This window comes from Solanum stenotomum, chromosome 3 (assembly GCF_019186545.1).
Source record: "Solanum stenotomum isolate F172 chromosome 3, ASM1918654v1, whole genome shotgun sequence".
NCBI lineage: Eukaryota > Viridiplantae > Streptophyta > Magnoliopsida > Solanales > Solanaceae > Solanum > Solanum stenotomum.
Genome location: NC_064284.1, coordinates 409500 through 475888, shown reverse-complemented (window position 1 = coordinate 475888; position 66389 = coordinate 409500). Strand labels below are relative to the sequence as shown.

At 32.8% G+C, this 66389-nt stretch overlaps 2 protein-coding genes across 5 annotated transcripts; both read right to left on the bottom strand.

The window, feature by feature from the left end:
- Positions 1-7211: 7211 nt before the first annotated feature.
- On the bottom strand, positions 7212-18563 carry LOC125857396 (kinesin-like protein KIN-7D, mitochondrial). 3 transcript variants are annotated; one of them, XM_049536973.1, is made up of 25 exons: positions 17965-18563; positions 17767-17864; positions 17497-17586; positions 17324-17376; positions 16957-17022; positions 16711-16764; positions 16343-16402; positions 15660-15738; positions 15491-15558; positions 14970-15026; positions 14778-14882; positions 14477-14581; positions 14138-14245; positions 13928-14059; positions 13582-13764; positions 13089-13217; positions 11316-11456; positions 10761-10880; positions 10628-10681; positions 10448-10495; positions 10163-10309; positions 8408-9151; positions 7824-7953; positions 7623-7743; positions 7212-7516 (listed from the first exon to the last, which is right to left on the bottom strand). In XM_049536973.1, the coding sequence occupies exons 1-24, from the start codon at positions 18306-18308 to the stop codon at positions 7661-7663; spliced, it is 3198 nt and encodes a 1065-aa protein (XP_049392930.1). In that variant the 5' UTR covers positions 18309-18563; the 3' UTR covers positions 7212-7516; positions 7623-7660. The 3 variants fall into 3 exon arrangements, with proteins under 3 accessions (XP_049392930.1, XP_049392931.1, XP_049392932.1); XM_049536974.1 differs by having other exon boundaries at positions 10628-10678; positions 17965-18562; XM_049536975.1 differs by lacking the exon at positions 17965-18563 and having other exon boundaries at positions 17497-17582.
- Positions 18564-33731: 15168 nt separating this feature from the next.
- Positions 33732-41830, bottom strand: LOC125857401 (protein DETOXIFICATION 46, chloroplastic-like). 2 transcript variants are annotated; one of them, XM_049536983.1, is made up of 14 exons: positions 41358-41830; positions 40614-40708; positions 40418-40526; positions 40228-40283; positions 39592-39647; positions 38631-38769; positions 38360-38497; positions 38212-38280; positions 37983-38093; positions 37655-37783; positions 37057-37134; positions 34739-34810; positions 33939-34001; positions 33732-33857 (listed from the first exon to the last, which is right to left on the bottom strand). In XM_049536983.1, the coding sequence occupies exons 1-14, from the start codon at positions 41773-41775 to the stop codon at positions 33756-33758; spliced, it is 1635 nt and encodes a 544-aa protein (XP_049392940.1). In that variant the 5' UTR covers positions 41776-41830; the 3' UTR covers positions 33732-33755. The 2 variants fall into 2 exon arrangements, with proteins under 2 accessions (XP_049392940.1, XP_049392939.1); XM_049536982.1 differs by lacking the exon at positions 34739-34810 and adding an exon at positions 35769-35840 and having other exon boundaries at positions 41358-41829.
- Between the last annotated feature and the right edge of the window lie 24559 nt (positions 41831-66389).

The window sequence follows — 66389 nt, the reverse complement described above, 5'->3', positions numbered from 1 at the left end:
AAAGAAAATAATTGATCCTCAAATGAATAGTAATTAAATGGAAAAGATTATTGTGTGGGCATCTATTGATTTTGTAGATGATATAATAATATTGCACAACTAGAAGCCGAAAAGCAGATAGGATTGCACATGTGACATGTCATAATAACCTTTTATGATAAAGACACATTCACGCTAACCAAATAAAAAAAGATAGATACCCCCAATCAATTGGAACATATCCTTTCCTAACTACTAGACAAGGCAAGAATCTTTTAATAGCACGATTTGTTTTTTAAAAAGATTGATCTTTAATTTGGCTAAATGACTTAAGAGGCTATTGTACTTGACTCGATTTGTAAGTTGGATTCATGTACTTATGATTTTGCCAACTAAACTTTTAAACTCATTCAAATATAATATTTTAGACCCATTTCTCATTTGATGGGTGTGCGTGTAGTACACTCATTTTACACATGAAATACCATGTCATTTTTTAATGACACATCATTATTATTATTATTATTTTAATGACATATCAGAAAATTAAATATTTAAAAATAAATAATATTTTTAAAAAATACAATTTTCTCTCTCTCTGTACCATTTCACTCGCTTCCCACTTTATCTTCTTTGTTCCCACCTTCTACCATATTTTTCATCCCAAAAATAAAAATCACCATTTTCATCTTTCTTCATAGTTCACACTCAAAAATTTCTTCAATCACGAAATGTGATAGATTATAATTAGTTCTTGTACATGTTTTATTATTTTATTTATTTTGATTTGATAAAAAGAGATATCAAGAAAACTTCAAATTGAAAAAAATATATTTATATGTAAATTCAAGTAGTAGATCTCAAAGAATTAAGTTTATAAAAATGGTGAATGATATATTTTCTTGCAAAAAAAAAAATTTCTACTTTTTTATTTGATGATTTTATTGTGATAATGTGTACGTCAAAGAAGAAGAAGAAGAGAAAAGGAGTAGGAGCGGGGGTGGGTGGTGGGGTGGATGTGAGCTGAAGTTGAAGAAGAAGAAGAGGAGAAAATGAGTAGGGGCGGGGGAGGATGGGGGATGGGGGTTTAGGTTGAAGAAGAAGAGAAAAAGGATGGGGTGGGGCTGAAGAAAAAGATAGACGGGGTGGGGGTGGGGCGAGGTGGCGTGTAGTGAAGAAGAAGGAGTTTTTTAGTATTTTTTTAAAAAAATATTATTATTATTGTTTTGTCTTATAATGTTGATAATTTTAAATTAAAAATATTGTATTCACTTGCTTCAAAGCGCGTGGGGTTACGTATTTGTCCAACTAAACTATTTCAGTGCCACATAAGCTCGATCAATAGTTAGAGGGGTTTAAAGCGATGAGTAGAAGGGTTCAACTAACAAACGAAACCAAGTACAGGGGCCTCCCAGGTCATTCCGCTCTTTAATTTTTATTCTTAAAAATCGAGCGTTTAGCTTGCAAGAAATAGAGTTTTTAAGATTGTAGAACATAACTTGTAAAATATTATAATGTGAAGAGATAAACTTATACTTTACAAAAAAAATATTTTCCTTATCTTGAAAGATAAATATTAAAGACTAGCACAAAATACGGGAAGAAGTTCAAATGATCCAGAAAAACCAGGTAATTTTATATTATATTTTTATATATAAAGAAACATATTTTATGTCTAACCCAATCCAAAAAAGTTAGCTCATGAAGGTGGTGATGAGGCGGGGGGTCCATTTTCTCATCTCACCGATATGAGATAAGTTAACTTTTCGCCTCACACCTCGAACATCTCGTGCATGGACAATTTAATATGGGGGGTCAACACCGATAAATTATAGATTGGGATGGATTTGACTATGTTGACTAGCTTTTAGGATTGGGTTAGACCCAAGATCCACTTATTTAATTACATGGTATGAAAGCACGACTCATCTAACCGGACGTTGAATCCCCAAATTAAACTATCCACGCTTCAGGTGTCCAATCCTAGACGTGAGGAAGGATGTTGAAGAATGAAAAAATGCTCACATTAGTGGTTACTGAGATGAGTGATCTTCTTATATGGACTTGGACAATCCTCGCCTCATGAGTTAGCTTTTGAGGTTTAGTTAGGCCCAAAGTTCATTTCTTTGCACTATACAATAACCCCAATATTATGTATATTTCATTTATAATTATATCAATATATTGTAACAAAAAAAAATTACTCTAGCCATCAATAAATTTTAACCTTTTTTTAATTTCTGATCACTCGATGATGTTTGATACCTGCATTGGAGCTCGACTAAATCCGAATTTGCGTCAGGAAGTCCCACATTGAGGGTAAAATGTTCCCTAATAAAGACAACTTCGTACCTAAAGATATTCAAATCTGAGACCCCTAGTTAGGGGTAAACAAAATCAAGTATCAAAAATCGCACCAAACCGCAAACTGAAAAAAAAATCCAACTAGTAATTTGGTTTGACTTAATTTGATATTGAAGAAAAAAAACTTTATTAGATTGGGTTGATTTGATTTTAACTTTAAAGTCAACCCATGATCAAGCCAACCCGACATAAATATTTGGCTTAATATTTAAAAAATTCAAACTAACTCGGTCCATGTACACCCTTAATAACACATTACTTGCCTTTTTTTTTGTGAGTCACTCACTCCATTTGTCATGAACGATGGGTTACTAATTCCACTTATTGTGGACGATTGCTTTTAGATGACTTCCCTATTTAGTTCTTCTTTTAAGAAAAAATAAAGATTTTTAAGGATTGAGCCGCAAACTTTTTTAGAATGGGAACCAATCTGGCTTTATGCCTAACATATAAAGACATTTCTTTAAATTTATTAATTTTATATGGACATTAGAACTTTAGCAGGAAAATTAGTAGTAATAAATTTGAATTGAAGAGCTTTTTTTTTTTTTTTTAAAGGAAGGAATAGTACAAGTATCTGGAGATGATTGATAAGTGATCTTTGGACTTGTTGAGGAGACATTGCATTTGAGGCTACCAACAAGAGAGCTTTTAGACTAATTTGCACTCTAACTTTAGCCATAAAAATGACAATTTAGGCTTATGTTGCTCTAAAATTGAATAACGGTCACTCAACTATAACAAATTATCTATTAAAGTCATTTATATTTATTTTGTACTAATAATTTTATTCTTGAATAGGTCCGATTTTTCAAAATTAGTATAGTTGAATTTGTTAACGTAGCTCAAAGATATGTAGTTTGAAATGACCAAATAATAATGTTATCCCCACATAATGACCCATATTTGCATGTTATCTTTTGTTACGTGTTGGATTGCGTAGCCGACTAAGAGGATCATGGATTCATGGATTCTTTGAAAATGATTATACTTTTTAGTTAAAATTATTATTGTTTGACTCTAAAAAATGAAACTATGACAATTAAAAATGGACGGAGCTAGTATACTAAATTATGTTCAGGAAGTGGAAAAGTCTTCCATTTCTTAATGGGTGTAACAACCGTCTGGCCATTTTGAGTACTTGTGACATTTATTTCTAAATAACACTACTTATTGGTTCAACAATGCTTATTATGACTTTTGGGAACGGTTGAAATGATCCCTACGGTAATTGGATGAATATCAAAGAAAAAAATTAAAAATCTGTAGTTCTTGTGAAAGAATAAATAAAGGATTGACCAAAGTCAATATCCAGGATAAGAGGACTTAGATTCAAGGTTTGAAAGTTCTTGTAGGTCTAGAATATGATTTTTGACTTTGTTGAATAGGTTCAATAATGATGATATTAGACTTGTTTGCAAGTTTTGATTAGATTTTGATGAGTATCGGACGAGTTATAATTGTGTACCATTAATAGTGGATATTTACCCTAGTTTTAAAGCACAAATTGTACCACATAAAGAAAATACGCTACAAAATACATACTATTAAACTATTAGATCCATATTGCGATTTTTAAATCATAGAAAAAAGAATTGGCGAATTTGAAGGTCGTATGAGAAAGTTATGCTCATTTAATTGTTGGAAAAAATTGTTGAGTTTGTTGGAATCACAATTACAAGGTTTGTTTCATAATTAGGACTCCTCAAATGTGATAAATGGTGTGTTATGTTGTGATTGTATGGGTGTCTCAAGTTTTGGTTTGTTCAGTTCTGCTTGTGTTATATTGAATTACATTTTCTAAGTCTATTGTATTAAAGTTTCAGTTTAGGTTTATTTTGTTTCTGTTAATATATTGTCTTATATACTAGATACATTATTTCAAACTGATAAACTTATTGTGTCCTAACTTTTTCTTAAACGGTCTCTTTTGAGGTTTTCAACCTAGCGTACAATTCTTTTTGGCATGTGCATAGTTTATACTATTGTAGACTAGGATTAATATGCAGTTTATGCTCGTACATTAGGGAGCATCTTTAGCTTCAAAGATGGTACCTTTTCAAAAATTGTGTGTTAATAGATACGATTCTCACGCCATTTGCATCAATAATATTGTGAGCACCATGCTTCAATACATTTCTTGTATAGCATATGGGTCATCCCACTTCTAGGTGAATTATCCCTCAAACTTATGGGAAGTGATAATTAGTTTTTTTATTGTAAGTATTTGGAAGCATCTCAAGTGAACCGTTTTATTGATAGCACGGGATAAACAGGCTTAATAACAACATTCAAGTTTTTGTTAAATTTATAACCTCTTCTCATCAAGTGCTTTTACTCTACGCAATTGAACATTTTCTTCTTCAACTAGCCCTTCTTGAATAAAAAGTATTTGACATTCAAATGTTTTAACGACAAAAGCAATTGAGTGTGGGGTTGCTTGTGTCAGTGTGCAGTGAGTCGTCCTATATTCCCACATTTTTGTGACCATCACATTTGGACTTGGAGATGAACTTCTTTAACAAGTTTCACAATGTCTTATTAAATGTTTCTGTTCCATCGTCAATAGTATGACACATAGAATATTTACACTGCTTTATAAAATCAAAGATATCACAAATTTTATTTATCAACTTGTTATCGAATATATGACTTGCCATTATCCATTATTATGTAAAGAGGAGTGCCAAAGTGGTAGGTAATATGTACTCAAATGAAGTTTACAACATTCTCCTTCTTTACTTCTTTATAAACGACAACTTCGGCCTATTTTTTTTATCTTTCTAACCATATCAAGAGTATAATATGTGAAAAAATGATACATATGCTCATTTATATATAAACCTATAAAACCGTCTAATATTATATATAATCCTTCCTAAGCTCTGTTGTTTCTCCTTTTTTTAAGAAGATATAGTATGGAAGTTTCTCGTCACTAACCATGACCATGTATGAAGTTTTGAATGTCAAACTCAAATTATAACTTTTTACAACATCAATGATAAACAGAGACTTTTAACTTAAAAAGAGAAGCAATCTATTGTAGCAAAGATGTACAAGTATCCACTAGAAGATTTTTTAAATGGTCCAACAACATCCCATTCCCAAGCGTTGAATGGTTAAGATGCGATAGTTGGGTGAAATTATTTATATAGGTGGATGGTGAATGAATTTTGTGTGACACTAGTAAGCTTTTCACCTTTGAACGTAGTCTAATAATTCTCTCACCATAGTTGGCTAATAATATCACATTCTTTTATGTGAAAGTGGAGTTTTGGTCCATATTGTGATCCTCATACTCCTGAATGTACTTTTTGTAAAGCTTGAATTGATTCTTCGATCCCCCAAACATCGCAAGAGTACTTCCTCGAATATCTCTTGTATAATATTGTGTCTTTGTAGTAAAGGAAGTGAGGTGCACAATAACCAATGTCATTCCTTCTTGTTGGTTTTTTTGAAAGTATCTCCTCATGACACAAAAAATCAATAGACAAATTATTGTCAGTCTTCAGAAACAACAACGAGATGAGGTGATCGAGTTCATTTTCTATATAGACATCCATATTTGATAGATAGTGACTAGTGTTCGATCCGACAGATCGAGTTAGTATCAAGGCTTAGCTTGTGCAGCCAACTTGACCTCGTACATGTCCAAGATTCGATTGATGATCACCAAAGACTTGCAATTGCAATTGCTTCTCAGGTCCAAGTATTAAATCTTGATATTCAACAACATTGTATAATCTATTCTTGTGGGGTGACAGATACCATGCCAACACTGATTTTTGAAGTACATCTTCTGGGGAGATTGAATTTTAATAATAATTGTGTCCTCATTAGAAATTGAAGTTGATCAGTTAGCTCTTAATCATCACCAGATAACAAAGTGGTCTACCAAGAAGTCTGCTATTACTTGTCTCTTCATAGCATTTTGAGGGATTTACACAATCTCAAACTGTTGAAATTGTATGTAGCATTTTGCTAGTCAATCTTTTGACATCCCAAAGTTTATAGGATTGGCTCTAGAAACAAGGCAAACAATTTGGGCTTCACCTTTTGATTGAGAAGACTAACATCAAACACAAGTTTTCAATTGGCAGATATTTCAACTCATTTGGTGTCATCATTCTACTAAGTAATAAATATAGTCACTAGTATCTTGAGCCAATAGTGCTTCAAATGACCTTTCTTGTGCCCGCAATATAGAGTATCAATAGTTTTTCATATATAAGAGTCAATAGAACTAGAGGCTTTATAAATATGATTTGATACTTTCAAATGCGTTACTAAAAGGTTGATCCCACCTGAGAATGAGATGACGAAATGATCGACATCTTCCAACTAAATTCGAGACGAACCTTCTAAAATATGCTAGCTTTCTTGCAACTTTTTAACTCGTAAATATTTCAAGGCTCGAGCATCCTCAACTTCCTTAATAAATCTCAATTCCTCAATGTCTCACAATAATACCAAGGAACTTTCCAAAAGTTAACTCCAAAGGCATAGTTCAACTGATTCATTCTGAGTTAATATATTCAAGGTCTTACAAGTGGTCGCTCCTCTTTCTCAACTTCACCACCAAGTCATCAACATTTTATGGTGCAAGTCATTTTGGGAAGTTTAAGCATTAGGATAATCTACAAAAATAAATACTCCCAAGAACTTTTGGGAGATTTAATTTAGTAACATCAAACAAATTTGTTTTTAATTTTTTTACAAGAGATTTTCATTTTTACGCAGATATTATATTCAACTTGTAAATGGCTACAAGGAATCATATCCACACAACTTCCCATAACTAGTTTGATACTATGATAACCCAGAAAATAAAATAATTTTATATCCAGTAAAGTTGCATAATGTAGATTAAAAAGAGAGCCAAAAAGTATTAACCATTTGTCTAGAATATACAGACAAAACACTATATGGTAGTTTGTATTGTTCTATACATTGCAGCTGAAGGTTAAGAGATCAAAATAAATATGCCACAGCAACTCCATGAAACCTTCAGATTTTACTCATTTACATCCTTTCCTCTTTCTTTCCTGCAGTTCTTTTGGGGTGTCTTATTTTACAGTTTGTGAAGTAACAGGGGAAAATGATTTATCATTATAAGGTTGCAAAGTGAACTAATTAAAGAATGACAGTGAAAGGGTGAGTTGACAATGAAATCCTGCAGTGAAGGAAAGACGGAGGAAAGTAAGAAATTTCATTTAGTTCAAAATAAATTTCACAATGTGAACTGTAAGATGGAAGGAAGTACGAGGATGAGCAATTACCTTTCTCTTCACCATAATCATGGCCTGAAAAACAATGTTTAAGTAAACGCAAAAATCCTATCCACAATTTTTGTCCGACATATGGGACACTCGAAGCAGGCTAGGGAACATGACTTGCACACTACAAAATTCATGACATTAAAACAGCTTATATAGTGAGAGAGAAGAGATTACGAGCCTTGAATGAAAAAGGAGTCTTACAGCAAAAATGGCGGCATGGAAGAAGCATTGCAGTAGTGGGTGATTCAAAACACACTTTACATACATGTGAATTCGCATCACCATTCCCCGAGTGCCTATGTTCCTTTTCCTTCATCTCTTGCATTCGAGCCTGCAGGAATAGGAGTAGATCATAGAACTTTTGAATTTTTGAAGTAACCAAGACACATAACGAAACATTCAAGAAGTCAGTCATTTGACTAATTAAAATTTCTGTTTTTATTTGTGTTTTTCCTGATCAAACTAACTTCCAAGTGCCAGTTTCTATTTTCTCCACCACTACAAATAAAAATCTACAACTCAATGAAACATCAAGAGGGATGGAGTAGCATAAAAGGGCAGAGAGATCATCATACAGGACCAGTAAAAATAAGCGAACATTGCTGCTCCTACTTGTGATTCTATGAAACATTTCAGAATTAGTACCCTGTGATGCCAGGATATCGGTAACTAAACAAATAAAAGGAGAAAATTTAGTTAAGATGAACAACACTGATAGATTTGAACACATACAAGTGAGTAAATATCTGTGCAGACAAGTGAAAAGAAACTGATATTAAAATTACCTTCAAGCGGGCAACAAGTGGTTCTTCCTTGGGAGCCTCAGCAATGTCAGTTGTATGATTCACGGATAGGCTATCAGCGAGATTTGGCTCTTTTTGGTTGATATCATTGATTTTTACATCATTCAGCCTGTCTTCTACATTCTGCCTTTCAGCTGCCAGCTTTGAATCGTTCCTAGCACCCGTCTCTTTCTTCAGCTGAGCAACAAGCACCCACATATTTGCTAAATCGTTTTCCAAGGCTGCCTCCCTTTTCTTTCCCTCTTCAACCTTTTTCCTGTACTCATCTTCCACAACTTCCTTCGCAGACAAGACAGCCTCCAGAGCTGCCTCCCGCTGTTTTCTGGCCTGCAACTCCATCTTTAAATCTTCAGGATCTAGGTCCCATGTGTCGAAGTCATCATGAATCGCTCCTGGAATTTCACTTCCTCTGCCAGAGATCCGACCTCTACGCCCTGTTCGTAGGTTTTCACCATGCTTTCGGTTTCCAACATTACCTGTTAGTGCAATGGAACTTCGAGAATTCAACATCTCTCGAGCTGCCAACAACTCTTTCTCTAGTTTTCCATTCTGTAACGAGAGCTTTGTGACTTCACCAGCTAAGTTTTTAAGCTCAACAGCAGCAGCAGATGCTAATTCTTTAGCATACAAAGCTTCCTCAGACAATTTCTGGTTCTGTACATGTAACCCACTATTTTCCTCTACGATCTGGACATGTTCTAGCCTTAGTTTACCATTCTCAATATCCTGCTCAAATCGTAAAACAATATATAAGATCCGTGATACAAACTCATCTAGAGAAAATGCAATGTTAATAATGTGACTGTAAGGTGAAGACGGAAAAAATATGCACGACATCATATGAAAAAGTTAGTAAGATCCAATCTGATAATTGGGATGGATACAACTAACAGAATCAAAGAATTCAAACTAGAAGTACACAGAACAGAAAAACTGCAGATAGTTAATCACAACAAAAATTTGAAACAAACTTTGCACCAGAAAAGCATAAAGCATTTGATGAGGGAAGAAAGAAGAGAACAGGTACACCTGATAGATCCACTTATCAGATCATTTAAATTCCTCTGACGGACATGTCTTAGAATATCTTTTGTCTCAACGTATCATCATGTTTTAGATTCTAATCTTAAGGACATCCAAAGCATGAATAAACAAGGTTCGCCATAGTTACCTTGGCGGACTTACGTAAAGTGAGTTCTAATAAGATTCTTATGACCTTTAGGGGTTGTTTAGTTTTATACAGGTATTATATGTAGGATTTGTTTCTGCGGTGAATAATAATAAAGGAATTGTTATACAAATGAATAATAATGTTACACCAGAGAACAATAATACAAGGAATATCATGTGAGAATTGTTAGGGGTTCACTTGCATTCATTTAGGTGCAAGGAGGTTTGTACATGTAACATATCTAGACTCTGGAGGAAGCGCAGGTTCACATGATCTCTCCCCTGTGTAACTTATCTTTAATTAAAATATTGATATGGCTCCGAAGAGAGACCATCTATAGAGAAATTATACTAAGAAAAGAAAAGAAGTATGTTCATCACATCGAAGACCGATGCAACATATGCTGTCAGGAGTTTGGTTTAGGCTTCAGATACGCCCCACCTTCCTGAACACTGGGAATGGACACTATCTGTATCAAAAGTTTGTTACAAGGGTACCAGTCCACTCAAGTCCATAGGTAAAGATGCAGCCCAAGTCTATTGCTAGAAAAATGATATAAAAATCACCTGGGACTGAATTTTCTTTCTAAGTTCATCAACATATTCACCAGATACACGTTGTTCCAATGATGGGTACAACTTTTCAGCCTTGACTGCAAGCAGCTGCTGCTCAAGATGATATATCTTTTCCTGTAGTTCCTTGATCACTGAACACTGGAAACAACAAAAAGATAACATCCACATTATTCTTGGGAAAAAGTAACTACTAGCTTGCAATTGAATATAAGATGAACAAAATAGCAGTGACAAATATTTGATTTGCAGTGAAGATAAATAACACTGCTATCTGACCTTGTTTTGCAGCTCCTCCTGAAGAATCCTATTGTCCGCTGATTTTATCTGCATCAGAGGATCAACTAGTAAACAGCTCGGAACTCAGATTGTGACAACAATGAAAAATTTCTTAGATTTGTCTTCTTTGTGTTTTCTTAAAAGGAAAAAGGCATCAATAAACTCTTATCTGCTACAAACCTCAAGCTCAAAGCCCGTCTGACTATACTGTGTCATCAATTTCATCAGAGTCTGCTAAAAGACAGATATATGAGACACATATTTGAAAGGAAAAAGAAAAACAATGAGGCCGAAAAGGATAACACAAGGTCACCTGCTGCATTTCAACTAATGATGCTTTTGAAACTGACGCTTCACCATTTTCAACAATGCGCTGTTCAAGCATCCTCATTTGATTTCTCTTTTCTTGGATTTCACGCTCTAAATTTTCAATCTGTCATAGGGGTTAACATAAGAGTCTTGATCCCAAACACAAATGCACAATTACATAAACAACATAAACGAATAAGTAACTTCATTCATACTGCTGCATTGCATAAGGGAGAACAGAACATTGATAAAGAACACAACTCTACTTCCTGTGATTATGACATGAAAAGCCTGGGGACTTCAAATATTGGAGATGCTTTATCATTTTGGTAATGACACTAGAAGAGAATAAGTTCAAAACTTAACAGAAAGACACAGAACCTAGAATTTTGTGATATGAATCAAATGATAAATTTATATCCAACAGTAGAATAGTAGAAAGACTGCCTTTTGGAAGAAAATCTAAAAGAGACCCTAATTAGCTGCAGTAAGTTATAGCAGTCAAACAAATCATTGTCCCATCCAACTTAACCATCAAAGAATAACAACAGATATATACTTGATTTCTTGAACTCTCAGGATCATTTACAGATTGCTCCATCAACCGCTTCAATGTACTGCTGCTGAAGGCAATCTCTCCGCTAAGCATCTTAACTTGCTCAGCCAGGAGGTCCATTTCATCTGACATTGAGATACCTTCCTGTATTCATACAGAACAGGCAAAATCATCATGTTGCCCCACATAAAATTTGCTCAACGCATTAGACAAAGGACTAGAAAGATGTTCCAGCTATACTGACTTTAGATATAAGCAAATAAGCATTTCCCCTAACCCATAGAACCATTTAGTCGATTGAAAGTTAAAAGTGGATTACAACACTATTAGATCATAGTGAAGGAATCATTAGCAAAGGAAATAGTGAACGGATTGGGAGAGATGGGATTGTGGAATATCAACCAATAAATCAAAGCTAGTTGAGGTCAGCTATATAACTCATTTAATAAATTCTCATCTATAGGGGCCTAGGGGATTGTCAATTTGATTGGGTAAAATTGTATAATTGGTTTGGTATGTACTATGTAGATGACATGTGTTTGTAAATTTCTTTCAAAAATATGCTTATTATGTATACAATTATTATTATTAAAGTAAAAGAAATAACAAACAAATTTAGGTAAGAAAAAGGGTGACAGCTGATAATCAATCATGCTTAAGTTGGTGAGTGAGATGGCATAAGCTGCGGTAAATGCTAAGGCCAAGGTAGAAAGGACAAAATAATATTTCCATGTCGCATCCATGAGATTGTGATCCAAGCAGTCAAACGCCCAACATGAGTTAGGAGTCGTACCCCCACGCAAAGCTAAACCAAATTCCTGATAAACCGTCCTTGTCTCATTCTTTATCCAGAAACCAATTTCCATTAGGCGAACATGATTGGCATATAAGAAAACTATCATATAGCTACAGAACTACACAACTTCTCAATCCTGATACAAAATTGTGAGTAATCAAATTTCATAACTGGATAGATGTTTGTTTAATTTGAAACTTTAGCATGTAAATAACTAATGTCAAATTCTTGACAATGAAAATGACCTTGGCTGGCATTTATTGGTGAAATACATGGTTGAGGCACATATAAGCCCTGAAGCTAGGTGCATCAAAGGCTAAGCATTTCACCTTGTTAGGTGGTGCTTCAGTACATGCACCAAGATGCTAAGGCGTGCTCCTCAGAGCTAAAGCCATGCTTTCTGAAGTGGCGGCACTAAAGGCAAGTATAAATGGTAACTCAGTATTTTAATTGTAAAGGAAACTAAATGGATGATTATAGAAATGATTATAAAAATTATTCAAGAAATCTGGTAATAGAAAGTAAGAAAAAGTTGAATTAAACTTAAATTTGCATCATGTTTAATCTAACCAAATTTCAAAATGAGTTCTGAACTTGATTGACATAGTTTTGCTCATACATTTCTATTCATTTTCCCTTACAAGGCTGTTTGAGTATAGAGTTAATTTCAGTTGCTTTCCAATATCCTTTGATTTTTTTTCATTTGCACCGCTGAAATGTGTGCCTGATTTTGCTTTGTGCTTAAAGCTTCAGTAGACCTCAGCACTCTATGTCTAGAAGTTGCAAATTTTCAGTAAAATAAATTCATCTTAATGAATAAGGCCAACTGTAAATGTTGACTTGCAAATATTTCGAGTTTGTGAAAAGGATTAAGATCCGCATGCACTCAGTTGGCAAATTGAATTATGAACAACTAAATAAGCAGCTTCCACTTAAAAGTGAATAAATTGTGAAATAAAGAGAAAACAGAGACAACATACTATGGTACTTCCAGCCTGTGATATATCATCATTCCACTTGCTAGAGGATCTTTTGTGTTTTGAATCAGAACTATCTGGCGAAGGGTCTTTCTGATTCTCGCTATCTGTGAGCATAGAACTGTCCATTTTCTGAAGGGGAGGTCAAAAATAGAAGATCTCAATACACAAAAAAAGAGTTCTATCCTAGATCAGATAAAGGCAGAGAATGTGTGTCTCTGTCCAAATAATAACTGGAAGGAAAAGAAACAATGAGAGGAATAGTTTATAACAACGAGAGGAATAGTTTATATTCATTCCAATAATAACGAGTTTAGCCAGTTGAATGGAGAATATAGCAATGATTAGATAAACCATCTTTGACAGTGCATAACCAATTGCAGAATCTTAAAGCAATCATCTAGGTTAAAATCCAGAAACTATGCACAGAGGCTGAGCAAAGAAAGATTGAAATTGAACAAAACAACTCATGATAATATGACAAAGAGAAGCATACATCATCTTCAGAAGCAGAAAGACTCCTTTGTTGAGCAGCAACATCACCCAAATTACCAGGAGTTGAATTCTTTGAAGAAACAAGGATCAGTTTAGTTAGCCTCTGTATCCGACTAAGTAGAGCTGCCTTCTCTTCCTCTTCCTCTTCCAATCTTGATTGCATTTTCACTTGTCCCTCTTCCAACTGTAAAATGAACGAGAATAAGTAATTCAGTACAGAACCCATTCATATTAAAAGAAGAACACTCTAAAGAAGCTAATAGGGTACATATATTAAACATGCAATTAATTTGACGCTATCACATCTATCTTTAGTCTTTAACACATCATTTAACTTTAAATCATACCTGCTGTCTCAAGTTCAAAACCTCTTCATGATTGACACCCACAAGCATCCCCCTTCTTAGCTGGTCAAGTTCTTGTTTCAGACATGATATTTCCCTCTGATATTTCTTAATCAGAGACTTCTCATCAATTATCTGAAACAATTATATATCGAACTGTCAGCCTTCTCTATAGCAATTCTACAGAACAGCAGTGATGCTAAAAGGGCAAACCTGGTTGCGTGATGCATAAATTTCAACACGTTTAGCCCTACTTGCAAACTTTAACGTATTATGTGTTTCCTCCATATTGCTTGAAGCAGGAGTAACAGTACATATGAGCTGCAGATGACAAAAAAAAAGCGGAAAATTAGCCATCATAGCTATGAAACAATTAATGTCACAGCAAGCACCGTGAATATCAGATGGAAAAAGTGTGCCTCATTTTTTATTTAAGAGAAAAAGAATGGGGAGCTAAGAGGCTAAAGATGCACAATTGCATATCATTAAAGCTGAATAAATAAAAGATACGCAGAATAGATAGAACTCCTTGTGTGCACTTATCATACTTACAGAAACATGTCCATGTCCACTCAGCGATGATTGGAGTAGGCGAGTAAGTTTAGAATCTCGATAAGGAACATGACACGCCTTCCCCTCACTCAGTTTTCCAATGACCTAATATTTGAGAGCACAATCAATGCATTAGTTTTACAATCAGATTATTATAATCTTTAGCACAGCCTGAAAAGTAGTATGTCAATCACTATGCCAAGCAAGGACGAGAAACTGAATTATGACAACTATGCCATTATACAATTATTGTAGGTAACCATCATAGAAATGGTCAATGAGGGATGCTTAAAGTACATACAGTTCCTAGAGTCAGCAGACTTTTGTTTATGTATGATCCTTCCTTTCTCCGTAATCCCGTTGTTTCAGTTTTAGAGCTCTCAGACCCTGCTAAATCAATCAGGTTCTAAGGGGCAAAAAGAGAAAAAGAGTGAGATGCTATAATGTAAGCGTTGACATTTGAATACTGAACAAACAGTGCAAGTAGTCATACGAGCTGTGAGAAGATCACTCCATCATACTCATCACCATGGGCACTACTTTCAATCATCTGCAAAATGTGCAAGGAAGTGAACATAATAAGATAGGACTACAAAAACCAAGCAAAATGTGAAAGTTGAAAATTTTAAGCAGGGAGGGAGAACTATTAAGTAAACAAACTGAAGATTCTGACCGCAGACTCTGATATAATTAGAGCAATAGATAGTATATGATATATTAATAAATAGGATAGATATTCCAGAGAAATGGAATGTCCATTACAAACCAAAAAATCTATAATTCAATCCCCTAATGTGCTTTAGAACTTGCTTCCATAGACTTCTGATGAAATATATCCAATCACCAATCAGAGTTCCCAAGGATGATTATCAAGTTAGCACCCCAGTTTAAATTAACAGCCACTTAATAATCAGATTCCACAGGGATAATTCACATATTTCTCAACAGTAACTTAGTAGCATTCCAGGTTGAACAAAGCAATTATTTACCAATGGACCATCTTGAGCTACTTACCAAAGAAAATATTGTGTGACTACGGCTACTGAACAAATTGAAATTATTTGAACCAACATGACGGTGCTCTGCAATACAAAAGATAAAATCAATATAAATTGTCTGTAACATGCCCTTGGCCGTCACCAATGGTTTCGAGAGAAAGAACTGGAACATATAGAATAATTACCTTCCCCGGCAGCAATGAATGAAAGAGCATGGCCGGGTGACAAAACAACTTCCTCCTTTATACCCTCAACATAAGTACCCTGAATATTAATGTCATGTAGGAAATATCAAGAACTATACCTTAATACTAGAATCAACTATAAACAGCAGCATAAACATCTGTAACAAGGAAAAAATAGAAAGGAAAACCGAGGATCTGTTGCTTATGTGGTGAAAAAACCAATATGAACAAACATCCTAAACCTAATATCTAGGTAGAAAAGCTAGAGGAAACCTTAGGAACTATAACTTAGGTGATGAAAAGAACAATATGGAGGTAACATCCTAAAGGTAACATATGTTAGCTTCAGTTTGTTTCTTGATTCACTTTCAGGGTTACTCAAGATATTTATGAGGTGTACAACAATACAAGCTAAATTAATTCACAAGCTAGTGAGACCAGTTCAGAGACATCATTATTTTTGTGCAATTGTTTTTTATTATTTTCTTAAATGATTGTCTACAGGTAGAGCGATACATCCAGATCCCTCATATGAAACAATATTCTCATCTTCTGCTAAAATATATAGAAAGAAACATCAAAATGACCAGAACCATAACTTCAAGAAAAACTGGCTTTTTAGAAACAAATAGAAAAAGCATTGTCAAATGCCCCTAAAAAGAAAATCTTATTAGCACAAAAACCTGTGCATCTTCCCTGACACGCAAATTCTGGCCAGTAGGGTCCAGCAAGTCATTGATAACCTGACATCATAAATACGAAGAGTACAAAATTAAATTCTGGTAAAAATTGGTATGAGAAGTTAGAAATGTCTAGAAGTGACAAATTTGTAAAGACAGATACTAAATATACACTAAACACTATTTCACTTTGTATCGGAGAAGTTTATGATGCAGCTATGAAGCATATGAGCTCAAAATCTAAACACATGTAGCATTGCAACAAACTCATCTATGCAGGAACAACCACGCAAAGCATAATGGTTATTACTCTTTCTAATCAATGTCACTCATTGTATGTGAAAATATTTTTTGATGTACGCCATACTAACCTCATTGTAGATTTCAATATACGACACTCGAAGTAAGAATTCGCGTCCAGGAGTCTGAAAATTTTGAGAGTAGGTCACACTTTCCGTGGAATAATCATTAGTACTTGAAACAAGCATGGTTCCTCAATCCTCATGGAAGGATGATTGAGGAAATTGAATAATGTCATATTGCTCTAAGGTATCATGCTAGACAAAAAAATGCTGCACCGAATTTTCAAAATGAGGTAAACTTCCGAGCTTACTTACATCTTGAATGATGCTGAAAACATCTTTTATCGCCAAAGGAATTATGCCTGGAGTATTGTGATCTCCCTGTTGAAAGCAAGATCCCAAAAATTAACATTCAGACGACAATAACTTGTGCACTTGGGCGGAGTGGGGATGGGGAGGAGAAAAACAACTTCAATTAGAAAAGAGGAAAATGAAGCAAGAAACAATAATTCAACCATCGAGATTCAACAAAACATGCAACAAATATAAAGATTATGCAGTATTACAGGGCAGCAGCTTTGTCAATAGTTAACGACCAAAAGTTCCAAGACAGTTCATTGGCAATGTAACTGAGTCGGTGAACTTGGAAAAAAAGATATAACACAAAAGGAAATTAACTTACATGCATAGTGTGTGTCTTTCCACTACTTGTAACTCCATAAGCAAATACTGTCCCTGCATAATCAGTAGGTCTCATGTCAAAATACAAAAAAATAACAGATCAATGCAATTAAATCGGACAGCAAAGTGTGTCACACATAAATAATAACAATTCAGTCCCAAGAAAAAAAATACCATGTATGCCTTCCATTGCAGCCTTAACCACAGGTTGAGCAGCTACTTCATAAACATCCTGAGTATTTGTTTGAGGTCCAAACACTCTATCTACCCAGCATCAAAGCAAACATTACCAAAATAACTATATGAACTTCAAAGAAAATCTAATTCCTAATCAATTATTTTCCTAACCATCCATAAATTCAACATTATTTCCACATTCTAGGAGAATTTTCACAGCTAGCAGAATCAGAATCAAGATAAACCCAAAAGAGCCTAGAATTGTACCAAATGCATAAGCTGTAGCTGGATTATACTCGTTCCGCACAGTTTTACCACCATCTGCATACCACGCAATTTCATCGCCCTTATGATATTCTCGTTCACTGTCACCATAATCACACCAATTCAAATACTAACTACATTGTCCCCTAAACTTCAGCTGTCCATACATCTAAAATTAGTTAAACCAGATCCAGAACTCACCTCATTGGCCGAAACCTAACCGTCACAGAAATACTATCTCCGGATCTAGACTCATCAGCTGGTTCATCAATCAACTCCTCTTCCGATGGATAACTCACTGGCGTACGATTTTCATAACCTTGTGAGTAGACCGAATCGGAACGACTATGACTTGGAGTCATGGATCTGGAATTGTAGCTATTCCCGGAGCCATAAAACGACGTCGTTGATGAAGAATATGATCGTGGCAACATCCGACCGTTCATGTTTGAAGATGAAGATGAAGAAGATGAAGAGTAAGGAGTTGAAGGTTTACGGTAGTGAAATGGTGAACTACTTCTCCCTTTCGATGATGATGATGCCATTAACAATCAAGCTCAAGCTCAAGCTTAAGCTAAAGAAAATGTACATTTTGCAGTAAACATTAATATGGATGAAGATTGAATTGAATTGAAGAAGAATGAAGAATTCAAAAAAATAGTAGTGAGAGAGAAGCTTCAATGGTTTTGTTGACTCAACTTCACTGCGTGTCTGTGTGTAAATACTGAAACTTCATTTCTTCTTCTTTAAGACAAAGAAGAAGTAGAGAGAAGCAAGAGGAGGGTGGAGGAGTGAGAAATGAGGAACAAACAATGGTGAAGGTGAGTTTGAATTATTTTGATGATACAGTGCAATTTCAAATTTAAAATAATAGAAGGGTAAGTTTGTCTATTTACTGGTTGGGGATTTTAATTTTTCCATTAAAATTTGACTCTGCCTAATTTTTATAATTATATTTATTACAGTTTATTTACTTTCAATTGAATTTTTGAAATTTTTTTATTATTGAAGTTTAAGATAGATTTTAGATTTATTTTTTTCATATTTCCCTTTTCGTTTAACAAAGTTTGATATTTTCTAGGAGATGAATTACACTTGCACTTAGGACAATAATAGAAAGTATGATTTAAATTATGTTCTTAATTATTGTGCATTGCCTCATAAATTCGATATGAAATAATGGAAGTATCATTTAAAAGAAAAATGTCACATATCTTTATTGTGCATTGCCTCATAAATTTGATATGAAATAATGGGAGTATCATTTAAAAGAAAAATGTCACATATCTTTATATTTGACAATTATTTAATAGCATTATTTCAATTTTATCTTTATAATATTTTATTGTAAAGAAAAGTCAATTTAAAATAAGTATTAAAACAATTTTAAAGCATAATACATAAATGTGTGTTTAATTTGACTTTATTTTATATTTGTTCCTTTTTAATTTTGTGTGTGCACAAATAAATACTTAAATTTGTATAAAATTGAACAAATAGACACACATGTCCTACTGGCATCCTACTGATGTCAAATTAAATGACACATTTATGTATTATGCCTGATTTTAATAAGGATAATTTGGTAAATATAATATAGTTTTTTCTTATTTTTTAAATTTAATGTTTAATCAAATTGTGTCACATAAATTGAGACGTACGGAACAAAGTATCGTATTATTGCGAATATTGAATATAATAAAATACTAAAATCGTATAAATATCAAGTATAGTTTGATCCATTCCAACTGACAGAACATCAAAATGATCATTAAAATTAACAAAAATATCACATGTTTCACGTCTTTTGACTAGTAGAGAGTAAGAAATGATTTCGACAGAGATTTTCTTTTCCAATTTAATCTTTTGCCTCCCATTAAAGCAATAATTACGTAAAATAAAATAAAAACTCTATAGAAGAGAATGACTACAAAATTAAAAGGGGAAAAAAAGTCTATTATTAATGAAATAAATCCATCGAAGAAAAAAGGAAATTGAGTAAGAAGATCGCAATCGTTATTTTTATCAAGTTTGAAAATGTCAAAAATTATTTAAATAATTCAGTTAGAAATTTTGTTAGTAGAATGAAAAATTCTCAATTTTGTAAATGCAATATATGTGCTCAGGGCTCATTTGGTTCAAAATAAAATTATCTTCATAATAACTATGATTATAATCTTATCTTTTATATAGCCATAATCCTAAAATGTTGTTATAAATTTATTTTGATTTTAGCTAAAACCTTGTCCTGTGTGGATTTTTTATATGAAATCAAATTTAATCAGATTTCAATACAATCATACAGATATCAAACATCATGAAAAATCGAAAAAAATAAAAATAACTTTTCCTCTAGCCAAACAGCCTCTCAACGTCTTTGAATTAAGACAAATTTTAATTTGCTCTCAACTTAAAAAGACCATTGAGCTAAAAACTCTAATTCGGGTTGGATGCGTGAAAATATTTTCTTATACATCTACCTAAATATAATATTAATTTAGGCATAATGATTAATATATGTTTTTCAACTTATAAATATTATTTATTCATATTTTTGTTTTAAGCTTTAAACGTATACTTAAACTATCATAAAACTAAATTAATGAATACACCCATTTTACCTAGCAAATCACGTTCACAAATTCATATTTATTTATTTTTTAATTTTCCACCCGATGTCAAGAGTTCATATTGGAGTTTCTACTAAATTTGGATCATGCACCGCAGAATCCATTTGGAGATCACCCTTCCAATAGAATTTTCTTCATACCATAGAGTCGTACCCAAAATCTCTGATCAACGACATATTCGATGATCACACTCCCAATAAAAAAAATTTCATACTCAAAATTCAAACTCGACTCTGATCGAGGGCACAGAATTCATATGGTTTCGTAAATGTGCCGAATGAGGTGAAAAGGAATTCGTGCCTAAGCGGTGTGTAATTGCGGCCTAACTTGTTACGGTAACGTAAAGAGAAGTGGATTTGGCCGCGCTCTGCTTTTATTTGAAAACTCAAAATTAATCAATCAATGTAAAAGTGACCAGACAAATTGAAACAAGACTTGGTAGGGACTTCCACTGTCATTTGAATTTGGTTAACTTGTAAAAATTTCATTATTATTAGTATTGCTACCTTTTATTTTAATTATAATTCGTATATTCAAAATAAATTTTTATTTTACTACTCTTCATTACTCCCTCTGTCCAACAATACTTGTCAACTATTGATTTGACATACACTTAAAGAAACTACAAATAAAAGGGTAATTTTACTATATCACCCTATGAATATAATAAATCCAATATCTTGAAAAATGTAATAGGAAAATAACTATAATTAATGATAAAGATAAATTAGAAACTAAGTGTAAAATTATTCATTGTTTTCATAAAGTAAACAAGTATTGTTGGACATTTCAAAATAGTATAGTGGACAACTATTGTTGGACAAAGGTAACATTATTTACTCCCACTATTTTTATTTATTTATCATCGTTTTAAATTTTACGTCTTTTAAGAAACTAGGAAAATTTATCATTATACCCTTATTTAGTGTTCTTTTGAAATCATTTAATAAAACATAATTAATTTATTTTCATTAATTAAATTGACAAGAATTAATCAGTTAGTTTTTCTATGTTTGGTCAAATTCATACTTTCAAGGTTAATAACATTTAAGAGTAAAATAGGAAGAAATATATTATTTATGTATTGATTTTGTGAAATGAGAAGTATTACAGATCATTTATTATTAGTAAAGACGACATATAAATAGAAACGGTTGACATATTTAGAATTACAAAATTAAAATAATATTTTGATACATTCTACCTACATTTAGTGTAAGGTTATAAAATTTTAAAAAAAAACATATTAAATTTTTTGTGAAGTTTAAATTATACAACCAAATTAAAACAGAAGAATTAGTATTTCTTTCACAAATAAATAAATGTTAACATCATTAAGTGACAAAATAAAATAATTTTATTTAAAAAATATATATAAATCTCTAATAAATAATTTTTTTTGTCAAATCAACTAAGGCAAAAAGGAAGGAGTATAAAGAAAAGAAAAACTAGACTCGTCTTAATTGAATGTGTGTAGTCTGTGAAGTGAACATGGAAAACCACACTCCGCGCAACACCCGACAACATTTATTAAATTAATTAAATACTTAGTACTATACGACTTTATTTTGAATTTGGCCTTGGAGTTGGGAGGATGTGCTCATTCATCTCTATTTTTTATTCAAAAATGACGATAATAATAACATATTTAGTATAATTTCATTAAGAATTTGAGAAAAAAGAATGAGATGCTATTTTCGATAATTAAAAAATTTTATTTTTTTACTTGTATTATTTGAAAAATAAGCTTAATATCATGTTTTAATAACCTTTGGTGATTGAGTTTGTATACTCATCATTCTTCTCATATTTTACTTATAAAATTAATTATTAATTAACCAAAAAAAACCTAGAAATGAAGAGAAAGATAGTGTTCATGTGATTGAGGGTGTGACGGTGTGTCTTTATTTGTGCTATGGATAATAACCTAGTAGACAAAGACAAATACCAACACATGACCCCCATAGCAAGTATTTTTTGCTTTAGTGGTAATGGGCCTTTCTTCATTCATTCATTCTTTTTTGTTTGTTTGTTTGTTTTTTTTTTAAAAATAATTATTGATAAAGTTGATTCCGAAGTCTACAATAATATGATTGAATTATCTTTTTTTCCTTTGATCCATGTATATATTTTGGGTTTTGTTTTCATCCTCAAAAAGTATTTTTTATCAATATTTTCAAAATTAGAAATAACTTAAAAGCCATAAGTCACTAAAAATAAGTCAATTCAAACACTCACTTTAGGAAGTGAAGGTTCTGGAAACAGGCTACATCATGAGTCGTGTAGCTTATTTAGAGCAATAAGGAATTCATTCTAACAAATAAGATCTATCGAGTGAGGGATATAAAAGCTAAGCAAGCAATTAGTACATGAATTCCTTCCTCTAGAAGGAGTGAACCTGACCACTTCACACTGAAGTTCATACTTATATTGATCTATGAACCACCTTTCTCTTTGACTTGTCCTTCCTAGTCTCTCTTACGTCTTTCAAAGATCGTTTAGGTAGTTTCCTTAAGACTCTCACAAAAATAACGTGTCCTAATAATACTTATTCACTTGGCTGATCCTCTCATATCCATTATATTATATATTATGATATGCTTGACTATCAAGCCAAATTCACCTCTTAGAAAAAGTCTTCGATCACTTGAAGATGACATAAAAAAATTGATTTATATAAAATATGAAGTAAATGAATCATATCATTTGGACTTTGAATATTATTTCAAATCATAAAAATTGATTGAATCATGATATTAGGATAATGAGTTGTAATTTATTCTAATAATTCAATTAAAATGTATGATTCGATGAAATACTAATTTTTTAGAGTACATCGAATTGGTATAGTCGTTATCCTTCTAATATAATAACATAGATTTTCTGAGCAATTGCAGTAATCAAGTTCATAAATATTTTTAATACAATAAATATTATATATCACACATACCATCATACTCAACGAAATTATTTAATTTTAAAGGGGATTTTCTACAATTTCGTTAATTTAAAATATAAATTAGGTATGTATGTCCGTTAAAAGGCTCTATTCAAGTGTTGCCAGTCCTGTCCTTTAAAGAACATGAGTATTAACTATATTTAAATATTTAATCATCACTAGGTCAAACAGAATTAGTAAATACTTTGCATTAATAATCATTTAGTGATGATTTCTACGCTGATTTAATCATAATTATAAAGTGAACTCAAAATTATTAAGAAATCATGATGAAACAATTATTTAACTCTATAAACAATAATAAATTTATCATATAATTCTTTAGTAGGCACTACAAAAAAGAAGAAGTTGAAATTGTATGCTAACTTCATCGTCAACTTATTCATAGATAGTAATTTTTTGGATAATTGCCGCTAAATTATATAAGCGATTAATTTTTTTTGGTTTGGTTATGATTTTGTTCGAAAAAGTTCGAAGAAGTAATCAAATTGAATCGAAAAATTATATACATATATTTTATTATTATACGTACATAATATATTATTTTTATAAATAATTTTAAAGATCTTATATTTTTTTTCATACAAAAAAATTATAAGTTACTTATGAAAGCAAAAATGCCCATGGTGAGAATATTTATTTAAATAATTTCAACGTTCATATATATATAAGTGTTTATGACTATTTTTTGTAGGATTAAAAATGTCACTGTCTCTATCTTTTAGGCCAAAATAGTTAATTTGAAACTTTTCTGTAATGTCAATCATTCTAACTATCTTTCGTTTTTAGTACATTATTGTCACTTTTTCACGTTTTGAATGAATTATTTCTTTTATTTTTGTGTATGGTTATAATAATCGAATCGAAACCGATAAAAACCAAGCCAATAAATATTTATTATTTGATTTGATTTTGATATTTTTAAAACCAATTAAATTAATTTGTTTTTTGATTTTGACCAATAACCAACACAAATCGACCCATAAACATCCCTATGGACAACTCTTATTAGACAAAAGGGTATTTACATGTTGGCATTAATGGCAAAATCATACTAGCTCAGTTTTATTTTTAGTGTTGGGATTAATTAAGGCCTAATTAATCCATCGGTGGCCCCCTAAAGTTGGCACGATATTTCACTTAGACACCTTAACTAGGCGATATTCATTTTAGACAACTCATGTAGGGCCCTGCTATGTCATTTTGACACCTTTTTTAATATTAGCAAATATATATAATATGTGTATTATACCCGCGAATGACGTATAAAGTGACGAAATTTACATTTCCAAAAATAAACCTTCCCCATCCCTTTTGCAGAAATTACCCCCACCCCACATCTGCACACCATTGCTAGTTCAAAGAAATTTTTAGCTTAGTTTGCAGAAATTAATATTAAATTCTTCCAAGAAGAATTTTATGAATGGGTTTATTCTTAAATTATAAAAACATTTTCTGTCATTTTTGTTGGAACCTTTATCTATAATGGGTGAAATTTAACTTGGGCAAAATGGTGGCTTGAAAATGGGGGATAAGAAGAAAAAAATACTTAAAAATTAACTTAAATAGCCATTTCACGCGCTGATCAGTGAGTGTATCACACACATTATGCCATGTAAGCAAAAAGTGTTAAAATGATAGAGTGAGACACAATGAACATCGCCCAGTTAAGATGTCTAAGTGAAAATTATGCCAACTTTAGGAGGTCACCGATGGACTAGGGCATTAATTAATTTCACATTTTTAGTGTGGGGATAAATTAAATTCATGTGTGGAAAAGTGATACAAATGTCAAATCAAGAGTTATGTGTAGAAAAATTACAAAATACTGCCTATAGAAAAGTGACTCCTCCTTATAGGACAAAATAATGAAAAGTGACGTTACTATATAATTTCCAATTGGAAGTCCAAATTTAGTGGTTTCCTAATTGGACTTCGCTTTTTCACATAGTAATTAGTAACTACACGAAAACGAAAACAAAAATAAAAATAAAAATATAGCGGTAATTAATTAATGGTAATAATTTAATTATCGCTAAATATAGTATATTTTTAGAGATAATTATTTTTTTTGTAAATGCCCTAAGGTTTATAGGAAAATTGAATTCAATGACAATTAATTAACACCAATAAAAAATTTAACACTCTATGAAATTTTCTCTACAGCTAAAAGTTATTTTTACTGTAATGTTATCCTCTCAGATCAAACTTCCATCTTAAAAATTATTTATTAATAAAAAAATAATTGGACATTAAATGCTGTGAAGGGAAAAAAAGGAGGATGAGAGAATTGCTACTATATTTATGTACAAGACATATTTAGGGCCCGTTTGGCCATGCGATATGACATCATACTATGTAATTATGATATAGTATCATGATATGGAATCATGAGATAAAATTGAAATTTTATTTGAACATGTGATATATAATTTTCGTGTTGTATATTTTCTCATAAATATAAAAATCTCATAAGTTATAAAACTATTAAAATAACCCCAATTGTTTATTCAATTTTATCAAATAAACAAAAATTTATAAAACCGCATAATAAATTATTACAAAACTATTTGTTCTCCACTTAAGTAATTGTTTCATGTAACTTTAATTTAATAAAAAAAAATTGAACATAATTTGTAGTGTACTAGTCTTTAATATAATCCTCTCACATAGTACAGACAATTTCCTCACGTTGAATTTGCATTTCTCGATCATGTGACCGAAAAGACGAACCAACATTGTTACTTTGAGCCATTTGTTGGTCAATATCATCCGCAACTATATTTTCATGCTCATAGACCATAAATATTTCATCACTTTAACAATCGGTTGGTGTGAGTTAAAGTGACTATATGTTAGTGAGAATAATAAAGTTTATGTCGGTGAGAATAATAATTTTTTAAAAGTAATGATGTGATTATAAATTTTATTTACATATGAAATAAATGGTTAGTAAATATAAATGTGGGATTGTTTTAACAAAATATAAACTCGTGGATCAATTTTTGGATTAAAATATCTCAAATCATAATATGAAATTCTCATTTAATTCCATTCATGGTTTTTGGAGAATATGGAATCACATCTCATGATATGGAATCATGAGATGAAATCAGCGTAAAATCGCATGTCCAAACGCTGATTCCATCTCATGATACCATATCGTGATATGGTATCGCATGGCCAAATGCCTACTTAGTGTAACCATGGACACTTTTTATTTTATACGATGATTAAAAAATTATTAATATATTGATTATTTTTTACTATTTTTTTCCTTTGTTCATATCGTGTACATAAAAATAAGTTTTAAAAAATATACATAGTATAAAACTAGCTAGCATTGTTAATTATAGAGGTAAAATAATTTTTTTAATTAATTCTATTTTTGATTTAATAAGTATTAAAATAATATAAAATAACTATTTTTAGTCATCTAATATGAGAATGGAGAAAGTATGCCGCTAAGATTGTAGAATTACAATAAATTTTGCAACTAAATACATACAGTGTATTTCTAATCATTATTAGGGACTTCCTTTGATTAATTAAATCTTGCATGTGTCATTTATTCCCAATCCAAACAAGAATTTGAAGAAAATTGAGAAAAAAGAAATAAAGTGGAATCGGATTTTAAATATTGCATCTACGTTTAAAATATCCAAACTTCTAAATATCATTTGATCATTAAACAGAGAAAAAAAAGATGATGAACGACATTTATAATTTTTGTGATTTAGAGCTAATATATTTTTAAATTTTGTGATTTAAAGATATATTTTTACTATTTATGCAATAATAATGATAGATGTGAGTCACTTTTATAATAATAAATATATCAGCTCTACATCACAAAAATAAGAGATACATCATACCTTTTTCTCATAAATTATAATTGTACCTGGTTAGAATGTTAAATTTTGTCACTAACACGAATAGATGAACATTAAATTAAAGAAAACATGTGACCAACAAGGATTGTGGTAGGATAGTAAATGCTTATTCATCTTTAATCAAAGGTCTCAAATTTGAGTTTTCTGAGTAAAAAATCGCCTTTGTGACTTGTGAGGAAGCATTTTATCCCAATATATAACTTCCGTGAATCTAAATGGAAAATCAAGAAAAAAAAACAAAGCATGTGGTTAATTAAGTTGCATCAATTATTTAAGGCTTAAGTCATATGCGGCCCCTTAAAGTTGTCTACATTTTTCACTTAGACACCTGAATAAAGTCTTGTACCCATTGAGCACTTAAATCTTAACAAATTTATACCTATTTGACACAAAATAATAATAATAAAAAAGATAAACATGCGTGCATCTCAAACGCATATGCATACCAAATGGACCAATGAAATGATGACACATGTTGATTGGATTAAATTTTTTAAAAATTCTATTTAAATAATAATTCAAAAGGAACTTTAAGAAAACAAAAATATATATTAAATTAACCCACCCCCACCCCACCCTTCTTCTTCTCCATTGGAACTTATTTCCAATTCCACAGTGCCGCTACTTATTTCCATTTCCAATGTCGTCGGATCTTAATTCCTAAGCATTGAGACGTTGCACCTCAACTGCCACTAAACCATAGCCTCCACCCATTTCTTCTTCTCAATCGAATCTTAGCCCTTTCACCGGCGTCAATAATACACCATTGCTATCCATCTAAGCTAACCCCTCAATCACCTTTCATTCTAATGGCATTAAACTTTTCATTCATGGTCTTCATCTTCTTTCACTAGTCATCATTATCACAATTACATGAAAAATAATGAACTTTTGTCGGGAAAAATTAATCAATAACTTTGCTGGAATATAATTTTCATTAGAAACAACGGAGCTTTATCGGAATACTTAAGACCTTAATTAGATGATCTACATAAAAAAAATGGAAGAACAATTGGAGGGAGGAAGATGGGGAGAAGACGTTGTTTTTTAAAAATTAATTATTATTATTTATTAATTTAATTTAGGCGTATAAGTTGAAAAGAAAAAGAAAAAAAATATCATTTTTTATTGTTTCATGCGCTTAAGGAGGGTGTTGTACACACTTTTTGCCATATCAATGTTTTGTGTCTAATTAGAATCACTTTTGAATATATAAAGTGTTCAATAGGTACAAGGCTAAATTGAGGTGTCTAAGTAGGCATTTGGCCATGCGATACCATATCACGATATGGTGTTGTGAGATGAAATCAGCGTTTGGACATGCGATTTTACGCTGATTCCATCTTATGATTCCATATCATGAGAGATGATACCATATTCTCCAAAAACCATGATATGTAATTATATGGTGATTTCATATCATGATTTGAGATATTTTAATACAATAATTGATCCCGAGTTTATATTTTGTTAAAACAACCTCACATTTATATCTACTAACCATTTGTTTCATATGTAAATAAAATTTATAATCACATCATTACTTTTTAAAATTTATTATTCTCACCAATATAAAATTTATTATTACTTTAAATTTGATAAATATAAATGATAAAGTAGAAATTCATTTGGTGAATATAAATAAGAACGAAGGGGGTAATACTTTTTTGATTTTTCATAATAAAAAAAAACGTCTTAATCTTATGACTAAGCATAATATTGATAAAAGACAATTTTCATTGGCGGTGCCGCACTTTCTTAATCTTAGTATTCGCAAAATGTTCGTTCACATGACTGAAGAATATTAAGTCCAATGGATTGAGGACTTGGGAAAAATTTGATCAATTAGTTATTAATATTTAGTCAAGTGGACTAGTTATAATTTTTTTGATTAAATTTTATTAGAAGTGTTTTTGACTCAAACTTGTGGTAACTTTTTAAAATTTCGTTATTCTATAATATTTAACTATTGATTTTTCTTGTAAATAGTTAGAAGTCAGTGATATTTGTTAATGTTTATCTTAGTGTATTTAACTCCTAAGTTAATATTTACTCATTAATGTATGTTTTTTTTCTACTTTATAGGTTATTTGTAAGAGTAGTTGAGAGATATGAGCATATCAAGTACAATTTATGTTCAATTTTTTTTATTAAATTAAAGTTAGATGAAACAATTACTTAAGTAGAGAACAAATAACTTTGTAATAATTTATTATGCGATTGTATAATTTTTGGTTATTTGATAAGATTGAATAAACAATTGAGGTTATTTTAATAGTTTTACAACTTATGAGATTTTTATGTTGGAAAAATTACTTAACTACACAACACTTCTTTACCTATTCTCAATATTTCCCTACTCTTTCATTAAAATACAAAAATCCCTTATTTTCCCCCAATTCAACTTAACCGGATACTTTATTAGTTTAAGTATCCGCCCGTTATTAATTAAAGTATCCGCGCTGCTATATTATGCATCCACCCGTTAATTAAGTATCCGTGCTGCTAACAACTTAATAATTTAAGTATCCGCCCGTTATTAATTAAAGTATCCGCACTGCTATATTATGTATCCGCCCGTTAATTAAGTATCTGTGCTGCTAACAACTTAATAATTTAAGTATCCGCCCGTTATTAATTAAAGTATCTGCGCTGCTATATTAAGTATCCACACTGCTATATTATGTATCCGAAAAACACTAAAAAGGGGATTTTTGGTAATTAATGAAAGAGTAGGGAAAGAAAGTAATTTCTTTCTTATACTATGTCATTTGCCTAATTTTTACTTTTATGTTTATGAGAAAATATACAACACAAAAATTCCATATCGCATGTCCAAACAAACCTTCAATACCATATCATGATTCCATATCATAATATCATATCATGATTCCGTATTATAATTTCATATCATGAAATCTACGGACAACTTTAAGTGACTGCGTATGACTTAAGCCATTATTTAAGGTACTGGTGACATAATCATCATGTGGTGACTAAGAATCAAGATGATGCACCTTGATTCCAAGCATGTGTTTTTGTAGTTGGCAGAATATTTCTTCAAATACTTTGGTAGTGATAAAGACTACTTAATATATATATATCCAATAAAGAAACACAAGAAAATAAAATAAATGATTTCTCCTAATTAAACAATTGTTGTAGTACTCATCGTCACAACACACAAGTTATATACTAATGAATGCTATAATACTATTGATTGGTCAAATACTTATACGATCTCTTAAACTTGGCTTCAAAAGTTGTTTTGACACTTTAATTAAGTTTGTTCTTATTGAACACTTCGATTACATACATCACATATGTACTATTTAAATACAAATACTTACAACCTGACAAATGAGTGTAGATTTCTGATCTGGTAAGTGCGTGAGGGGTTTCAAAATAGAGATAATTGAGATGTAATTGGCATGTTCAACAGGAAAAGATTTGAGTTAATGTATCACGATGATGTTTGAAGTCAAGTTTAAAGGGTCGTATAGGTATGCTTAACTGAGTTAAAATCATGAATCCTCCTATAAAATTACACTAGTGCAAAAATCGTGCCCAATTGGAACCACTAGCGAAAACACCCTTTAATTAGAAAAGTCACGTGTCATTTTGAAACAACTTTGTAAAAAGATTTTCCTTACTTATATATCTCATAGATAACATTTTTTCTAGGAAGCATGTACATGTATCGGACTCTTAGAGGTTTATATTATTGTTTTAAAATAATACAAAATAAATACCATTTTAAAACATGAAGTAAAACAAACTAAATATAATTAAATCTACTTACAAGTCTGAATTGTGACAAAACAAAATGCAGAGAAGGAAAAATGGATGAAAGGTCCTTGTCTTGCTAACCTATCCTTGCACCTAATTCCAACTGGATCATTAAACAAATAAATAAAAATAAAGAAGAGGTGGAATAAAATTAATAAGGAGTAAGTTTTAATTAAACACTCGACAAGGCAATCAAGAAGGGAAAGTCTCAACTAAATCTAGACTCTAAAAAGGGATATGGATTAAAATATTATTTATCAAGAAATGCCCATAGATTAATGAATAGAAAAAAGAGAATGGATATATATATATATATATATATATATATATATATATTTTATCTTCTTTGATTAAATCAAAGTTCAAACCCACACCACACCCAATTAAGTTGAGTGGACAAAAGAAGGGGTAAAAATGTGACACATCATACTAATTCAATCTTAAAAGCTAATTTAAGTTCATATAAGGGTTCATTTCTTAATCATTGTGTAACTTTAATCCACTCTAACATTTCTTCATACCATACCGTATATAGATATTACATTTGAGTCAAACTCAATCTCAAAAGTTAGTTCATGAGAAAAAAATTGCATAAATCCATATAAACATACCACAATTTATTCCTCGATTAATATGAGACTTTATCCTACTCTAACACTTCCCAAAAACTTGTGCTCTATGTGATGGAGTAGAAGCCAAGAATTGATATGCTAGGCTTCTCTCTTTTACCCCCAAAGTATTACTTAGGAGCAACTATTTCATTTGCTTTTGGCTTGACTGAAAGGATGAAATGGACGTCCAATCGTACTATTGACTTTGAACCGAATTGCTAACGAGCAGATGTCCTGTGCTCTATCAATTTAGTCCTTAACTACTAAGTGAGAATTGATTTCTATTTTTTTATAAATAAATAATTCGATCAATATTAAATCAAATGCATTATTAAATCTTTTTGAAGCATGGAAGAAAGCATACAATATATTAGATCAATTCAAACAAATTATACATAGAATATCGATGGAAAGCCAATAAATTCACGTGTAATTGGGCTACAAATCCTCCCCTATAACCTATTAACATCAATTTACATGCACCTTAATGCTACCTTGGTACCTCTATCAGTATAAATAGCCAATAACTCCACATACCAATTAAAGCTTAGGCAAATAAATAGGGACGGAGCTATAATATTAAATATTTTTACTTATATTTAATATTATAAAATTTATTAAATATGTTAAAATATTAAATTACAATCCACTAACTTATGAAACAAACTATAAATTCAATTATCGTATCTCTCAGTGTGGTCAGCATCGAGCATTTTCGAGCAACGTAATTCGTTGGTTTTGATAGTTTTTTTTTTTGTTGATTTGTCTAAATGCTCTTCTTTATCTTATTGTTTATCTCGTAATCATTCGATTCAAAAACTCATTTAAGTTAAATCTTGATTTCACCCCAACCAATAGGAATATCACCTAAGGTTTTTAATTTATATGCCCAAGTTTGATTGCACATGCCCCCCAACATGTGGTCCTTCAAAGCAATATTGATGATTGACAATGTTATAATTTTAAGTCATGAGCTGTGGTTCACATGCAACCTTCAATACTCATATCACCAATTCCCATATTTTTTCATATGATTCTTGTTAAAGCCATCATTGTAGTAGTTATGTGTCAGTAGTTTCGTACTGTTCACTTTTCATCTCACGTGACTTGCCAAATGGTTGGGGCCGGATTTAGAAACTACATACGAATTTAATCGAATCTAATAATTAAAATATTATATTAATTTTTAAAATTCTATTATTTAAATAATACTCCCTCCGTCTCATTTTATGTGAGGTAGTTTAACTCAGTACGGAGTTTAAGAAAAAAATGAAAGCTTTTAAAACTTGTGGTCCAAAATGAATGACATAAATTTGTGTGGCTGTAAATCATTTCATTAAGGGTAAAATAGATATTTTATAGTTAAATTGTTACTTAATATAAGAATGTGTCATTCTTTTTGGAACTAACTAAAAAAAAAGTAAGTCACATAAATTGGGACAAAGGGAGTATTAAGTTATCATTGCAACTTCCCATAATATCTGACCGACCTCTGGCTCAGGAGGAGGCAAGTGTGACACAAACACGCGCATAAGACTACTCCTACATTTCATAATAGCACTTAAAGTGTATTAGTAAGAAAGATCATTGGAAAAAATGATTAAATACTAATTCTACAAGGCACCTGCTATCTCCTATAAATGGTGGGCAATTCTATATCAATTTTCATAGTTCAAGGGCATTTTAGACCCTCCTCCGGAAAAAAAAGAAAGAAAAAAAGTATGCTAATATTACCATTTAATGGTTATCAAATTTGTGGTATACATTATATACCTATGNGTGTAACACAAACACGCACACAAGACTACTACTACATTTCATATTAGCACTTTAAAAGTGTATTTGTAAGAAAGATCATTGGAAAAAATGATTAAATACTAATTCTACAAGGCACCTGCTATCTCCTATAAATGGTGGGCAATTCTATATCAATTTTCATAGTTCAAGGGCATTTTAGACCCTCCTCCGGAAAAAAAAGAAAGAAAAAAAGTATGCTAATATTACCATTTAATGGTTATCAAATTTGTGGTATACATTATATACCTATGGGAAGACTTGTATCCCATCTGATCTCCATTTTTTTTCTTTCTGTTGTAAGAAAATGAGAAACCTATACAGCTTTCAGCTTCTGTAACTCATTCTGTGTTGCTTCTTCTGAATAGAGTATGCCATTCGACAAGGTGAGCCTTCGCAGAGCCATGAAAAATCGAGCCTGGGCTACAAGGGCATCGATCAGTTGATTTTACAAAGAAAAAGAATGCATAAAAGTTTGTTGAGTGTCATGAAATTTTACCCATTGGAATACAACAAGGGCAAACCAGCATCCAGATAAACCAAGTCCTTTACTGCTTAGTAGCTGGTTCAAATAAACAATTAAGTGGGAATGTTAAAACAATGAAATGGTTTAAGTTATATACACTTAGAAGTCGTTTGGTTCAAACAAAATCAGGATATCCCAGGCAAGGGCGGATGCAACATAGATTTTTGTGTAAACATTCGTTAATATTACAACAAATAATATACATGAATGATGAATCCATGACTTAAGAAAATATAATGAATTTGATACAAATCTTGAAAGTTGAACTCGTAGAGTTTAAATCTTGGATATAAAACTAGGACTATGACCTTGATAATTTATCCACCTTCTATATGAAAAAAGTTGTACTAATAAGATTTTCATATAAAAATATAACAATTTTAGGAAATACCTCTAACCAAACAATAGGATAAATTTAGTCTCATAATCCTTCCAGTTTAAAGATCTTTTCACAATCCATGTATTTTAGCCTATTTTAACAGGCCAGAAACCGTTTTTATCATATTATTACTAATTAATGCTTAATTATCATGATGATTTACCGGTAATTGCCTTATAAGTGATGTGATTGGTGTAAATATATGTTTCATCTTCAGTGCATATGTTTGCTTAGATAGTTTTACTTCACAATGGATTGTATGAAGGGAAAGGGGTAAAAATAAAAGTGATTAAATTCGAGATGTGAAGGTCTAATGCAGGAAAAATGGTAGTCCAAGGCTTAAAGAACTTGATTTGCCAATACACCATGAAGTTTGAAACGAAATTGAACGTACCATGAGGAGGATAGAAGAAAAAACAAATATCGAGCTCATTGATAGGCTTATGAATTTCAAGTCTCGTCCAGCCTGAATTAATAGATATCGAAACATCATGATGTTGAAGATAAAAGGCTTCTCAAAACATAATAATAATAACAAAAGGAAAAAATTGATGCATGTGCTGGAATTGCAACAGAAAAACTACAAGTGGGATATGATAATGATCTCAAAAGCTATTTGCAAGTAAAACATAGAGAAAACTGTTACTCCTTTCTAGGCAAAGAAACATAAATTACTACATATACAAAAGGAACTTCAAGAAAAGAATTTCTATAGAGCATTCTAGCTATTACTTTATATGTTTCTTATTTTTTTCCGTTGTTTTGATGAAAGGAATAAAATGTTTGTAAATATGTCCACAATCAAATTGGAGATCAAATAATGCTTAAATGNTAAAATTACAACAAATAATATACATGAATGATGAATCCATGACTTAAGAAATATAATGAATTTAATACTAAAAATCTTGAAAGTTGAACTCGTAGAGTTTAAATCTTGAATTTAAACTAGGACTATGACCTTGATAATTTATCCACCTTCTATATGAAAAAAGTTATACTCATTAGATTGTCAGATAAAAATATAACAATTTTAGCAAATACCTCTAACCAAACATAGGATAAATTTAGTCTCATAATCCTTCCGGTTTAAAGATCTTTACACAATCCATGTATTTTAGCCTATTTTAACAGGCCAGAAATCGTTTTTATCATATTATTACTAATTAATGCTTAATTATCATGACAATTTACCGGTATTTGCCTTATAAGTGATATGATTATGTAAATACATGTTTCATCTTCAGTGCATATGTTTGCTTAGATAGTTTTACTTCACAACGGATTGTATAAAGGGAAAGGGATAAAAATAAAAGAGATTAAATTCAAGATATGAAGGTCTAGTGCAGGAAAAATGGCAGTCCAAGGCTTAAAGAATTTGATTTGCCAATACACCATGAAGTTTGAAACGAAATTGAACGTACCATGAGGAGAATAGAAGACAAAACAAATATTGAGCTCATTGATAGGCTTATGAATTTCAAGTCTCGTCCAGCCTGAATTAATAGATATCGAAACATCATGATGTTGAAGATAAAAGGCTTCTCAAAACATAATAATAATAACAAAAGGAAAAAATTGATGCATGTGCTAGAATTGCAACAGAAAAACTACAAGTAGGAAATGATAATGATCTCAAAAGCTATTTGCAAGTAAAACATAGAGAAAGCTGTTACTCCTTTCTAGGCAAAGAAACATAAATTACTACATATACAAAAGGAACTTCAAGAAAAGAATTTCTATAGAGCATTCTAGCTATTACTTTATATGTTTCTTATTTTTTCCCGTTGTTTTGATGAAAGGAATAAAATGTTTGTAAATATGTCCACAATCAAATTGGAGATCAAATAATGCTTAAATGTTATTGACATTTTGGATAAGGTAAGACAGCTGATACAGAAACCTAGAACTTCAAAATCAAATCTTTTTAGTAGAAGCTTTGGTTAAATGCAAACAAATACTCCCTCCGTCCATGTTTGAATTGGCACATTGCTTAAAAAAACAATAAATAAAATGATAATTTTCTATATCACCCCTAATTATTACAAGTCATCTAGTATAAATCCAAAATGTTGGGAAATGAATATTGAAAATAATTAGTATTTAATAATAAGGGCAAAATAGGTATAAAAATGGTAATTATCTCTTAGTTTTCTAAACTGGACAAGTTAAAGTGATCATCTACTTTTAACATGGTGGACAAGTAAAAGTGGATGGAAGAATTAACAAGTAGCACATCATCTCCCTCCCCCTTTCCTCTCTCACTCTCACTCACTCACTCTCACACACAATCTCTACATAATACCTACACAACCGAACTTATCACTTAACTTTATAGTAGAGCTTCTCTTTAGCTTGTTGGATTAGTGTTCACATAGTTACATTTTTGCCGAAGTTGCCTAATAGTCTGCTCATTATATAGTTTTCTCGCAAAATTTTTTTTGTTAAGTATTCATTATGATTTCGTAAAATATAAATGAATGAAACCCTCAAAGAATGAAAGATACATCTTGTCCTATCAACTTAAATCCTAGTTCTGCTTGTGAAGGAAGATGATCTTTACCCTCGATAAACTTGAAATGCAGCATCTTCTTACAAGCACAAAATAGGTATGATCATATGAACAGAAAAAACTATCATTTGTTTGATTAACATGCTTAAGACATCGAAATAACGAGTAAAGAAAGTCTTGACAGTAAGTATGAAACATACCAACAGAGTTCCCTCAAGACTAAGAATGCTGGGTGTCACAAATAGGGCTATAAAGTATGGCAGCAATATTTTTTGCATCTGCATCCATAGAAAAGAGATAAATTCTCATGAGAAATAGACAATCATATTTTTGAATCATGTGAAGAACACAAGAGCTCAATACCCTTCCATCACCTTCTGATTGTATCAATTAGGCTTCAGACTAATAAGTTTAATGTTACCTAATTTTGAGCTTATGAGTTTATCCTATTCATTATTAAACATAAAAAGGACGAAAGATAAAGGGGTAATTAAAGGGTGCAGCATTACACAGTAGACATAAATAATCCATTCATGATCAGGCATTCACAATAACTAGCACGTATAACAGAGAAAATAACTAACTCATTTCCTTTCACCTTTTTTCTTTTGTCCAATCATTGTTTGTGAACATGTTTGTTAATCATTTCTCTATTTGCTTCTGTATTATTCTGGTAAGTACGTGGAAGAGGATGAACATCCTTACAAATGCAAAATGTGTCAAATATCATCTATTTCATGTCTAGAATGCTATGTCATGAACTGAAAAGAAATGTGAGGATATTATAGAACTAATTACCTCACATATGACCTGAGGATCAGATGAAAAAACTTTGGGGAATAACCATGGAATTGATGCTGCAACAGATGCCAATATCGTTCCGGATGATGCTCCAACAATTACTAGGGACTTCAGCAGCATTCGGGCCTGATTCAAAATATTCATCTTATAGAGCACTGTAATAAGGAATGATGACAGAACACTGTACTAAAAGAATTTGATTCTCCAATGAATTATGATGGATGTGGGAACCATATTCAAAATTTACGGAGATGGATGCCAAAACCTATTATGGTAGTATGAACCATGCAGGATGTTGTGATTTTTACCAAAATAAGATTATAACCTTTGACAAATTTCGGTTGACTCCATATAACAATTCGGGCATAAATGACTGTGCTGTTTGCGAGAGAGGCTCACCCCATACTGCACAGATCATGAATAGTTGTACCATGACCTAGATAAAAAGGCAATATGTTAGTGGTCATATCTATGCACCGTTTATGGGAATATGAAGAAATAAAGTACATTTGAGAATAACACTGCAAAAGAGTATTATGTGTTAATTATCATACCTGATGAGCAGCAATCGTCTGTGTGCCCATGGAGGTAGCAAAATAGACCAGTAGAGAGTAGAATGCGACCTGTAGTTCAGCATAACATCAGATGCCCTCATAAAATATGTTTCGGCACCAAATGAGAATGTGGTCAATTCACACAAACCTTTGACATCATTGTTAGAAACACGGGGCCGGCAATTGTGAATATCTGCAGAAGTTCATCTGTTGATGGAATAGAGATAGCAAAACCCTTATAGCCTTTATTGTTCAGTGCTTCAATCATCATATACGCTGCAACAACCTAAAACGATGTTACCAAGCTAGGAAGGTTATTCTAACATGTGTGAAAATGGAGATAGAAGAGATAGGTGATGAAGAACACATCAAATATATTAGAGATAAAATAAAGGACTTGGTAGGAATGAGTGGTTTACTTGGGACAGCATTGTTGCCCATGCCGCTCCAGCAATACCATAACTGAAGACTCTGCACAAGACTATGTCGCCAACGCCATTAATAACAGTAGCAACTGCCAAAGCCTTTAAAGGTCCCCATGAATCTTTCATGCCTAGACTGCACATTGATGAGCAATAAATATATATCACAAAGTGGCAATACGGATCAAGTAATGTAAGTATCTAAACTAAGTAATACATACTGTCAGAACAACATAAACTATCTTCACCTCAAAAGTGACCTAAATACAAACCTACCATCGCTTTTTCCAGACGAACAATGTACATATCATATTACTGCAAAAAGAAGGATATCTCTTCTAGCTGGAAACAGAATATGGAAAGGTCTCTCTCAGACCCATCAACAACCTTTACTTTGTTATCTATACATGAAATCAAGAATCTTAATTAGTCTTGAAATGACAAAGATCACAAAATTCCACCTTTGTCTTACTCATCCTTGCTAATTTGATTCAAGGGAAAATTATAGGGCAGCAACTAAGTGGAGCTGGTGGACAAGCTATTCATGCAAGTTAAAGATCTCCTATTAAAGCTGGAATTAGTGCTGTCTTCAAGCGCAACTCATTCTCAATATATACAACTCAATAAAAATATGAAATTTGGTGAGAAAAAAGAGAGGAGTGCTTAACATATGCAACAAATGATCTCCTACATGGTCAACATGAACATGCAGCAAAACACGAAGTAGAGAACAGTGAACCTTGATAAATGATGGACATATGAATTAGCTTACATAAAAACATAGAAAGTGATAAACAATCAAACCTGAGACATATGTTAGTATTTCAATCTAAACAAAGCTTCTAATAAGAAAGAACGAGATGTAATAGAATAACACAGACCTCCAGATCAGTAAGAGGCCACTAGTAAAGGAAAATATTAATATGTTACAGGATATTTGAGGATAGGTAAATTGTACCTTGCACTTTGGGCAACCCAACCAACCAGCAGTGCTGGCCATGCCAAGCCTCGAATCTATAACCATAATATCTACCATTCAGTTGAAGTGAAGCTTAAATACACCAAGCATCACAATAATATAACTTGATTATACTAGAAACGATACTGCATTTTTCGGTACACAAGTTTATATGCCTTCTACAGCAGATAAATTGACAATATTTATCCAATGATTCTATGTATCTATCTGCAAGTATCCACTAGGACAGACAAAACCCCAACGCTTAACAAGAAGAATATTCAGAAACAATTTTTAACCAATCATTCAATTTACTCTCAACTCTCCAGCTCCACCAAGTTAATCTTCTCTTTGGAGCAAAAAATTCACATTTTTCAGGGGCAAATTCTCCATCTATGCTACTGGACTCCATATCTGTGTCATTTGATGATTTAAGGAACTGGACACTGTTCAAATATTGGATATAGTTTGGACCCTATATAGATGTATCGAATTGACCAACAACAAATCCTTTGCTCTGACCAACTAAAACACAGAAAAAGCATCAGTGTTACTCAAGTAACACGATGATGCTAAAAGGAATAAAGAAAGAGAAAAAGATCTTCAGAACAAGCAAACTATGAACAGAAGTATAACCTGGATATAAGTGTTTGCTGAGTTTATAATTTCTATATTCTTGGCTCCTGTAAAAGCTGAAAGTCAGACAAATAAAACCATTAGTTGTTAAGTAAAATATGACACTATTGAGGGAAAAAAAGGAGACTAGAGATTTTCAATCTCCCACTTGATACATCCACCAGTAGAAAAAAGTATGAGAATTGCTTACAAGTTAGTGCACGAATACCAAATAATCTCGTACAGAAAAACATTAGAACACCAAAGACCAACCCTAGGAAAATCAAGATAGATATCTGATGCTGCACTTGATCTTTGTCCTGCGCCAGAACCAAGATTATGCTCATAATATGGTAAAGAAATCAGCCATTAAAAAGTAGTACAACAGCAATTCTCAAAAAAGTTACCTGCCTTGCAAGTGAAGTAGCAACTAAATTCGAAGTGGCTATTGAAAGGAACATAAAAATATAGCTTGTGTTATCACAAAAGACTGTTCCAGGACCTGCCAATGAAAAAGTTTAAGCTGAACCATTAGCAGAAATGAGTATAAAACAGCAACTTTGCTTATGTGAGCTTAAAGAAGAAATTAAAGAAATAGTCTCGAAATGGAAGAGGGGATTATAAATGGGGAATCGAACCCTAACCAACAAGGTAGGTGAAAGTTCATGTAGCCAACCAACTGAGCTACTAATTAGATCCCACAAGAAAGAAATAGTCCTAAAGTTAGCTTTATCACTTAAAATTACTTTTCATGCTTATCAGCTACTTTCAATTAGCTAAATTCGGGCTCTAATATGATGAATACTCTAAGCTAGCATTTGTCACAAATTTTAGGAGTAGTTTTGGAAAATTTGTCTGGCAATGAAATTTGATCAGCTTCAAATATTTTCAAGTTCCCTAAAACTAGCTAGCTCAAACCAGTATTTGGGACTTCCGCTCACAAAACTTCAATTATTTGCAATTAAAATACATTTCCAAATATGACTTCAAATTCCGAAAATCACAACTTCAATCAAAATTTTCAAGTTTCAGGTTCAATTCCAAAATCAATGACTAAACCAAACTTAATATTAGTTGGCCTGAATAAGCAGAACCCGAATTAGTTTGATTTAGTATAAAGGAGTACTATAAGCTTTTGATTTCTAAAGTACCTAGAGCAGCAAGTTCAATTGAACTTCCTTGACCAACAACAGCCGTATCAATAAGACTCATCAAAGGTCCGGATAACCAAAGCCCAACTGCTGGCCCTGAAAACTTGATAATCTCCACCGTTTGATTCCAAATGCTTTCATTCGCAGAAAATTCCACCACCACTTGTTGTTCATTTTCCACTGAATCTGAGTTTTCTGCATCACTACTACTATTCTCATCTTCATCAGGCAGTTTTTGCTGCAAAATTTCTTGGCTGGGAGCTGAGCAAGCAGTGATTATTCCCTTGCGAATATTCCAGATTGGTGAAATTCGTAAGTGAGAGTTGACATTGACGAGAGTTCGATTATGTACCGGGATTCGAGTTCGAGATTGATGAATGAAAGTGTTGAGATTGATTGCTTGTAAACACATTGACATTGATGAAAAAATTGTGAAGGAAGATGAGGAAAAAGGGGGGATTTGCAGATATAGGCAGTTGCTTGATGGAAGAGAAAAGCAGTAGCTTCAATATGCTTGCTTGCAACTGTATGGGGCAACTGATCTGACAATGGACCCAAAGAGTTCGACATCACTGTCACGACTTTAATTTACGTCGATCAAAATGAGTACAATAAGGGCCGTTTAGACATGTCATATGAAATGAGAGATTTGAAATACAAAAGCATAATACATAAATGTATGTGCCTTTCAACTTCAGTTCAATAGATAATTATGCCTTTCAACTTTGAGGGTATATAAATAGATATTTAGGTATGTATAAAATTAAATAAGTAGATATATTCATCTTATCAGACGTCCTATATAATAATTTTGTGTTCTACATGTATTATGTCATGTACGACGCGTGTCTACTTATTTAATTTTAGACAAGTTTAATTATCTCCTTGGACATCATAAATGTCAGCTAAAGCCAAATTAAATGACATATTTATGTATGTCAAAGGTAAAATCAAATTGATATTGAAGTTTTATTGGAATATGTCATTAGGATTTTTTAAAAAGTTATATTTGATTTTCATAATTACATAAAGACATAATACATAAATATGTCTATGCCCTCCAATTTTAAGTATGCACAAGTAGACACTTAAACTTGAATAAAATTGAACAAATAAACACATTTATCCTATGTGGCGTCCTACATGATAATTTTGTGTCATATGTGGTGTCCTACATGTATTATATCACATAGGACATGTGTGCCTACTTGTTCAATTTTATACAAATTTAAGTGTCAACTTGTATACACCAAAAATTGGAGGTATAAATGTCAGGTGAAACCAAGTTAAATAATTATTTATGTATTATGCCTTATATAAAAGCCCCACAATGTGTGAAACTAACAAAATTTCCTTAATACTTGTACAATCTTATCAGATGAGCAAACCACAATTCATAAATAAGATACTCCTTAGAAATTAGAATATACTAAAGGTTGATTTCCACATTTCTTTTATAAATAGATATTTGTGATTATAAGCTTTTAAATAATATATAATTTTATAAAAAATTACTAATCAATTCTACATAATTTCTTTAGTTATGAATTCGATCAAATCCAATAACTTTAATTCAAATTGTATATTTATCTTAATAAATGTATGAAAAAATATATAAAAGACTTTGAATAACAAATTATAAGCTTCAAATCCTATTTTTTATCAGGCCTCAACATAAGTAAGGAATAATATAACAATTTTATTATCTTACCCTTTCAATATAATAAATTCAATATTTTAAAAAATAACTATAACTAATAATAAGAATAAATTAAAAATTAAAAATTAAACTAAACAAATAAAAATGAACATTCATTTTAAACAAACAAAAATGGACGGAAAAAGAGTAAAACTATGACCTTTTGAAAATCGTAATCCAAAAATGTTACTTTCCCAAGTTGGACTACCCCAATAATGATACTCCCTCTGTCTCGTACTCTTTCTGTCCCTAATTATCATTATTTTTTTTTTAATTGTTTCTAATTATTTATTTATTTTGATAAATCAAGAAATGATACTTTTTTTTTACCTATTATCCACTCAATTAATTACTTTGAAAAAGATAGAATTTCTTGAAAATCTTAAGTTTTTAATTCATCCACTTCATAAATAATAAGGTAAAATAGTAAGCTCATTATGTCAAATATTATTTTCTTAATATGTGTGTCAATTCAAGAGTAAACAAGTAATTAAAGACAGAGAGTATTACATAAGTGTTTTCTATTTTATATGACGATTAAGAAACTATTAATTAAGTGATCAATTTACTATTTTGCCATTTGTTCATAATATTAGTCTTTTGAAAAAAAAGAAACTTTAGATCTTTAAAATTTGTTTAAACTTCCAAATTCATATTAATTATAGAAGTAAAATAAAAAAATAATTAATTCTATTCAAATTTAATAAGTATTCAAGTAATATCAAACAAATATTTTCAATTAAATTCACATTTAATATGAAACGGAGAGAGTATTGACACGTAAGGGGAATACTTGGAAAAGGAAATGTGAAAATAGGACAACAAAGGGGAGCATCCGAAAAAGATGGTCCAAAGCGTGAACGGCAAATCTTAGATCCACAAACCCAAATAGTGTGACCTTGTCGAATAATTGCATCAAATAATAACTTCCTCACGTGACCAACCATACATCAATAATTAAACAAGGAAAAAACCTCTAAGGAAAAAATAAATTAGAACATAAATTAAATATTTTTTTTTTGGTTTTTATCATTTTAGTTATTGTCAGTCTATTTTTGAAAATAGAAATAATTCAAAGTAAAATTATAAATTTGAATAATTAACTCTATTTAACTTATCACCTAAAAAATGTAAATAAAAGGCAAAACTAAAAGACATTTTCAACCACACTCTTGAACATTGAACAATTAGCTTATTTTGAACATTAAAAAAATGTTCGAAAATTCAATTATTATGGACTAGACGGAGTACCATTGGACTTTAAGAAAAGACTTATACTCCATCCATTAGCTTTTAATTGTCATGTTGCACTTTTCGAAAGTTAATTTGACTAATTTTCAATGTTAAATAGATTACATTTATTTAATATTTTAAACAATTTTTTTTTAGATATTCAAAAACTATACAAAAACTACCATAAATTGCAGTTTTTCTTGCATATTAATATGATGAAAGAATACATCGTAAATGTTAGTCAAAGTTTTTATCGTTTGACTCTAAAAAAGAAAACCATGACAATTAAAAATGTGTGGAGGGAGTACATATCATCCATTAATAGTTGGACTCAATCTTGTCACTACCGTTATAGAAAGGGCCTATTCGTGTCGTTATATTTTAACGATTCTATTTTGAGATTTTTGCAAAATCATTTTTTCCACGTGGTCTCGTATTAGAGGTCCATGTCATCAAAACTAATTTGGTAAAAAATAATACAAATATGCTATCGAACTTTGAGAAAATATTCATCAATATCATTCGTTAATAGTTGGGCTCAAGCATACCACTGTCATTACATTCAAATTTAAAATCCAACCCATTGACATCATACCCGACCCACCCTAACCCATTTCACTTTTATTTCTCCTCCAGTCCCTTACATTGAAATTTCTCCCATTTTAGTGTTTGATTTCCCTACGAAAGCTTCAAAAGTTCAATGCTTACAAGCCCTAATCTTTCAATTTCTTTGATATGAAGCTCCATCAGTTTTTTTTTTCTCTTATTTATTTTTTACTATTTAATATTTGAACCAACTCTTTTCTTTTATAATATATAATGATGAATTCATTTGTCAGTTTCTTGCCAATTGATCAATCTAAGAGTTTGGGGAAGAAATAATTGAAAATGGGTTAGGATAGTAATACACCCAAATTACACCTCTTTAAAGAAGTATAACGCGATCGTTGTCAAATATAGTACCCAACTAGATTGAGGTTGAATTTTAGAGAAAGCAAAGCGAAAACTAAGTGGTATGCGACTATTTATATCTATTAGCTACTTATTTCCAAAACAAATAGGAAATATGAGAGAGTTTGGGGTTTCACTATAAAAGCACTTTGAAACAAGTAACAATCAACAATATTCCCTAACTGAGAATTATAGAGAGTTTTAATCAGAATTGTGTTTACCAAGATTGTTTGATCATTTTTGAGTTAATACAAAATTTTATCTTGTGTGTTAGTATATTAGTCTATCAAGCTCATGCTACATTTAACTGTTTCTCAACCAAATTTAATGTCTATCGCTTTTATCCTTTCGAACTAAAAGTGTTTTACTCATTTCAAAAGATATTTACTCAAGGTTGATTAATTTTTCTACAATATTAACTATTAGACGAGTTCAAATTCTAGAATCCTTGTTATTAACTCTTTTCCCACATTTATGCTCTTTTACTCAAACAAGCTAAACTTAGGACACATTTTAATGTTTGCAACCATTAAAAGTCTATTAATATGAAAGAGATAATAAGATATATAATCACAACACCCGATTCATTTCATAAAGACCCTGTTTTTAGGTCAAATGATCATCATGAATTTCACAACTCTCGTTTGTAGGGTTTATCTACTCTTAATAATTGAAACAAAGAATATAATTGCGTTCATTCAATAAGAAATTACTTACAAAAGTAGAGACAATCACACACTTTGATTTCTTGATGATTAAATTTTCTAACTCTACTACAAATATATCCAAGCATAAGTGCCTTTAGTATGAAATGTGAAGATTTTTTCCAAACTCTTCTACTATTTGTTCTATCATGACCAATATTGAATTAGAACATCACAAAAGTTTTTCCTAAATCATGGAATTCCAGCGGGAGTGATAAGGATAGTCATTTGAATCAGAACAATTCTGTCTCTCAATAGTTGGTGTTATAATAAAATTTCAAATGACTACTTGCTTGCCCCACGTCCAGCCCACACTACTAGAAATTTGACCTAATGCAACGCTTATTCAACAATAATTTTACAACCGTGGCAATAGAGTATGTGTTGCAACAATTATGACCGTTGGGATATATGCTTAGATCTAATAGAACAATTCTTAATATAAACCGTGGCATCATCTATATAATCGTCGCTATAGATTATGTATGGCCACATACTTATTAACCGTGGCAAAAAACCCCTCTATGGCAACAGTTCGTTTAAGTGAAAATTAAATATTTTTTGCCAAATCCGCGAATTTTATGTGTAAAAAATTAATTTCCCTCCACAAATTTAGTTGACCCGCACTTTTCTTATTTCAGTGAAATAAGAGCTCAAAATACATTCCCAAATACCCATTTCATTTCTCTAATAATCAAAATCAAAGCATGAGTTAGCCCTAAAATTTCAGAGCTCCGTTGAGTCCTACAGTGGTCTTCTTCGACAGCAAAAGCACGAGTTTTCCCTAAAATTCCAGAACTTCGGTGACTCCAATAGTGGTCTTCTTTGACAGCAAAAGCACGAGTTTGCCCTAAAATTCCAGAACTTCAGTGACTCCTATAGTGGTCTTCTTCAACAGTAAACTTGGAGCTTCGGTGAAGAATTAGTTCCTTCTCCTACAGTTGTCTTCTTCTCCGGTGTGAAGTGTTCATCTTCAGTGGTCTTCTTCCCCAAAAATAGTCTTTTTCAACATTAAGCTTTTGCATATAAAGGTGTACTGTTCTTAAGGTGATTTCTAAGTCCTCATTGGCTCTATTTTGTTATACATGTACTATTTTCCAAAATCAGAAATTTCGTTGAAGGGCTTCTAAAAAAATCTTAAAGAATAACAAATGGGTTTGTTGAAATGTTTGTTATTTGTTCTGATTTAGGTATGTTTGATATACTCCATTTGTATTTTAGACTTTGTAACTCAAATTTTGTGAAGATTTGATAAATCTGTGAAAATCATTGAAAAGCTGGGTTTCGTTTGTATGAAATAACTGCTAATTTGTACTTGATTTTGTCCTAGGGCTTTGAGTATTATGATTTGCATTTTGAGTTTGATCTATCTATATGAACTAAAATTTCCCATTGATCGAAAGTTTGAAGTTATTATTGTGAACTTTAATTTTCATATCATTATGAATGTTTTCAAAGTTTACTGATATAGCTACTTTCATAGATGATAAGTTAAGTTGAACAAAACATTTTTTTCAACTGATGGGGAATATATATAAAACAGTTGGTGAAAACTCCATTTTATTGGATTTTGGATGTTGAAACCTGTTACTCATGTTATCTCTTTTACTTTTTTATAGTATCTACGTAATGACTGATCTAGTATGTTTGTTTATGTGTTGGAAAAATTTCATGTTCCTAAGCTTTCATGTTCTGGCAAACAACAGTGTGTGCATCTGTTTCATCACTTTATGACTCTAGTGATTTCTCTAGTTTTATGAGAAGTATGTTTTCGACATCTCTGTCCTCTAAGGGATAGAAACTTCACACCCCCTTTAAGTGGAACATTTTATTTTGTTGTGGAAACTTTGCTAGCTTGTTCTGAAAAGGCCAAGCATAATATAACTCTTTGTCTATGCTGCCTACTAGTGTTTCAGATCATTTCTCCTTATTTCAATCTAGTAAGTTCACCGAATATTATCGTAGTTGATGTGACTGAATATGTAGCAGATGCAGTCAAGATGTTGTGTCCCCTGTGATATCAATCTGCCATTTATAATTTGATGGCATTCAAAATTTTATTTCAGGAAAATAAGACACCTCATATTTCAAATAATATCTAGAATTGGGTGCTTATTTGAAATAATATATATGCTTTTGAAAAGGTAACATAACATCTAATAAATAAAATCTTTAAAAGATGATAAAAGATAAGATTCTAATTGTTAAAAACCACTCAATAGACAAGTCACTAGATTTATTCTACTGTTGTTCATTAGCTCTAGGATCAGTACTACCCTGAGATACTTTTATATGTATTGCTGTTTGTTTAATAGTTTAAAGTGATCTAAAATGATCTCATCAGGACATTTTCTACCATTTTTGTGAATGACTTTTACCTTATTATCTATAATAATTCGTCTTCTATGTAGTAAGGTAGTACCTGCGATGTACTATAGAATAAATTGAGGAATTAAACTATCAAGTAAAATATAGGTTATGTAACTAAATTTCAATTACCTAATGACCTAAATTAGATCATTTACAATCGTGATTTTGTTAGAAACAAAAAGGTAAAGAATATCTTGAAANTGATCTCATCAGGACATTTTCTACCATTTTTGTGAATGACTTTTACCTTATTATCTATAATAATTCTTCTTCTGTGTAGTAAAGCAGTACCTGCAAAGTACTATAGAATAAATTGAGGAATTATACTATCAAGTAAAATATAGGTTATGTAACTAAATTTCAATTACCTAATGACCTAAATTAGATCATTTACAATCGTGATTTTGTTAGAAACAAAAAGGTAAAGAATATCTTGAAACTTTGAAAGGTAAAGTTCTCTTGATACTGCTTGTACTAATGAATTGTTTTCTTTAATGTTTTACTCATGTAACATAGGATATTCAATGGATGTTGGAGATAAAAGTTGGATGGATCTTCGAAGATCCACCGATGAGTATATCCATGGAGTTAAATGATTTCCTAGATAAGGCATTTGAACGAGCTTCCCAAGGAGATGAAATATTATGTCCTTGTAAGAAGTGCTTTAATCGTTATTGGCATTGTCGAAATGTGGTGGAGGATCACTTGATTTGTCATGGATTTGTTCATGGATACACCAAATGGATTTTTCATGGAGAAGGGTTTTCCTCAAGAAATACGCCACATCCAACCAATGATGAAGAAAATTTCGACAGGCAAGACGGTATTGATAAACTACTTCAAGATACTTTTAGAAGTGTCGCAGATGACTTGAGGCATGAAGGAGTAAGAGAGGGACTATCTGAAGATGCAAAGAGATTCTTTAAGTTAGTGGAAGAAGGGAAACAAGAGTTGTATCCGGGGTGTAAGAACTTTTCTAAGTTGAATTTACCATTCGATTATACTTGTTTAAATGCATTCACAAGTTGAGTAATGTAGCCTCTTCAGATTTGTTAGACTTGATAAAAAAGGCATTTCCCTTTGCTCAGATACCTAGTCTTTCTACAAGGCAAAAAAGGTGATAAAAGATTTGGGTCTTCATTATGAAAAAAATCATGCATGTACTAACGATTGCATGTTATTCTGGAATGACACTGCTGTAATGACCCTCCAGGTCATTTCTGTGTCCTGCACTCTGTGTGTCGTTTAAAGCGTTCCTGTAGCGACCCCAAGTCATTTATGACTTGCTGGGACTGACAGTTCGGTCACCTGGTCGTTCGTTTGGTCTGGGTGTGAGTTTTTGTGTTTTGGAGTTTATGAACCTTGAATGATCATTTTCGATCAAAAGTTCAAGAAGATGACATCGGAATCCAATTCTGACGATTCCATCAGCTCCGGAAGGGTCATTTTAGGCTAGTAGCATGGTCGACTTGACTCCCGAGGTTTTCAGTGTGAGTCGGTGCGATTAAGTGTTTTAACTTTAAGTTTAAGCCTAAGTTTGACTTTGGTAAACATTCTGAGTAAACGCGCTCGGATGAGAATTTCGTCAGTGCGGTTAGCTCCGGAATGTCGAGTTTGGTCTAGATTGACCCTTCTTTTGTGTCCCGAGGTTTTTGATATCTTTCCGAGCCCTTTTGTGGGTTTTGACTTAAAATGACCTTTGGAAGTGGGACCCACTTTTTATCGAAATGACCTTTAATGGAAATTTCGACTGCGCCGTTGAGTCTGGAATATCGAATTTGGTATGTTTACATATCTCGTTTGCGTGCACGGGGTTCCGAACGAGATCGGAGCACCCCGTCGGAGTTTAAGTTTTGGAAATTATTGCAGATTTTCTGCAATAAATGCAGAAAACCAGCAACAATTTCCAAAACTTCAATCTCTCATAACTCTCTCATCTCTCATCCGATTTAGGTGATTCGAAGTGCGGGAGCTTCGTATTTTCGGTGGCTTCGCTGTAGGGTGTTCGAAAGTTGTTGGGTGCGCGTAGTTCGAGGTAATTCGCGATGAAACCTGACTGCTGTACCTTTTTCAAGTCTTTGTTTTTGGTATTTTTGTTTTGGCCATATCTCACTCATTTTAGCTCGGTTTTGGGTGATTCGAAGTCCCACGTGTTGAGAATTGTCGTGGCTTCATCGTAGAGTGTTCAAAGAGTGTTGGGCACCTTTTGATTTTCGTTTATTTTGAGTTTTGGACTGCTGCTGTAGGGTTTCTTTTAGTAGATTAAAGTGTGGTTTCTTGCCTGTTGGTTTTTGCTATGTTTTGAGCCTCAAATTGTGTTCTATTTTGGGACATAAGTTTGGGGTGCTGTTTAGGGTCTCTTGACGGAGTCAAATTCGGACAGTTCGGTGCGGGTCCCACGATTCCCGTTTTGACTCTAAAATTGACCCGTCTCCGTTTGTTGTGATTTTGGTGTTTAAATGACCGTAGTAACGTTGTGACTCTATTTTTGATAGCGGGGCAGCGTTTTGAGACTGTTCGGAAAGGGAAAGCTCCGGTAAAGTGATTTGGCGAGCGCGCGATTGGCCTTAAGGTAGGCTACGACTTTCCTTTATTTTAGATTGAGCTTAATTGTGTAAAAACATGTCGATTGGAGTGAATTGGGGGTGGGTACTAGTTTACTACCTTACTTTGATTAGATACCTTATGTTAGGATCGGTTGACCACATTTTGAGTATAGTATCATGTTAATCGGTTTAGTAGAGTTGCATGTCTATGTGCTAAATGCTATTATATGCTTGTATGCTTTGTATTGTATGCCTTGTTCATCCTTAACCGTAAGCATGATGTCCTTAGTCTAGGTTAGACTAACATTGCCTTAGACTTATGACCCGTGTGGGCTGGATAGCCTTGACTTTCTGCCGACGTCGTTCGGATGACTTAACTCCTTGTAGACTAGAATAGCAAACTTGATTCTGATAGTCTGAGCCTTAGATTAGGCGTTATCGCTACTTGCTGCACTTTTGTATCTTCTCCCTCTCATTATGCGGTTCTGACTCATTCTCGAAGGTTTGGTGCATCACTCGAGGCGTGGGATTGAGATAGTATAGGCTTGGAGCTTTTTCTGTGATCTCTTAGAGTGGACGGCGTTCCACGGTGGTTGTTGTGGGATTGGATCCTATTGGAGATACCATCACCCCCGGGGTCGTTCTTTCTAGCTGGGCTGGGAACGTATCGCTGGTTGGGTAGACTCGGTGATATCGGTGATCGCCCCCGGGCCTCTCTTTCTAGCTGGGCTGGGAGTGTGCTGCTGGCTGGGTGTCCCCGGGTCGCTCTTTCTAGCTGGGCTGGGAGCTGACTGCATGGTAGGACGACTCGCGATATCTACCTCACTCACGGGTCCCTCTTTCTAGCTGGGCTGGGAGTGGACTGTTTGGTTGGGTGCCCCCTAGGGTCACTCTTTCTAGCTGGGCTGGGAGTGCACTGCTGGCTGGGTGGAGTCTGATGGATTATCTTAGTTACTTTGGGCTGGGAGCCCGGTTTCCTTCTTTCTCAGTAGACTTAACTTTTCTGTGCACCTGTCGGGCTTATGGGGGTCCGTTCAGGTTTTATTTGAGCTTGCGCACGAGTGTACCTTCTGGGCATATGGGGGTCCAGTTAGGTTTAGTTTAGTGTACTTAGTTTGTTTCTGGTATGCTCGTGTGCTTTCTTTTCATTTCCGTTTGACCTCTCTGTGTCTAGATTCTATCCTTTCCTATTGTTTTTACCCTTTTTGCTCAGTCGGCCTATGATGCCTACTGAGTACCTGTTGTGTTGGTACTCATGCTACGCTCTGCATCTATTTCGTGATGCAGGTCCCAGTACCAGTTACCAGCGGTGATTAGTTCCAGCCTTCTTTTGCAGTTGTGATTCGGAGACGAGGGCGAGCACTTGGCGTTTTGGGGTTTGTTCTGTCTCCTTCTTTTGTTTTAGCTAGTCTTGTTGCTTTTGAGACATGCTTTGTTGTGGTCCACTTTTGGGACTTGTACTCTTTATTAGATAGCTCTGTACTAGTGACTTCCAGGTTCTGGGAGGGATTTCTGTATATATTTATTTTGGGTTGCTTTCGCCTTGTTATTCTTGTTTAGATTATTGTTTTCGCTAGTTTCTTCCCTTTCGCTCATTGCTTGATGTTCTGGGTTACGGGTTGGCTTACCTATTGGTAGGGTATAGTAGGTGCCATCATGACTCGAGAATCGGGTCGTGACAACTGCAAAGTTAGTCAAGTGCTCAGTGTGTGGATCTTCTAGATGAAAGAATGTTCGTGATGACTTGACTAAGAAGGTCACTAAAATTCCAGCAAAGGTTTTAAGGTACTTTCCTTTGAAGCCTAGGCTTCAGAGGATATTCATGTGTTCTGAAATATCTGTAGCTATGAGATCGCATGATACTGAACGACCCAAAGATGGAAATTTAAGACATCATGCTGATGGAGAAGCTTGGAAGGATTTTGATTCCTTGCACCCTGACTTTGCTAGTGATGCTCGTAACGTTAGATTGGATCTTTCAAGTGATGGTTTTAATCCATTTCGAACTATGAGTATTTCCCATAGCACATGGCTGGTTATGTTGATGAATTATAACTTATCACCATGGATTTGCATGAAATCGGAGTATATAATGTTGTCAATGATTATTCCAGGTCCATCGTCTCCTGGAAATGATATTGATGTATACTTACAACCACGATTGCAGAGTTGAAGGAACTATGGGAAGTGGGAGTGGAAACATATGATATTGTAACTAATCAAACATTTATGATGCGTGCAGCTTTATTGTGGACAATTAGTGATTTTCCAGCATTGGCAATGCTTTCCGGATGGAGTACCAAAGGGAAATGGGCATGCCCCCACTTGTAATCATAACACTTATTCCCAATATCTCAAGCATAGTCATAAGATGTGTTATTTGGGTCATCGAGCATTTTTGCCTCATGATCATCCATATAGAAGAGATAAAAAATCCTTTAATGGTAAAGAGGAGCATAAAGTTGCACCTACTCCTTTATCAGGCGTACAAGTTCTTGAAGAACTTCGTAAATTCAATAATGTTTCTGGAAAGGGCCAAAAGAAAAGAAAACGAAAGAATGATGGTCCATGGAAAAAAAATCCATATTTTTTGAGTTTCCGTATTGGGCAACAAACAAATTGAGGCATAACCTTGATGTGATGCACATAGAGAAAAATATTTGTGACAGTTAGCTTGGGACTTTATTGGATATACTTGGAAAGTCCAAAGATCATATAAATTCTCGCTATGACTTGCATGAGATGGGGATACGCAAAGAGCTTCAACCAGTAAAAGATTGTGATACTGGAAATATTCATTTGGCTAAAGCTTGTTTCTCTATGAAACCCGAGGAGAAAAGGTTATTTTGCACTGTTTTAAAAGATGCCAAATTACCAAAAGGCTTTGCCTCTAATATATCAAGTCGTGTGCAAATTGAAGCTATGAAAGTATTAGGATACAAAAGCCATGATGCTCATTTCATATTACATTACTTGATCCAGGTTGCTGTCAGAAAAGTGTTGCCCAAGAATGTGTCTTTGATAAGGTTGGGGAATTATTTTAGAGCCATATGTAGTAAGGTTATAAGAAGAAGCGATCTTGATAAGCTGAAAGCTGAAATCATAGATATAGAATGTGAGCTTGAAAAGGTTTTTCCTCCATCCTTTTTTGATATAATGACACATTTGCCTATCCATTTAGTGGATGAAATTAAGCTTGGAGGCCCGACTTATTTGCGTTGGATGTATTCTATTGAAAGAACTATGTGTGACTTCAAGGGGCTTGTTCGTAATCGAAAAAATCCTGCAGGGGCAATAATAGAGGGTTTTTCAGCTATAGAGTGTTTGACCTTTATTTCGAGATACCTATCTGATATGGTGAAGACAACATTTAGTAGGTATCAAACCGAGGATGATGAGGACAATCAAACAGGGGAAGGTGATGCTTCACCTTTATTTCCTAAGACAGGTCATCCAATCGAAAATATGAATAAAAGGAAAGGCAAGACTTTTAACATGTAGCATAATGAGTGGTTTGAAGCTCATCGATATGCTTTGTTCAATACTGGAGATGAAAAAGTAGAGACATTCATCAAGTAAGATAAAATAGTCATTTGCTTTTAAATTTAAATTCCATTAATAAGGTTGCATTGATTAAATTGCATATCATTCTTGCAGGGCCAGTTACATCCTGTTTTTGGTATAGTAATAAACCTATGTACTTGCAAGTTGTATATTAAAAATTGTCTTGACATTTCCTAAATATATTAGACTTTTGACATTAACCTAATAATAATGGTACACCCTATGTTTTATTTCTTAGTATTATTATATAATTTTGGAGATATATCACCGTATATCTATTATTAACAACCCCCATTCTTTGATTAAGAGTGACTCAATAAAATTAATAGTCTAAAACAAAATTTTAATAATAGGTTTATTTATTTCCTACTTTTTATTTATAGTGTAGTTTCCTTAACCTACGTTTCATATTAAATGGTACCCACCGCCTTGTGATTGGTGGAAATGCAACACAGATGGAGCATCTAGAGGTAATCCAGGTCCGAGTGTTGCAGTCTTTTGTGTCAAAAACCATGAAGGAGATTTAATTGGTGCTAAAGGAGTGAAAATTCCTAATACAACTAATCTTGTAGCTGAGGTTGTTGCTATGAGAGAAGGTTTACAATACTATTTTGAGAATAACCTTACAAATATTATTCTGGAAACTGATTCTCTAGCTATAGTTCATATACTTAACGGAGATTGGAAACTCCATGGAATGTGACAATGGAGGCCAATTTCATAAATAGATAGAGAGAAATTATGTCAGTAAGAGTACAACACTTCTTAAGGGAGGGAAATGCTCTTTGCTGATTTTTTTGCTAATCTAATTTTTCATTTTGCAGGTACATATGAATTTAATCCGTATCAAGAAGTTCCAAGTGCAGGCAGAAGAATCATCAATTTAGATAAACACAGCAGTCCACAATTGAGAATAAGGCAAACAAGTTTGACAACATAAAGTATTCTGTAATGTATCAAGTTCAGTCTCCTATGAATGTCAACATATATTTTAGATTAAGTAATCTACTAATATACTTCATGATGTCTGAATTAGTTTCTGTTGGTTAATATATCATGCACCTGGTGAGAGCTTTGAGGTGTTACATATGGTATAAAACCAGGACTCATGGAGTTAATAGTAGCATATTTAATTTATAGTTGTGTTAAATTCATATATAGTAGGATTACATAGAAAGGTAATGTTGATGAATATGAATGTCCATAAGAGGAGAATGTTAAGAAGGGTCCTGAACTGGTCGATGAACTTAAGTGTCGTTTGTTCAAACACACGGTGTGGAGCCTCAAAATAATTGAAATCAGTAAGCCTTTTGTGGATTTGGGTTTTGGTGGTGGTACCCACCGAATTCAGATTTATAAAAGGAAAATTGATGCTACCTGAGGTTTCCGTGTATCATCCAAACAATAAGATTTATGCACTGGATCTTGAGATCAGGAGGTGAAATACTTGTTCCAGCACTATTGTAACAAAATCAATTAGGAATCCCCAGAAGATATACGCTGATCATTCCTCTCTCAAATAGCACCTATGTCAAGAAGATATCATTAAATATACCTCATGAAACTTAACGACTATCTCGAGGTGATATTCTTTACTTTTGCAAGATAGTAGAGCTTTGCGGAGAAGACGGTTAAGCTGAAAATGCCGACGCCACCGCCGGTGCCGACATCTCTTCATCTTCTTCCTCCATTGACTGGATTAGGAAAGTGTTCTTGTTCACACTTCCTTTCTTATTTTTAGCTTTTTTTTATATTTCTGTTTTGTTTTATGTTGGTTAATGGGTTGGGGCCGTTTTGGCTCAGCCTATGTACAAATTTGTTTTGATTTCATTTGGAAATAAATGAGGCTTTAAAGCCTACACTTTGTTTTAAGAAAAAAGAAAAGTAGTTTCCTTAAAAAGCATAAATTTTTTAACTTTACATAGTACTATTATTACTAATATTTATAATGATTAATGTTAATAATATGTAAGCATTCATTTGCAATACAATCTGTTGTATAAATATTTATTTATTAATATGAAGATATGAGTAATTTAATTTAAAATTCTAAAATATTATCTAAATATATTTTCTTGAATCTTTCTTGAAATACTACTTTTGGAACTTGAAACTTACTTTACTCATGAAAACAATGCATATAAATGTTATGACAAGGTTTCAAAAAAATAACTTTAGCTAAAAAGGATGTATGTGGTAGAATAAACATGAACCATCAATCAAGAATCATAAATGACTATAAAATACAATAGTAGACTTCGGGGGTAAAAACCTAGTTTTGATATTACTAACTTAAACTGTAGATGTAGGATGTGAGGAAGAACTGAATTCCTCACTATGAAACTCTTACATACCTTGAATCACTCTAATAGAAACTTTAACATTGAAGAGGAGTTTCAAATGTGTCTTCTTGAACCTTGAGTTGAGTTCTTGTTCCACTAGCTATGTGAGGAGGATTTGTCATGACCAAGGCCTACATCCTGGACGTGGCCGGTACTCGAGAATCATTTCTGGTCTCGAAGTGAACCCTCATCCTAGCTGACTACAAGCGGAAAACCATCTCAAGCAATAATAGACTTAAAGCAGAATGAAATTCATTAAACTCAAATACTCAACTCATAAAGTCTGAAAATAATCAATAACAATACTTATAGTTTGTAAAACAACTCAAAATAAAGTAAATGCTGAAAGACACCTCGACTCTATCTATCTATGAAGCTCTAGTATAAAAATATGAGTGTCGGGACAAGACCCACGACACCTCAAAACTACTAATTAGAAAGTAAATGGGAAGTCCTCCGAAATACATGGAGACTCACCAAATCTAACTGGAATGTCAAACGATCTCAACGAAGCGCCTATTGATGATCCTGAACACCTGTATCTGTATCATTATAAGATGCATGTCGAATGACATCAAAACAATGAATGTACGAGCATGCAAGGAGAACTAAAAGCATAGATAACTGAACTGACAAGACTAATAGAAATACTCAGCTCAACTCAACTTCAATACAAAAGCAATAACAAGAGATACAATATTTAAAGCGTTATAAAATAAAAGATATAAACTCAATGATGTATAAAAATACAATAAAATACTCTTTACTCTTATTTGAGAGATTCTCTAATAGACAACCATCACTATGAGCTATGCGATGATACAACGTCTCGCTCACGCTGCCATAACTGTCCAATACCTTGCCGAGGTTTATAACACCTCAACTAAGTGGATCCACTAAGCTCTGTCTGAAGGCACTAAGGATTCATCAAAGAAGTATGATCCTTTACCCATGTTGGATACATGGTTTATGAGGAATGTGAGTTGTCTGAACTCATTCTCATATCGGCGCTCAATACTACTCCCAATAAATATATACTCATGCTTAAATGTATAAAACATACTCTTTCTCTGGTTTGGGATAATTGCTCAAACTATCCTCTTAAGAGGTAATTGCTCTGAAGTATCTTTGAACTCATAAACTATTTTTAGAAATCAAAGTTTCTCTTTTCTCAATGTAAAAATGATACATTTGGGAATACTTAGTTCCCTTAAACTTTACTCAAAATGTCTCTTTAACTTTCCTCAAAAACTCAGTTTAAAACACAAGTATTGACTTTAAAAGACTCTCAAGATTTGTAACTCAAAATATGTCTCATTGCTGAACTATCTCAATAACTATATAGAAAACTCAATACTCAGAACTCAAGGACTTAACGATACTACTCATCTCAAGGACACTCAATTCATAGGGTGTATACTGAAATATAGACATGAAGGAATCAACTCAATAAAAGCTCTTGAACTTTTCTCTTAAACTCACTTTAGTTTTGAATGTAAATTAAGACATGTTATTAGGACATGTAGGAACTCTAAAGGGTGAATGGAGCCTTTAAGAGCTAATACAAAGAAGGGGAACATAGCCACAACTTAATGGAACATACGCCAGATGAAACAAGGAAAAATTAGCCCAGCGACTTCTAACGTAGTGCTGGTGCATCGCCCTAGCACTCCTGGCATACTGCTGGCGCGCCGCGCCATGCCCTAAAGTACTGGGGCTGGATTTGAGCGTACTGCTGGCGTGTCACCCCAGCACTCCTGGCGTACTGCTGACATGCAACCTCTGCCCTTCCCCAACGACTTCGATGAATTTTTTTTGGTAAAATTCAAGCTTCAAACTAGTCTAGAATTGAGAAATTTCTCCTAAACCCTTCTTGTTTCTCAAACCCAACACAATTACATGAGAATTTCATACAATCATTTTAAGAAACACAACTCATACTAAAGATTCTCAACCCAAGAAACTCAATACCTCCATTGTTAAAGAATGAAACTAAAACCAAGAATATTGAAAAATCTTTTAGATACAACAATTACATGGATGAATTAGATGTATGGCATGAGGATGAACAAGTCCAACACTGTGAGAAGCCTTACATACCTAGAAAGAACAATGTTCTTTGCAAAGATTGACAGGATCTTGATAAACTCTCAAAACCTAGCTCTTTCTCCTCTTGAACTCTTCTCTTATTTTTCTAAGTATTTAGGAATGAAAAAAGTGGTTTAGCTTCTTATTAAACCCTTAATTGGGTGAGGAAAAACGTGCTAGGCCTAGTGGAAAAAGAAAAAGACCAAAATACCCTTTTCTAAAATGAATGAGATGCCTTAACTAGAGAGACTTCAATCAAACAAGCATAAATTCTTACTCCAAGGTCGAAATTAAGCTAACTTGGCGGCGTTGGAAAGAGGACTCAAATACCTTCAATTTGGTAGGTCATGGGCCACCTAACTCTTTATGCGCTAAAATATATGGTCATTTGATGTTAATTCAAGTAAATATCATAGTGAAACTCAATCGGTAAGAAAGCTTTCAACTCAACTTTATGCTAGGGGATTCTAGTGACCTTAACACATAAGAAATTTAGAATCACTCGGTACAATCTTATTCACAATAAATAATGATTCGAGTTTTAACTTAATTTTTTTTGGGATGTTACAATAGCACCCCCTTGGGATCATTCGTCCTCGAATGACGGTTGCACTGAGAATGGAATGGGTTCCTCTTACTGTCTTTCTGACTTCTGAACTTTCCTACTAACATAGGCGAAACTGATTTCTCTTTAGAGTTTGGAACTCTCTTTGGCATATCAGTCAAGAACGATATGAGTTTGAACATAGCCAAGCTCTATCTGAAGTTATTTACATGTAAGAAAGGATATTGGGGCATGAAGTAAGAATAAGACTATTACGTCTTAAGCAATACAACAGCTAGATTTGAAGCCTAACAACACCTCTAAACCATGCCCTCCTTTAGGAATACCACACCTCATAAGCTGCAACTCATAACTCTTACAAGGGTTTATGACTACTCTTACCAAGGTCTAAGTTAAATTTTTTGCTCTTAATATGTTCAAGCCTGATCTCTATATCACAAGATGCTCAACATGAGATTCTAGTTCTATACTTCTATAGGAAATCTCATCCCAATAATACTACTACCTACCACTACATTCAGCTAACCTTGAGCTCATATCAAGAAACACCTAATTTATCACACATTTGTCCATATGTTAACACTTGACTTGGTTTCTCATCTTATCATCTCCCCCTTAGGTCTAAAGCTGACACTTGAAAACTATGGATCTATTTCATCATCTCTAAACTGGTCTACATTCCCTTTACTCTAATACTCTAGAAAGACTTATCTCATGGCAACTGGACTCTCCATAAGCAAGTACAAAGACTCCTTCTAAGACCTCTTTCTACGGTGCTTCTCATAACTTCTTTCGGCTTCTATAAAAGACTTTTTATAACTATTACCCGCATTGACTTATAAAGCCGCTTAATCTAACTCTTAAGGGAAAAATAATGCTTACATCACCCTATGCCATATTGACAGCTCAAATATATATTATCTAGGCACACATGAAAAATCATAAACTTAATTGGAACCTCATCTGATTACATACGATCTCAGGTACACCACTTAATGCTCTTGGTAATCTAGTGACTTAGCCACACTCCCTTGCTCTCATCTAAGAGTCATAATACCACACTTGTACCACTCACACTTATAAAAAATTAACACCTTAATTTCTCACCTATTTTATGTCAACCTACTAGATCAAATCTCGAAATAACATCATCACCCTCATGTTGCCATCCTTTTTGATGGTGACACTCACCTTAAATTCAAGCTTTGTGTCTATTACTAAACACATATATAAATATAATATCTCGCTTACTACACTAATTTACAACTACTAGATAAGATTAAGAAACACTCATCCACTAAGATCTCATGATAAATAATCAATCTTTTATCTCTCAGTCTACATACTTACATATTACCGTCACAGTTCCTTTCACAACTTAAGTACTATTTACCCATTCACTATACATCATTGCCTAATTAGTTCTATAACCCTTTGAATATCATGGGCTCTCTTTAAAAATCATAAACCTAGCTTAGGTCTATCACCTCATGCATACTCTACTCTTCTATTTAACACATATACATGGTCTTTACTAACACAATGGCATATCAACATAAACTCCCTTATGGTTAAAGTATACTCTAACTCATTCATACTAGTAAATCCTACTCTACCTTCTATCATGAAATCTACACAAACTCATCACTTCTTAGTCTACCCGTAAAGGAAAACTCCTGATTAATAACTTATTGAGTGCATAACTATAACAACATAATTTTCCTCATCACTATCTCCCTTCCTTAGATTACTATACCTCTGCAGACATTCTTTTAACTTTGGGCACTTTTACTACTACTGCTTATAACACGTAACTCATACTATCTTTTCAGGTGAAAATACTACCCAAGCTCTAAAACATACTCCCCTCTTAAAGGGTATCAACTGAAACAAGACTTAGTGAAGAGAGTCTAGAGTGCATCCCGCTTTTAGCTCAAACGCACGATTCATATGAATAGGAGTGAATTCCTTTGAATCTTAACACTTAAGCTCACTCACGGGATTCTCTCAAGCCCCTCTATAGTCTCATGACTTTCTCAAGATTTTTTCCTGGGAGGAACTTATCGATAAGGATTTGGGCTTTTCTTTTCAACTACATTGAGTATGAGGGGTAGTTGAATGGATTTGAGAAACACACGAGTTTGGATAAGTTCCTTATGATATAGTTCTATTGCATGATTTAGAGTATGAAAGAATGGAGAATTTTCTTAAATGTCATAGTCCCTCATTTATATGAGTGGGCCCCTCACAACCATAAATAATATCCTACCGAAATGACTTTATAGACACCCTAGGACACTTGAACTCTATGCTCTGATACCAAGTTTGTCACGATCCGAGCCTACACCGTGGACGTGGCCGATACTCGAGAACCATTTATGGTCCCCAAGCGAACCCTCATCATGGCTGACTACAAGCGGAAACCAATCTCCAGCAATAATAGACCTAAAGTAGAATGAAATCTATTAAACTCACATACTCAACTCATAAAGTCTGAAAAATAATCAATATCAATGCTTATAGTTTATAAAACAACTCAAATGAAAGTAAATGCTGCAAGACACATCGACTTTGTCTATCTATGAAGCCTTTACTATAAAAAATGAGTATTGCTGATTGGAAAGTAAATGGGAAGTCCTCCGGAATAGAACGAGGCTCACCAAAGCTAACTGAAGTGTCAAACGATCTCAACGAAGGGTCTGTTGATGATCTTGAACACCTGTATCAACATCATTATAAGATGCAGGTCGAATGACATCAGTACATTGAATGTACGAGCATGCAAGGAGAACTGAAAATATAGATAACTGAACTGACAAGACTAAGAGAAATACTCACCTTAACTTAACTCCAATACAAAAGCAATAACAAGAGATGCAATGCTTAAAGCATTATAAAACAGAACATATAAACTCAATGATGTATAAAAATACAATAAAATACTCTTTACTCTTATTTTTTGAGATTTTCTAATCGACAACCATCACTAGGAGCTATGTGATGATACAACGTCTCGCCCACGTTGTCCTAATGTACTATACCTTTCTGTGGTATAGAACACCTCAACTAAGTGGATCCACTAAGCTCTGCCCAAAGACACTAATGATTCATCTAAAAAGTATGATCATTTACCCATGTTGGCTAAATGGTTTATGAGGAATATGAGTTGTCTGAACTCATCCTCATATCGGTTCTCAATACTACTCCCAATAAACATATACTCATGCTCAAATGTATAAAACATACTCTTTCTCTGATTTGAGATAATTGCTCAAACTATCCTCTTAAGCAAGGTAACTACTCTAAAGTATCTTTGAGCTCATATACTCTTTTTGGAGATCAAAATTTCTCTTTTATCAATGTAAAAATGATACATTTGGGAATACTTAGTTCCCTTAAACTTTACTCAAAATGTCTCTTTAACTTTCCTCATAAACCCAGCTTAAAACATAAGTATTGACTTTAAAAGACTCTCGAGATTTGTAACTCAAAATAGGGTTCATGCTGAAATATAAACATGAACCAAGCAACTCAAGGGTCTCAATAACAATATAGAAAACTCAATACTAAGAACTCAAGGACTTAACGATACTACTCATCTCAAGGATACTCAATTCATAGGGTTCATGCTGAAATATAGACATGAAGGAATCAACTCAATAAAAGCTTTTGAACTTTTCTCTTAAACTCACTTTAGTTTTGAATGTAAATTAAGACATGTATGAACTTTCAAGGGTGAATGGAGACTTTAGGAGCTTATACAAAGAAGGGAAACATAGACACAACTTAAAGAAACATGCGTCAGATGAAACAAGGAAAAAATGGGCCAACGACTCTTGGCGTACTGTTGGCGCTCCGCCGCAGCCCTTCCCCAACCCTTCCCTAGCGACTTCGACGAATTTTCTTGGTAAAATTCAAGCTTCAAACTAGTTTAGAATTGAAAGTTTTCTCCTAAACTCTTCTTGTATCTCAAACCCAACACGGTTACATGAGAATTTCATACAATACTTTTAATAAACACGACTCATATTAAAGGTCCTTAACCCAAGAAACTCAAAACCTCCATTGTTAAAGTATGAAACTAAAATCAAGAACTACTGAAGAATATTTTAGATACAACGATTTCATGGATGAATTAGATGTATGGTGTAAGAAGAACAAGTCCAACACTGTTAGAAACCTTACATACCTGGAAAGAACAATGTTCTTGGCAAAAATTGACAAGATCTTGACGAACGCTCAAAACTTAGCTCTTTCTTCTCTCGAACTCTTCTCTTATTTTTCTAAGTGTTTAGGAATGACAAAGAGTGATTTAGCATCTGATTAGACCCTTAATTGGGTGAGGTAAAATGTTCTAGGCCTAGTGGAAAAGAAAAAGACTAAAATACCCTTTTCTAAAATGAATGAGATGCCTTAACTAGAGAGGTTTCACTCAAACGGGCATAACTTTTTACTCTGAATTAAGCAAAATTGGTGGCGTTGGAAAGAGGACTCAAGTACCTTAAATTTGGTAGGTCATGGGCCACTTAACTCTTTATGTGCTTAAAGATATGGTCGTTTAAAGTTGACTGATGTGAGGCCAAAAATATATATTTTAATTATTATTTGCCTCACATCTATTATTTATATTTGTCCTTTTTGAGCATGAATTTTATGAATTGTGCTAAATAGTGTATTTTATTTGTAGGATTAAATTGATGTAAAGTTAAAGAAGTTTGAAGCTAAAACAAATTAATTATGGAAGATTGAAGAAGGAAATCAAGCAGGCAGCTTAATGAATTAAATTGAATATTATAATATATAAATGTATGAGTTACAAAAGGAAGAATTAGAGTTGCTATAGGAAACTTACCTGTTGGGCACGTGTCAGGCAGCAACAACAATTGAAGGCCAGCATAAATTTGGACGAGCACTGTTCACACGGAAATCAAATTCCGTTTGGTTTTGGTTTTCCAATTTATTTTGGACTCAATTATTTTATTTTAGAGTTTCTTATCTCTATAAATAGTCCATAAAAATAATTATAGAGGGGGATGAACGATATAGGGAGATCAAGGAGGAGGCACTTTTGAAGAGAAAGTCGTCAATACTTTTTAGGGTTCTTTTCTTCTACTTGTTTTCTTAGACATTAGTAGCTAAAACTCTTGTTCTGGGGCTGTAGCTACGAATTAAATGTTGAATATTTAAGGTTTTTGAATTAATTCTTGGTTGTCATTATAAGTTACTTTTATATTCTTGTTTTAGTATTTTATGCTTGCACACCATAAGATAAATTTATTGTCTAATCTTAAAATCGAGAGAGGAGAGATTAGATAGACCAGAGAATATAGAGAGCTCGATCGACCCATTAGATTGAGGTGATTTGTGTTTAGGAGTGACGCCCGGACGAACAACTTGCTTGGTTACGAAATAGGATGAAATATAAATGCTCGCCAGTTAGTCTATTTATCCCCGCTCAACGATGTAGTTAGATAGCTAACTGGAGTAGGCGACTAGAGGTGTGTAGCCCGACTCATACAATTAACCCTATAAACCAGTAACTTGACAACTAAAATTAGTTCTAAGCCTATAATATGATACATGAGATTCAATACATGCTGCAGCCCTGGGATTTTCCAACTGTTGTAAGTAATTTTATTATTTTTTCTTGCATTCTTCTTTTTTGGCTCTCTTGAATAAATAATTAGACTAGTATAATTTAGTAAATAGTTAATTGACAAGTCCCTTGGGAACGATAACTCGTTTCTTAAAGAATCTATATTACTTGCGCGATCACGTACACTTGCGTGTGCAATTGGAAGCAACATTGACCCAAGTAAAATTTCATATAGAAACTCAATCGGTAAGGGAGCTTTCAACTCAACTTTAGGCTAGGGAATTCTAGTGACCTTAACACCTAAAAAAATGTAGAATCACTCGGTACAATCTTATTCACACTGAAGAATGGTTCGAGTCTTACATTAAATTTTTTTGGGATGTTACAGATTTGATGTTAGAATATTATTAAGAATTCACGATTAGAGTTCGAGATTTTTTAGAAACACTTGAGTTACATCGGAGGAAAAAACCTTGGTGTTAAAGATGGAGGAGATAAGAGAATATGAGTTAAAATAAGCCTTAAGTTGTCTAAGATGAGTTCCCTAGTGAACCTCCGACTTGAATGAATAAATATTGTAACTTAGACACTGGAAAAATATCCAGGCACGACACGCTCATGCTACAAGGCACGCGTCGCGCAAGTCCAATCTGGTTGGCCTTAGTAAAATACTAAAATATGTATAACACTTTACTCAAAAGTCAGATTGACAAACAAGTTATTGGGTTGGAAATTACACTCAACTATCTTTAATTTGATAGGTTACGAGACACATAATTATTCATATTCTAGTAGATATTCTTATTTGAAGTTGGCTCATAAATGAACTTGCACGAAAACTTAATCATTAGGAAAGCTCTCAACTAAACTTTATTCTAGAGCTTCCTAATTATGATTTTAATTCATATCCAATACACTTATCACACTTAGAAATTGACTTTTACACCTAATAAATATAAAATCACCCATGCATTCTCTCAAGATACATGGGAGATAATAAATATATAGGATGTGTTTGGTGTGGAGGAAAAAGCTTTTCATGAAAATATTTTCGTGGAAAACAAGTGGATTTCTGACTTATTTTCTCATGTTTGGTTAGTGAGTAATAAATATTTTTCGAATAATATTTTTTAGTGTTTGGTTTATGATTGAAAAACATTTTTCAGAAAATAATTTTTATTTTTTACTAGAGAGTAGAAAATAATTTTTGATCGGAAACCAATCTCGATAATCAATTTAGGACATGACCCCAACACACGAACAAGAACACAACCCCAACGATAGATCTGAAATCCGACCAGGACTTGACCCCAACTTTTGATTCGAGACCCGACATTTGAATTGGGACCGAATATCCAACCTAGGACCTGACCC

Bases quoted from the DNA above. Each gene is read 5' to 3' on its own strand.
- LOC125857396 (XM_049536973.1), bottom strand. From the start codon at position 18,308: ATGGCATCATCATCATCGAAAGGGAGAAGTAGTTCACCATTTCACTAC. The intron at 17,377-17,496 runs GTATTTTTTTTC...CTGATTATGCAG, and splicing joins TGCAATGGAAGGCATACATG to GGACAGTATTTGCTTATGGA. The intron at 7,744-7,823 runs GTAAGACTCCTT...TGAATTTTGTAG, and splicing joins TCCATGCCGCCATTTTTGCT to TGTGCAAGTCATGTTCCCTA.
- LOC125857401 (XM_049536983.1), bottom strand. From the start codon at position 41,775: ATGTCAATGTGTTTACAAGCAATCAATCTCAACACTTTCATTCATCAA. The intron at 39,648-40,227 runs GTTATACTTCTG...TTATGGTTATAG, and splicing joins CAGCAAACACTTATATCCAG to ATTCGAGGCTTGGCATGGCC. The intron at 33,858-33,938 runs GTAAAATTTCAT...CTTGTAGCCCAG, and splicing joins CCCTTGTTGTATTCCAATGG to GCTCGATTTTTCATGGCTCT.